The 72089-nt window shown below is 42.3% G+C and overlaps 1 protein-coding gene and 1 long non-coding RNA gene across 2 annotated transcripts; both read right to left on the bottom strand.

Annotated features, from left to right (window-relative positions):
• Positions 1-5313: 5313 nt before the first annotated feature.
• LOC116421996 lies at positions 5314-10235 on the bottom strand. Its single transcript, XR_004232604.1, has 4 exons — positions 9178-10235; positions 8722-8865; positions 6240-6365; positions 5314-6135 (listed from the first exon to the last, which is right to left on the bottom strand). It is a non-coding gene; the product is annotated as an uncharacterized LOC116421996 (long non-coding RNA).
• Positions 10236-17355: 7120 nt separating this feature from the next.
• On the bottom strand, positions 17356-57336 carry SLC16A9 (solute carrier family 16 member 9). Its single transcript, XM_031956947.1, has 6 exons — positions 57044-57336; positions 36694-36926; positions 31928-32071; positions 25273-25368; positions 19831-20730; positions 17356-19293 (listed from the first exon to the last, which is right to left on the bottom strand). Exons 2-6 carry the CDS (start codon positions 36887-36889, stop codon positions 19115-19117), a joined length of 1515 nt encoding a protein of 504 aa, XP_031812807.1. The 5' UTR covers positions 36890-36926; positions 57044-57336; the 3' UTR covers positions 17356-19114.
• Between the last annotated feature and the right edge of the window lie 14753 nt (positions 57337-72089).

Raw genomic sequence — 72089 nt, 5'->3', positions numbered from 1 at the left:
GGCAAAGAATTGGAAATCTTGGAAATTCCTCTTCAATTGGAGAATGACTGAATAAGTTGTGGTATATGAAAGTAATGGAATATTATTGTTCTATAAGGAATGAGGAGGAGGCTGATTTCAGAAAAATCTGGAAAGATTTACACGTACTGATGCTGAATAAAGCATGCAGGACCAAGCAAATGTTGCATACAACAACAGCAAGATTATGTGATGATCTACTAAAATAAAATTAACTCTTCTCAGCAATTCAGTAATCCAAGGTACTCCCACAAACTTCAGATGGAAAATGCCATCCTCATCCATAGCCAGAGAGAGGACTATGGAGACTGAATATGGATCAGTATTTTTACCTTTTTTCCCCTTCCCTTATTTCTTTCTTTCTAGTAGTTTTCCCTTTTGTTCTGATTTATTTTCTTCCAATATGACTTCTATGAAATATGTAGAAAATGAATGTATTATGTTTCACCTAAAAAATAAAACTAAAAACCTACATTTTACACTTTTTGTATATATATGACAATTTGTAGGGGAGAGAGAGCTAACCCTAGATCCAGAGGGTCTTTAACTTAGAGAAATTATAGTATTTGATTGTGACAGTGGGAGGATAGAGAGAAACATTCTTATTAGAAGCAGCAAGGACAACCTGGTCAATATATTATACTACAAGACCCCCCCAAATATGCAGGATGTTCCCCAAATTTTAATATAGTCCTAAGCTGCACTAAATTCTAAAGATGAGTAACTGCTCTAAGATGTTGGGTAGAGTTCCATAAACTGCAAGTATCATGTAACAATTTAATGGTCTCTGAGTTCCCAATTATTTTTGAGGACATTATCATGCCTTCACAACTTCGGTGTCACTCCCACTGAGTCCACAAATTCAAACTGTTGACAAGTTTTCTGGTTTTTGCTTTCATGATATTTCTTGTATATGTCTTCTTTTTTCCATTCAAATGGCTGCAATCCTGGCTCAGACTCTTTTTACCTTATGTCTGGACTATTGCAATAATTTTCTAAATAGTCCTGCTCTTAGTATATATGGAGAGACTATATCCATATATATGTGTGTGTGTTTATATATTAATGTGTGTGTATATACATATATACACACATTATATATACATATACACATATGGCACTCTTGCTTTTTCTTATGTTCCTATTGCTATGACTATCTTGTTATACATATGTAGATATAAGAATATATTTGTATATTTAAATATGCATACATATAGATTTTCTATATCACACGTATAAATGATAAAATATTCATAGCAGTCTTTTTTACTATAGCAAAAAACAGGAAACAAAATGGCGGTCCATTGGTTGGGAAATAGCCGAACAAACTGTAATAAATGAATGTAATTTAATATTATTAAGCCAGAAGAAATCCAACAAATGTAAGGGATTCAGAGAAACTTGGGAAGACTTTTATGAACTAATGGAGAGTGAATTAAGAACTACTTCTGATTCCACTGCATATTACCTATAGAAAAATGAGCAAGTCAATTAATTAAGCTCTGAGCTTCAGTTTCTATCGGATATAGACTAGATGGTCTCTGAGGACCTTTTCAGCTCTAAATTTGTCAGCCTAAAATATAAAACAGATAAAACGCTAAAAGTCTTTTAGTGTTAATTATTCAACATATGAGGGCATTGGTCAATGAGCCCAGTTCTTGTCAGCCTACATGTGGCCCTTGGCTATTGCAATGTCCATGGGAATTTGGGAGCATGTGCAGACATTCATAAATGTTTCCAGCCTGATGTTTATGTGAACAGGCTGCATAGCTGCCCCTGCGGGGCTGGCATTCAAAAGGCAGTAGTTTACCAGAACTTCTCCTTTCTCTTGGTGAGACGTCTTCCTGTCTGGAGATGTTCTGGTGAGAGAAGAGAGATAATGCTGTAAAGGGAGAGGACTGAGGTCCTCCCTATCAGAGGCCAGCATGTGACCCATAAATACAAACTCTGGTTATTTGCCTTGACATTTGTTCTTTGGTTCTGGGATGAAGAAAACTGGAGCCTACAACTTTATGCATTTCAGAAACTCAGGAGAGTGAGCCATCAGGAAGTCTAAGAATGGAGTCAGAGCCACTGTTTGGGTGTTATAGTGTTGAGACCCAGAGGAATTAGGGACCCAGCCTAACAGTGGCTCAGTCTCAATGTGTCATTTGGACATTACCTTAGTGGAACCAATGCTATATAAAAACTGTGTTAAATCTGAACCCACTTTTTTTTCTGAGGCAATTGGGGTTAAGTGAATTGCTCAAGGTCACACAGCTGGGGAGTGTCTGAGAGCAGAGTTGAAGTCAAGTCCTCCTGTCTTCAGGACTGGTGCTCTATCCACTGCACCACCTAGCTGCCCTCTGAACCCCCTTTCCTTAGACAGTGTATGGGGTAGTCAAAGAAGACCAGCACCTCTGGTATGAGGACTTGCTGAACCCTTTTCAGGGCTGCTCATCCAACTTTGGTGTCTGTCTGGCTCTCAACTCTCATTTGTGACTCCAAGAAGCTTTACCATGGAGAGTGGTCACGTCCTGATAAACTGTCTTAGCAGATGGAGCAAATCAGGTTGAGGGTAACCAATAGGCTACAAATGTGTCAGTGAGTTAGAGGGAGATTCAGTCCAAGCTTGGGAAGACATCCCCTGGCAGGATTGGTGGAATGCAATTTGTTCCAAAGGCCATCCAGGCTCTGTGCAGTGCTTAGTGTGGGGCAGACATTAAAGATACCAAGGTCATCCCCTGCATCCTGGACCGTTGCCAGTCATCTGGACTTTTATCTTGTCATTGGACTTTCATCACCCTGGAAGAGAGAGGGAGCCTGGTAATTTCATGCAGCTCTGCCTCATTTGAATCCAATTCATGCATGAGTTAAGACATCACCTCATTATGTCATTAGTCCTGGAAAATGAAGGACAAACAAAATACTGCGGGGACAGTGTGGCCCTAAGGGGTTGGAAGAAATGCTTGAACTTTAGTTCTTCCTATATCTTTTAAGTAACTATCCCCTTGAATTTGCTAATTCAGGTTAATTGGTTAAATGGAAGTGGAATATTAGTCAATAATAGTAAGAGGAACATGCTTGAAATGGGGATTCGAGCTGATGGCATTAGAGAAGAGACCTTCCCAACTTCCCAGACACACTCCTACGGCCTTAAAGAAGAAATATAACCAGACTTACTCTCTCCATTGTACTTATCTCCTAACGGAATACAAAGTCTGCAAATTGACTCTCAATTTAAGCAACGTGAAGCAAAGTTCTATTTGCCCCACCTTGGTTATATCATGGCCCTTTTCTCATCTGGATGATTTCTTGTGAGCTTTGAAGAAAGCAATGGACATATTCTTCTGTATCAAAAGCCTGAGACAGAAAAAGAAAAAAAGAAGAAAAATGGAGATAGGAGGAAATGAGATGTCTTTAGGGAATATGGAAAAGGGTAAGACCAAAGTTATCAAGAACCTCAAACTGTTCTAACATATGCACACACACAAACACACACACACACACACACACACACACCCCAATGATTGTACAAAGCAGGTATTGAAAGCTGCAATATATGAAAAACATTTCAGATTTTACCACTTTTCCCCAAATCGTGGCTAAAGAGAGAAGCTGAGATTTGATAAATCATTATCCTGAAAAGAAAATTACATAATTCATCTACCCTTGCTGATTGTAATTATTGTTACTGGGAACATTTTCCAAAAACTTTGCTCCTGTTAAATTAAATAATTAAAATCTAAGAGGCAGATCTGGTTTTTTTTAAGGCAGTTAGGGTCTCTGGACTTCCCTTGGGAGATTTGGAACATCATGCTGAATTTTTATTTCCTCAGGCTTTTGTTGAAAAGGCCATAGAAGACTGATATCACTTGGCTACACTCCAGAGCCCCAGTCCCTTTTCCAGACTTGTTTCTCTTGAAAACAATGATAGGGCTAGCTCTTATGACTATTGAGACTATTTATGAATTCTTTATCATGCTCAGACATCATTCTTCATTATTTCTTAGTCAGTCTTCCCAAATCCCCTCTGGTGAAGGTCACGATCCAGATCTGTGACAGTTTGTCAGCTCCTGCCCCATGCAATCCATCTATTACTTAGAGCCTCAGAGGGTTATTTATTCATAACAACTCATTTCATCATTATTCAAATTAGAATTTGAGCTCCTTACCCCAAATAGGGTCACCAAGACTCAGACATGACTGAAATGACTAAACTTCTTGGTTTTAAAGCCACCATGCTCCTCAATCCACCTGCTTACAATGCTACCTCCCATCTAGCTCTAGGTAGGAAAATAAATTCTACGTTACTCAGGGATCCTCAAACTATAGCCTGTGGGCCAGATGCAGCAGCTGGGGACGTTTATCCCCCTCACCCAGAGCTATGAAGTTTCTTTATTTAAAGGCCCATAAAACAAAGTTTTTGTTTTTACTATAGTCCGGCCCTCCAACAGTCTGAGGGACAGTGAACTGGCCCCCTATTTAAAAAGTTTGAGGACCCCTGCCTTAGATACTGAGTCTCTCTAGGAAGCAGAAAGAATCAAAGCTCCTTCCTTTCATATTAAACCATCAGAATTGCAGGGATGGATATAGACAATATTCCTTTAGGGTTAACATCTTTGAGAGAAGCTGACTTCATATATTCCCCTACCCTTCAGAATCTGTGCTTAAGTAGAGGATAACCCAGGATCAATTCTCTCCTCTATGAAATGAAGGGATTTCAAGTGGATCAGGATTTCCCAGCTATCAGGACCCCAGAAAACGTTTCATTTACTTGAAAAATAGAGCTGCAGTTTGGAACTATGCCCAAAAGGCTATAAAACTGAACATACCCTTTGATCCAGCAATACCACTGTTTGGTCTCTATCCCAAAGATATTCAAAAAAGGAAAAGGAACTTATCTGCACAAACCTATTTATAATAGCTCTTCTTGTGGTGGCTAAGAATTGAACAAGCAAAGAATGCCCATCAATTGGGAAATGGTTACACAAGCCATGGCAAATGATTTTAAAGAAATATTATTATTCTATAAGAAGAACCTGGAAAGATTTACATGAACTGATTCAAGGTGAAATGAGCAGAACTGAGAGAATATTGTACACAATATTATATAATGAAGAATGGTGGATAATTTAGTCTCAGCAAGCAATACAATGATCCAAGACAATCTCCAAAGACTAATGATGAAGCATACTCTCTGTCTCCAGAGAAAGAACTGATATTGTCTGAACACAGACTGAAACATGCTATTTTTCACTTTCTTTCTTTCATTTTTTTCTTTGTCTTCTTGTACAAAATTACTAATATGGAAATGTTTTACCTAACTGCAAAAAAAAAAAAAGTAATTGGGAAGGGGAGAATAGAGAAAGACCAAACTACCAAAAGTCTTTGCTCTTCAAGAGTGATCAGACACTAAGCCCTATAGTAAATGACACAAAATCCAGATTCACCATTAGGGCCAAATTGTCTGTAGAAATCTGGACTTAACTGAATATAAGCAAGGAATGGCCACATTTCCACTGTTAGCACAGCTGTCTGGTTATCAGAAACTGATTGGCTAAATGGCCTGATTCCATAGCATGCCATTTAGGAGGAAGCTCAGGGATAATTTGATTATTAGGAAAATCAAATCTGATTTTCCTTTAGGCTGGAGAAGATTGACAAACCCAGAGGACCCTTTTGACTCGCATTAATCATAAGCAGGGGTAGATGAGGTGTTCGGGTTTGAGGGCTTGTTTCTCATCCACCTTTGGTGTCCACCTGATTCACCCAACTCTCATCTGTGGCTCCAAGAAGCCGTAGCCTACTCAGTGGCTACACCCTAATAAAACTTCTTGGCAGATGAGCTAAACCAACTAACAGGCCTGAAATCCAGCGGTGAGTTAGGGGGATCATGGGAAGCCTTCCCTCAGTGGAATGGGTGCATGAAAACAATCTATTCCGACAGCTACGAAGGAGGCAGAGGCAAGTGCTACAGAGAGCCTGGTCAGACATGCAAAGGTCACCCACTGCATCCCAGACCATTGCCAGCCATCCCGACTTGAGAGAGGGTGAAGCTGATGACTTTGTGCAGCTCTGTCTCACTTAAATCCAAATCACATGCGAGTCGAGACCTCGCCCATGATGTCACTGATCCTGTTTGAAAATAAAACATTAAAAAAGAAAGAAAATGAAAGGTGAACCCCATCAATTGCATACAATGAGAACAAAGTGGATGGATGTAATTTCTGAACTCCTACCTTTGGCCACCAGGTGGTGATGCAGCTCTAGAAATGCTTCTTCAGCCCCACAGAGCCACAGCCACCTTGTGTTGGCCAACTCCCTTGATTGAAAGGTAACAAGAAAGCTCAGCTTCCTCAGTGTTGCTGAATAAACAAATTAAAAGCAAATAACCAAAGCTGTTCACCTCTGAGGCTCCCACACATGACCAATTCTTCACTTCCTCCTGTTGAAGAGGGAAAAATTATTCTCCCAAACCTCTTGACAGACACAGGAGCTACAGATGCAAAAAGCTAAGCAGTCCATCATAGAGCGTTTTCATTAGTCAGTAAACATTTATTGAGCACCCATTACTGTGCCAAGCATTACATAGGGGACCAAAAAAACAAAGTCAGGGATAATTTAAGCCTGAAAATGCAGCAGACCCAATAAGACTTCTTTGCAATTGCAAACAATACATAAGATAATGAACAATTACGTTAGGGGTTGAATAAGTTGCAATCTATAGTCTTGGGACTCTGTAATTACTTAGGTGATTTCTATGTACAGGAAGCCCGAGTCACAAAAATACTAGTCTCTGACATGGCCTGCATGACTTTGTTTAAGTCACATCCTATTTGGGCCAAATTTCCTCATATGAAAAGTAAGGAGTTTGGACCTATGTGCCCTCTGAAGTGCCTTATAATCCTGACCTATTCCCTCGGCACAAGGAACACATCCCACCACATTTTTTATTAAAGCTTTGTATATACAAAACATACTGATGGGTAATTTTTCACCATTGACCCTTGCAAACACTTCCCTTTCAACTTTCCTCCTCCTTTCCCTCCTGCCCTCCCCCAGGTGTCAGGTAGTCCCATACATGTTAAATATGTTAAAGTAGATGTTAAATACGATATATGTATACTTATTTATACAGTTATTTTGCTGCATAAGAAAGGTCAAATTTAGAAAGAAGGTAAAAATAACCTGAGAAGGAAAATAAAAATGCAAGCAAACAATAACAGAAAGAGTGGAAATGCTAGTTGTGGTCCACACTCATTTCCCAAGGTTCTTTCGCTGGGTGTAGCTGGTTCTGTTCATTACTGATCAATAGATCCCATCACATTTAATGGAAGGGTGAATGGTCATGTAGCCTACAGAAGTTCAGGGCATCTTGAGAAAGGCTAGATCTTCCTTTTAGAGTCTAGGGGTCCCAATAAGCAGTTGAAGGGCACTTCACTGATGTTTGGTTTGAGCCCCCACCAGTGTATTTCTCAACCCAATATTATGAATTAAGAATTAATTTAGTCAGTCAGCCTTAAACAGCTTTTAAAAAGGCATATTTATTAAGATGATAGAGCACATGCAAGTGGTATAAAACATTCTCGAAGTCTATAACACACTCACCCACAGTCATATAGAGAATCCAGGAGAAAACAGCCATCACATCAACCTTCTTATTTTATAAACGAGGAGACATGTGCCCCAAAGTCAGATAAATGCCTAAAACAAGTTTTGAACCCAATTCTTCCTGAGTCTAGGATTCTAACGGCTGGATCTGAAGTCGGAGAATCTGGATCCAAATTTTCGCTCTGTCCTTCTCAACCAATAGCTATGACTAGTCTGTCCTGGACTCCCAGTGTAGATACTGTTGTCAACTCACCTGCCTTTGCATGTAGGTCACTGAGGGGAAGCTCAGAAGCGTCTCAATGAAAGCTCTTTCAGCTCTGGGTCATGATTCACAGCGATCAATTTAATTCAATCAGCATTTATTATGCACCAAAGCATTGTGCTGAGTGCTAGGGTTAGGAAGACAAGGCTGAAATCAGCTCTGCCCTCAGCAGTTTATAGTCTATGGTGAGTGTAGGAGGGGGTTTGACACAACTTGTTTTTGAAGTGTTTTGTGGGACAGGCTTGTCCTCTGTGTCCTCAAAATGTGTCCAATGAAAGCACATAGCCAAGGGGTCTTCAAAGGTCCTCTAGCTCTAGGAGTCTTTATCTCCTCCATGCAGAGAATATAAAACCCACTCCTGATCCAACAAGTCCTATGGCCGTACTCTCTTACAATTCCCCTGGCTGTTTCCAATCTTTCAATCTTCCCATGGCTCCCTCCAGGAATATACTGCTCTGATACCTAATCATGGCCCCTGGGTTCTTGAAAGCAAGGCCCAGGGAGCGCAAGTGACTGGTCCACTCAGAATCACAGAAGCTTGGAGTTGAAAGGGACTCAGTTGATTCTCGAACCCAAGCTGTATATAAGTAAGCATCCCTCTGCAAAATCAAAGACCTCTAGTGATGGGGAAGTGGCCACCCCTGGAGTAGCCCATTCTGGTTTTAGTTGTCAGGAAGAAATTCCTTACATATGTCTTTTTCCCATGGCCCACCTCTGCAAAAAACAAAAACAAACAAGAACCCAGAAAGGCTCGGAGTTTAGGCTGAAGTTGCAGATTTCATTTTTGGCCATTGGCTCATATCCTTTTTCATTCCATCTTTCTGAGTGTGCTCCCAATCTATACTTACCTTCTCTGCATTTGAATCCCAGCTTCCCTGCATGTCTGACAAAGAACCCAATGATCCATGCTTGACACCAGAGCCCTCGCTGAGGCCATAGCAGAATGGTAGCACTGTCATGGCCCCACGGGCAAGCTCATTACCTCAGTTTTCCTGAGATGGAAGAAGAGAGAGGGAGGGTGGGTGACTTAAGATGAAGTATGGGTTATGCAGAACAAAATGGTACACTCCCAAACAAGAAGAATCTTTCTGCGCTTTTCCATCCCCCAGAACCATGAAGGTCTCACAAATGACAAAGAAGTCAAGACATATTATGTGAGCATGAGCTTGGCCCAGAGACCATAACAGTTCAAGGGGGTTGAGAGCACAATGACCAAGCTTGTGAACTCCCAGAGGAGGAAGGTTTATCCTTTGATGCAGATCAGAACCTTTTCTGAAGCTTACAATCTTAGGAGAGTTGCCTACCTGGAGGACGGGTCACAGTATGTGACAGAGGCAAGGCTTGAACCCGGACTTCCCAATTCCAAGGCCAGCTCTCTCCATTACACCATGGCTACTGCGGTTTGAGGGGGAAAGAGAAAGAGTTGATCTGAATTGTAATTTCATTTCATAATAAAGCTGGGGATAGGAAACCTAAGCCTTAGTTTTTGGTGGTGAGGTAGAAAGGATTCCAGACTGCCACTGGCTCCCTGATTGATCTTAGTCAGCCCCTGGGACTGGATCTTCCTCTGTAAAAGGAGAGGGTTAGAGCAGAGAAGTTCTGGGATCCCTTTCAATGCCAGAGCTATGACTTGATGATGGCTAAGGTCTCTTTCACCTCCAAATCTATTCTCTGTTCGAACAGAGGCAGTGAAGCTAACAGGGCCAACTCAGAGGACCATAGACTGAGTTCTAGAAAGGAGCTTAGAGCTGATCCAATGCAGCCCTCCCGGAGATTATTGTGCCTGGGGTCTCTGCATTCAAAGAGCCAAAGGGGTGCATTTAGAAATGGAGCTGGTAGAGAGAAGCAGAGTTATCTAACCTCTACCCAGCTCCACCCATAGTCTAGAAAACATCCCTCCACTGAAAAGGCTGATAGAGAAGGTAGAGAGAAGGTGGCCCACACACCCACCAACCCTGGGCTCACCTGGATTACTGGGGTTTGATAATGTACTTTGTTGGCTTGAACCCCTGTCCTAGCTCAATCTTCCAAGGTCATCTAAACTCAGATTGCACCAGGATAAGAGACCACACAAGGAACATGCATTGAAAAATTAGAATGTTCAACTAGGACTAAAAAAAAACAATTAATAAAGCATAAGATACACCTTCAGACAGACCGATGTCATGGAAGAGATTGCCTCCTCTGGGATGGGAACGCTTAGTGTCTGTTCTGTGACTGAAGCAAGAGTAGAGAAGCTTCCCTCATTTTATGTGTGCTCAGAATGGAGTCTCTCCCTACAACAAGTCCTTCTCTGTCCCTCCTTATTTCCCTCCCTCCTTCTCCCTTCCTTCCTTCTTTCTTCTCTCTCTCTCTGTCTCTTTTTCTGTCTCTATCTCTTCCCTCCCTCCCTCCCTCCTTCTCTCACTCACTCTCTCTCTCTTTCTCTTTCTCTCTTTCTCTCTGTCTCTGTCTTTCTGTCTCTCTGTCTCTCTCTCTTCTCTCTGTCTCTCTCTGTCTCTCTGTCCCTCATACTTTAAGCACAGAGTCTCACAAGAATCGAAGTCCTCATTATTTAAATCAATATTATCCTTGAGGACCAGAGCTTCAAAAAATGTAGTCCCTTCCTCCAAAGGGAATATATATCCCTATCACTCAAATGTTTAATTTTAAAAAAAAGTCAAAGAACACACTAAAATCTGTAAAAAAAAAAAAAAAAAAAAATTACTATAAAACAACCCACAATCCTAAAGATCCCACAATATTTCTTCAGCGTCACTCACAGACCCAACATGGGAGGTAGTGAGTTCCCTGGAACTGGAAGATTCTTAAAAATGTGTTATTGGCAGTTTGGGGGTTTGTCTTACATTGCAATCATTTCCCAGTACTATCCCAAGAACTTCCCTTTCAACAACAAAAAAAGCTGAATTAAGCAAAATAAACCCCTGAGCATATGAAAAACATTTTCTCCAATCTGCATTTTTACTCCAACTTTCTTTACAAAAAGAGAGATGACAGTTGGAGACAGAGACATAAAGAGAGAGACAGAGAAATAGAGACAGAGAGAGACAGAGCAACAGAGAGAGACAAACAGACAGAGAGACAGAGACAGAGATAGAAACATACCATATGAGGGGATATTTTATTTTCACTCAGTGAGCTAAAGGTAGCTCATTACATGTGATCTCGTCCAAGGTTGAATTCCCTTTATGTTGTAACTCAAATTGTGTCTATTGCTCCCTGAGATACGCTTATCTCCTTCTGTGTTGGTTCATATGAAATCTCCCAAGTGACTCCATATCCATATTCAACGTTTCTTTGCCGAAAGAATACTCCATCACCTTTAAGTGCCACAAGCAGCTTGGCCAGCTCTGAATCAATGGAACGCCAGCCATTTTTCTTGGGAATCTTTACTCCCACCAGAGGGGCGTCTGTGGCCATTTTCCTTTTGCGTTTAATTTGCTTGGGATAAATGCTAAACAATGACTAACTGTTCATGCTCTTTACCCTGACAGTCCCCCTGCTAGATCCCAAGGAGGTCAACAAACAAAGGGTTTTCCATGGACAAAAAACAATTTCCAATAGCACTTTAGAATATTGTTCGAAAACTGGTAATGCTCACACTACTTATTTCCTGCTTTTCTCATTATTTCTCCATTGGGGAACATTGAAGCAAATGCGGGATCACCTCTTGTTGGAAAGGGAATAGACACTCCCATCAAGCGTGGATTATGCTAGGAAGCTTTGAGGATTCTTTCCAACTCTGAAATTCTGAAAGGAGTCTCCTTCCTATGGTCTCTTTAATGAATTATTTCATAAGGCCTCTGCCTCTGACTTCTGGATTGACCTAGAATTACTGGACTTAGAACTAAGAGGGGTTTGAAAGATAATCTAGCCCAATCTGATCCCCTAAAAGATGAGGAAATGGCTGCTCAGAGAGGTTACAGTAAGGGGCTTAGCCAAAGTCACATAGTAAGATGTAACAGAGGTGGATTCAAACCCACAATCCCTGACACAGCCCAATGTTCTTTCTGCTACATTTTTCTGCATCTCCTCCATATCCTCCAACAGATAGCAGATTAGTCAGTTCTGCATAACATCACAATCATGATTCAGATCAGATATCTCCTCCCATTGGACTACGACCTTTTCTACTGACCTCTGGAGCTGTATAGTTCAATCAGACAGCCTACAGTGAATTTCCTTTTTTCTTGACCGGGAGGCTTTTCAAATTCCCCTTCCCACATCTCATCTCCTACTTCCTGGCAAGTGAAAAACTTATTTTCTTCCCACTATTGACTAGATGAGAGAGAAAGAGGCAAGAACTCTTAACTTTATATTCAAAGGGACTGACTTCTGCCTCAGCCCAGACTGGCTGTCCTCCCAAACTCATTAAGAAGGTGAGGTGTCCTTATCCAAGACACCTTGGGTCTCCACAGGGACATCAGATGACCTCAGCTAATTGCAGCGTGTTCATTCCCATGAGGCACTAGGAAACTCAAATAAGGTTCAGGTGAGCCTAGGAGGAGGGATTTAGCCAAGAAGTCAAAGGATCTGAATTCTTATGCAGATCTGCTGCTGACCGCTTAGGGAAACAGAAATAATTCACTGCCTTCTTCTAGACTTCTGAAAAAAGTGGAGGGGGCATTAGATTGATGACCCTCTGCGGCCCCCTTTAGTCTCAACATACTCTTATGAATAGTAATAATGATGGTTAATACTTATTTATAGTATTTTAAGGTATACAAAATGCCTTACAGATTTTCTCTCATTAAATCCTCCCAACAACTTTGCACAGCAAGTGATGTTATCATCCTCATTTTAAAGAAGAGACAAGTAAGGCAGACAGAGATTAAATTACTTCCTCAGGGTCACACAGTGAGTAAGTATCTGAGGTGGTTTCGAATTCATTTCTTCTCAACTCCATTATTTTATTATTTTGTACAGATGGAGAAACTGAGGCTCAAAGGCTAAGCCTAAGAAGGGCTCATGTATGTCTTTGGCTTAACAGACAGAGCTGGCTTAGATATTTTTGGGTTTATAAAGTCCATGATGGGGCATGTCCACAGCAACTCACTATTGTTCTAATTATCTCAAATTTATGATTTTCTTCATATGGGAATTCCCTCACCGATGATATGATTATAGGATTATAGATTTGGAGCTGGAAGGGACTTCAGAGATTTTAAAAATCTAATCCTTTCATTTGACAGATGGCAAAACTGAGGCTCCAAGGAATGGAGTGACTTGCTCAAGGTCATATCACCAGTTAATATTGCAGATGGGATGTGAGCCTCCCAGATCCAGCACTCTCTTCACCATATCTCACCGTACTATTAATTACCTTTCATAAAACAACTGCTTAATTCTGAGCAAAGATGAAAATGACCTGGGTTCTGCCCTTGGGAAGCTGGCGGCCTCCCAGGGAATGGAGAGCACAAGTGGAGAGAGAAGCAGACAGAAAAGTGAGAGCGAGATGGAGGTAAAGGGGAGGTCTAAATTCTCTAGGCAATGTTGATGAGGGAGAGACCACGAGCCACCGTGTAGGGGACAACAGAAACAGTTCTAAATTCAGTGTTTGAACTTGAGTCCCAGATTAGACTGTCACTTACTACCTGGATCAACTGGGGACAAGTCACTGCATCTGTCAGTCCTTAGTTTCCTCATCTGTTAAATGAAGGACTGGACTGTTTGGCTTCTGAATTCACTTCTAGCTTATGATCTCATCCCCGCCCTTCTTGGTAGTCTGGGACTGCAGGGACAGACCAAAAGACTGTGAGAGTGGGGATGCTAGCAACGGCACCCTTCCTGTTCATCTAGGTGACTGAAAAGCCCCAACTTCACACCGCCAAGTTTCTGAGCAGTTTCTAAAGCAACCCCAAGAACCACAAGGAAACGCCTTTTTCACTGGAAGCCGGGACACATAATCCACTCCCTAGCATCCCATGACCCAGATCTTGGGCTCAGAGGAGGCAGCAGAGCAAGGGGCCTTGGCAAAGGGCTTTTCAATGACTGGACTAATTTGAGAAAAAATGTGCTGAGGTGCTAATCTCTGAGGATTTAAAGCTCCATAAAGGAACCCCTTTGGGGGAGGCAGCTGTGTAAGCTGTCTTAGTCACAATGAAAGCCCCAGTTAACTTCCCCCAAAATGCTTCACGTCAATTCAGAGATTTACTGAGTCCGTGGACATGTGCGGACAAACACATACACATACAGGCATCGCTAACGCCTCCCCCTTTCAGACCCTCATCCATCTACAGAACTAGTTATTGGAACACAGTCTCCTTCAAAAGAGAAGGAGAACAGGTGATATTTTTGCCTTTTTTGTATCCTCAGAATATAGCAAAAAGTCTGGCACAGAGTAAATTTTTGATAAATTCTCGCCTTGACTTCCTCATACTATATCCTCATACATATATTCCTCATACAAATATCCTGCAATGATTCATGGGAAAAATATTTTAAAATCACAGTCTTGTATCACTTCACATCCACAGATCTGAGGTCTTTGCAGGATTCTGGCTGAAGATGTTTTGAAATCAGTCATTGGAAATTTCTATTTGTATTCAAAGGACGCCAGTTAGAATTCCATTCCTTGTCATGTTCTACTTGTGTAACCTTGTACACCGGTCTCTATGCCTCCATTCCCACCTTGGAAAATAAGAAGCAAGACTAGATAATACCCTTCAAACTCCAAAATTATGATCCTAAGGGTTCCAGGAACTTCCAGCTAAAAAGGCAGAAGATGCCTGGTAGATGAAAATAGGTGTATTAAAAGATGGATAGTTTAAAAATTATTAATGTAAAAAGGGGGAAAGGAGAAGGGAAGAACCATTTATTAAGCAGCTAGTTTCTGTCAGGCACTGTGCTAAGCATTTTACAAATGCCATCACCTTTTTCCTCACAACAACTCTGGTACTATTTTATCCTAAATTTTTTAGAGTTGAAAAAAATGGAGGCAAACAGGGCTTAAGTGACCTACTCAAGATCACAAAACGAGTAAGTATGTGAGGCCAGATTTGAATTCAAATCTTGAAGTCCAGTGTTCTGTCCACTGCCACATGTAAGAGAAATAGTAATTACTATTATTGTCTGAGAGGCAGCATGAGTGTCCTTTTCTCTAAAATGAAATGGCTGGCCTAGGTAGCCTCGGATGTAATGGATGGGTAGAGCATGGGCTTGGAGTCAAAAACCCCTGGGCCTCAGAATCTCCTTAGAGCTCATCAGCTGTGTGACTCTAGGTAAGTCATTTGATGTTTTGAATATCAGGTTCTTCAACTAGAAAACTAAGATCACAATGGTCACAACATGGACCTCCTGGGATGGTTGCAAAAACAAACAAAGTAATGATATGTGGTCTTTTCTCAAACAGCAAATCATGCTAAATGGCATCCATTTTTATTATCCAAGGAAAAGATTGCCTCCAACTTACCTCCTTCAGCTCTTCCATGCTCAGAGTATTCAGCATTAAAACAAAACAAAGAAAAGCACAATTTTATGAACTGTGTTAAAAAATTCTCCCAGAAATACAATTTTCTTTCTTTTTTTTTAGGAAATGCCCTGAATGCTATGGGGAACCTATTTGAAGCTGTACAGATGTGGCCACTTGGGATTGGATGTATCTCTAAGAAACTAGGCAACACAAAACTTAATTTCCTAAGGGAGAAGAGCATCCAGGGCTTGGAAGTTATCTTTTGTTTTAGAAGCTAGGAATAAAAGATGGACATACTTGATTACCTAGAACCCTGCTCATGCCATGTAAATCAATAAATGAATGGATAGATAGATGGATGGATGGATGGATGGATGGATGGATGGATTTGGGTGGGTGGATGGGGAGGACATGGAGGAATAAGTCAGTCTACTCCCAGGAACAGTGGTAGGTAGAGTTTTGCATGCTTTCATAACGGTGGGAGGGAGAAGTTTGGGAAGGGGAGGGGATGAGGGATCTGATGTGGGCAGGGACCATGGAGAGGATGGCTAGAAGGGAAGCCAGAAGTGAAGCATGACTGGGCTTTTTTTCAAATTCCAATCAGGTGAGCAGGGATCTAGGATAGAAATTCCTCTAGGGTGTGGTTGCTGGTATGGGTGGGAAGGAAAAAACATAGAAGGGAGTCCCTAAAGAAAGGACAGCTCTAAATGTTTGTCAACTTATTTTTGTGATTGTTGGTATAACGTTGTAATAAAATTATGCAAATTGTTCCCTTAGGAAAGATGAAACAGAAGAAAAAAAGCCTTTCCCCACCCTATGTAGCTTGAGAAAGTTCTGTACAAGTGAGAGCTTTGCCAAGCTATTGGCCTAAAAACAAATATGCAAACTGAGAAGCAAATTGCCTTTCTGGGGGCCTGCTGCCTAATCAGAATTCTGGCCCTGGGGACCATCTAGTGGCCGTCCAGTCCATCAATCCCCTCCCTAACACACTCAACAAGTGGTCGTCCAGCCTTTGCTTGGACAGCTCTCCAGGGAGGAAAGACTCAACACCTCTCAGGTCGTCTCATTCACTTCCATGGACATTTACTTCCACAGCATCCCTTGCATCACTTCCTTTGTCTCTTTTCTTAGATCCTTCCCATTCAGACACTCATCCCCCTCTCCCTCTATTTCAAAAGCCTTCTTCTGTGTGTCCCCATTTCTGTTCCTGTCCCCTTCCTCTCCTCTCCATTTTCCACATCCACACATTCATGCTCACACATGAGTTTAACTCCTCACTCCTCTGCTCAGAGGCCTTCAGGGCCCTAGTGTCCCCTAAGAAAACCTGCAGACTCCTCTGTCTGGTCTTAAAGGTCTTGAACAGTCTGGCTCCTGTCTGTTGGGCCAGATTTGTTGGATATTGACTGACTTCATGCTTTTTGCATCCCATACAGACTGGAAATCCTCTCTGCTACCTCCGTGTATTCCAGGCTGCATGGACATCTCCCTTCATCATCCTCCAGAAAATTTAACTTCCTTCAAGGCCCATTTCTGGTAGTCTCCCCAGTCACCCATGTTCTCTCCATCCCTGATTTTCCTCGTTCTAAACTGGACATGGTTTGCTCCTTCAGAAGTCTGTAAGCTCTTGAACACAAGAGCCATTTCCTTTCTGTCGGGGTAAATGCCCTTTTGTACTGAATTGCAAAATACCATGTAAGTGATATACTGAGCTGAGAGGGAGAAAGGAAGTAAGGAAACAAGCATTTATAAGTGCCTACTGTGTATCAGGCACTACGCTAAGTACTTCAAAATAATCATCATGATTGATCATCATGAATTTGGGAGGTAGAGCCTATTATTATCCCCATTTTATAGTTGAGGAAACTGAGGCAAATAGAGGTATTGACTTGCCCAAGATCACATAGCTAATAAGCGCCTGAAGCAGGAACTTGGGTCTTCCTGGCTCCAAGCCCAGCGCTCTAGCTGCTGTTCCAGATAGAGTGGAGATGGATTTGCAACTCCATATTTTGACCCCTCTGGTTTGCATGCTGGAAAAATGGGATAATAAAAGGGACCACTCAGAAAAAGCCGCCTAAATTGAAATAAAAGATGTTTTATTGTAACTGAAAATGCATTTCTGAGACTGTGAAAAACAAGAACAGAGCAAAATGAACAGACACGTATGACAAAAAGATACCCTCACGGTCAATACGCCCATATCACATGAGATTAAAAAGCTTGTCATTTACGTCCATTATGGAGATGTGCATCCTGAACGTACGCTGGAAAAAAAAAATGCTTCAACACAAAAGCCAGAGTTTTTGTTTCTCTCTTAATAACTGTCCTTAGCAGCAAATACCTCAGAGTGACTGGGGAGCAAGAACAGAGGTTCCCAGAAATGCTGTGAGGGGAGGCCGGGAGTTCGATCCAGAGCCATCACTGCCTTGTAGGGTGACCTCAAGCAAGTGCCTAGATCTCTCCCTCTCTAAGTTTTCCCATCTACCAAAGGCTTGACTCCTTCTTTCCCTAGGACATCGTGAGGCAATTCGTGATTGTAAAGTGCTTTAGACGCCTCAGAAGAACGACAACAGAGAAAATTCACATCGAATACTTCCAACACAATTAGGAGAGAATTTTGGCACTAGGGAAAGGGAGTTCCTGTTTAAAAAGCCTCCTCAAGATCTTAAGTGTTTTTTCCCCTCTTTTTTGAGCATCAAGAGAATTATTCTTTCCCCACGGGAAGGCCCTTGGAGCAATGTGGACTTGTTAAATGGCTCTTTTTCTTTTCTCTCTAACATGGGTTTCCTAGGACAAGCTAGGCGAAAGCACCAGTTTTCCACTCCTCCTCCTCCCCAACTAACCAACGCCCTCACCCCCAATAGCCCCGGCTCCCCCCAGATCTGAAGAAAAACATTGTAAACAGTTATCATGGAAGAATGGCCACATCTGTAGTAGCAACACTTCAGCTGGCAGATGTGCCATCGTGCGCCCGGGCTGTGTTCCAGCCTAAGGGAAGGTTCCCGTTTGCACTCATGGAATGGTCGAAACCCCGATTTCCAATTTGGAAACCCGGAGCTAGAAATGCCGCCCTCTCACCCGGCCTCTTCCTTGGCAGAGCATCTATTAAGTAGCTACCACCTAATGAGAGCGACTTCTGTTTTATTTAGCAAAGGTCTTGGGGACAGCAACGTGGCGGGAGCTCACCTGCTCCTTTGCAAACTCCTGGAGGCCAGGGAACTGGGCTGAGGGTGGGTTCAGTAGGACACTGAAAGAACAAGATGCTTAGGACACAAAAAAGAAGGCGAATATCATGGTATCCCAACAGGGACTGTCATCCGGCCCAGCTGCCATTTTAAATGCCCCTTTCCAGGAAATAATTCCATTCCCTGGTGAATCTGGGTTTCTTCTCTCGATCAGTTTTTAAAACAAAACTTCAAGTGGTTAATCGACTAACGTCATCAAGAGAAGAGAGGATCCGGAAGACCCCAGTGGCTTTGCTGTGCGCATCTCATCACGCGGCTTCACAGTTTGAAATGCAGAAGACTTCTGGGAATCTCATCATGGGGCTGGCAAAGCGAGCCGGGAAATGTCACTCCTTGAAGCAGAGGGGCATCTCCTCGTGCCATCCAAACCTGCTACCGTTTCAAGGCCTTGGTGGTGACGGTGTAGCAAAAGAGACCCCACTTAGTGGGGCTGGGGAGGAGGGACAGTGATGGCCGCTGAGAACCAGCTACCGGGGAATTGGTCTAATAGAAAAAGAGTCTTGGCTGCTTGAGCCACTGGCAAAATCTCTTGAGGACTTTGCTAGAGAGTGAGCACAAAGTGACAATAAGGAGCATCCCGGTGTTCTCTTACACTTGAGATGCAGGTTGGTAAATGTAAGGCTTTGGGGCCGTTTTGGTGCTGTCTCTGTGACACATGTTTCCCCAAGGTAAGGCAGCAACCAGCAGAATCAACCCGCCGAGCAGGACGCAAAATGCGCTAAAGAAGAACGCGAGGTCGTAGCTCTGGGTCATGTCGTAAAACCAACCTGCCAAAAAGAATGGATGGATCATTTTCCCCAGATTCCCCAAAGTGAATCCTATCTGTGCCCCCAACAGCACCCGCTCCCAGCAGAAATGATTTTGCCTAAGCTTTGGAGGTGGTGTTCTGGTCAGAGAGCCCACTGACTTGTCAGACAAGACCTGAGTTCAAATCCCACCCCCGACATTTATTATCTGTGTGACTCTGGATAACTCATTTTTCTCAAGCAACGGCCCAGGGTTGATTTCCTCAGTCATGGGCTAGTCATGAACCGAGGTGGGTGAGTGAACACCCAGAGGGTTCTTCACACTAAAATCATAACTCTTCCACCTAAGTGCTTATCTGTCTGTGAATTATATTCCGCTTACTAGACAGAAACTCCTTTGACTCCCACATGGCAAAGTGGATAGAGCATCTGATCAACTGTACCTGATTCATAGTAGGGATTTAATAAATTATTGTTGGTTGGTTGGTTACTAAGCAACAAAAGAAAACATATTTTGCTGATTTTCATTATGGTCAACCCCCCATCCCCAAATCTTACCAACAATGGGTGGTCCCAGGCTGTTTCCAAGTCCTGCAAAAAACATCAAAATTCCAAAGGCGTGGGTCAATTTCTCAATTCCCACAATCTTGGTAGTCAGATAGGGGAAGATGGACCAGCTGCCGGTGAAAAACCCTATCAGCCCAGAGAGTATTGCCAAGGAAATATAGCTTTTGGCAAAGGGAATTGCACACAAGGTCATACTAGTCAATATCAAGGTGGCCACGTAGAGATACGTAGTATTGACAAACTTGATATCGGCCAGGACCCCTAAGAGAACCTTTCCGATAGCCGTCATGACACCGATGATGGAAATCAAGGGCACAACAAACTCTTCGTCCTTCACGTTGGCACTTCTGGCAACATCTTCCATTAGCAGCAAACTTGGAAAGCCCCCAATGTCATAAAGCAAGATGGAGATGAAAAGTGCAGAAAAGACTCTATTCTTGAATAAGCTGACTGTCTCTGCCCAATAGTTCTGGCACAGCTGCCATTTTCTCTTGGCCAGCTGCTTACAAAATTTCTTCTGTTCCACCACTTTCTTCTTGTAGACATCGGTTTCTTTTGATTGCACTGTGGCTGACTCCTTCTCGGGCAACAGGTTCTCCTGTTTGGAATCACTGATGGTCAAAGGTCTCACAAATTTTTCTTCACTGTAGCCTTTTTCAAGAATGCTAATGTTCTCCTCCAGGGACTTTTCCTTCTCGTTGTATATAGAATATTGGACGAGTTCTTTTTCTGGCAGAGAGGGTTTAGAGAAATCCAAGGGTCTCATCAAAGTGCCACAGGGTAATATATTAAGTGCCAAGGCTCCCACAATAAGCAGACATCCATCTAATCCATATAGTTCAAGCAGTTCGAGTTGAAGTGCAGCATATATAAAAAGCCCAACACTGGATCCTGGAAAGGAAAAAAGGACCACTCAGTCTTTATCATAATGATTCATGCTAAGAGAGAATCTCAAGGTTAAGTTTTGGTCTCTCGGGTCACGTTTTCCTAGCAAGCTTGGTACCATTTTATAGGAAATTCCAAATGCAGAGATTTTTTTTAAATAGGAAGAAGTGTACGTTCATGCATTCATTTAATAAGTATTCATCAAACATCTACTATATATTAGGCTGGAGATGAAAAAAAATCAAAAAAAGAAATAGTTCCCTCCCTCACGTAACATACATTCTATTAGGTAATGACTATTAGCATTAGCAAGTAGATAAGTAAGTAAAATTTAGATTGGTTTTTCTGCTTCCAATCTCTGGTTTTTCTGCTTCCAATCTCTCACCTCACCAGGATTCCTCAACATCCACTATAATAAAATTGTCTCTTGTTTCTGGTCCCTTTGACCACTCCCCTCCCCCATCTGGTTAGTTTAGGAAGTTTAGAAAGTATGTAATAAGGTAATAAAGAAGTGTGTAATAAGGTGAGTTTAGTAAGTATGTAATAAGGTAACAATAATAGGAAGCAAGAATATAAAAGGGAACACAGAAATCACTTGCAAATACGTCTCATAAATTAATTGAAGCCACATCCTGAGACTATGTGCTAAATCAGGGGATATTCACTGTGCCTCATTATAGGTGATTAATGGATTGTTCTCTGCTTGTTTCCAACATAGTCTTCTCTGGAGAGCATCCAAAGAGCCTGCGTGTTCACTTTGATCTAAAGGGACTGCTTGATACTCCCCTTCCTTTATCTCCCTGGTCTGAGATCTTAAAGTGAACAAGTTGGGTACTGTAAATCTACTGAGAGGAAAGAAAATATTGTGGGCAAGGGAACCTTGTGTCCTATCCCAGGTGGGACGCTCCTCATTGTTGGGTCAACATCAATCTACAGTACTCTAATGAGCAGGTGCTCTCAAACCATAAATACACAGTATGGTTTAGAATATCAGAGTTTAAAGGGAGTTTGGAGATTCCATGGGCTATCTTCTCATTTGGTAGAGGAGAAAATTGAGGCTCTGAGAAGGAAGTTATTTGCTCACAGTGAAAAAACCATTTGGCAACAGTCCTAGAACTCCAAACCAGAGCTTTTAATCCCCAAGTCCAATTAAGTCACACTAGCCTCAATCCTTTTAGGACTCACTTGAATAGGAAAATTAATGTTTTAAAGTTTTGAATTGCACTGAAAAATACCCTCATGAAACAAGAGGGAGGAAATAATCTACTCTTACAAAAGCATGTTTTTTGTTTTTACAAAAACGATCATCCATTAAAGTAGTTTACACCCAAAAGAAAGAGACACAGTGATAGAAGAGTCCATTGATATCTGGAGCACATTCTTCACCAAGAATTCTCCATCTGTCTGTCAGTCCCAGATGCCCAGGACCAGATCAAGTGGATGGTGAGCATGTGGTGTACTGCATAAACATATGCCCCTTTGGAATTCTAGAACGCCTTTTTTAAGTCGTGGTTACTTGAGTCATATACTAAAAGAATACAAAGAGCTAAAAAAAGAAATGGGAATCAGTAGGATGTTAGCTTTTTGAGGGTAGGAATTATTTGGTTTTTGTCTTTATTTTATAGCTGGCCTGGTACATAGTAGGTGCTCAAAGAATAAATGTTGAATGATTATGAGCTCCTTAAGGGTAAAGACATTCCTTTAACCACTTTTTGAATCCCCATCATTTAACACAGGACCTGGCATGTTGTAGGCACTCAATGAATTTTTATTGACTACTGATTGATTGACTGAATAAATGAACGAATAATCTATCCTGAGGCTGTCAGCACTGTTAACATTTAAAAAAAGATTTTAAATTATATGTTCAGAGAATCACAGAACTCAGTGGCCAACAAGTCTTAAGATTTATTTGTCCAAGAATCATAACTGACAAGGTGCTGTGGGGATGGAGGGCAGAATCTTAGTTGCAAGGCTGGGGAGATGAAAAAAGTTTAAAATATATTTACGAAGTACTTCTACTCTCTATTGATATCATCCAAAAAATATAGGGAAATGAGTCTGCCAGCTGGCATATAGGAGGCACTAGATTGGCAATCCATATGCTCTAAGAAAATCTCCATGATGTCCAGAGCTCTAGAGCAGGAGTTCTTATGCTGGGGCCCACGAACTTGTTTTTTAAAATACTATTTTGATATCTTTGTTTCAGTTTAATTAGTTGACTTTGTAATCCTATCAATTTTACCTTTTGCATTAAAATATTATTCTGTGGATAGAACACCAACCTTAAAATCAGAAGTATCTTAGTTCAAATCTGACCTGAGATACTTACTATGTGATCCTGGACAAGTCAACTTAAGCTCAATTGCCTCTCTAAATCCCTCCAAAACAAACAAACAAACAAAAAACAAAATAAAATAAAATGTTACTTTGAAAAGGAGTCCATAAGCATCACCAGATGACCAGTATGTGAAAAAAAAAATAGACAGAGCAACTCTCAATCTAGAGGAATCTCTATCTACCCTGAGAATACTAGGTGGATTCCCTGTGGAGACTTTATAAGAGGTCTTGGCCAGGAGCACCCTGGAGAAGAAGAAGTGTATGTCCTGGGGAAGGAGATTAATTCAGATCAGATTCATTCATTCACTCATTTGGCTCATCCCAAAAGTCCTAATTCTGAAAAGACAGGCCTTTTGCTAGATTCTGGGAATACAAAACCAAAAGTACATTCAGCTCTGCCTTCAAGAAACAATATTTTTCTGGAGATGACAGTTTCATTAAGAAGTGCAATCAATAACAATAACATTAGCATTTCATATGTATATAAAACTTGAAAAACAATGCATGATAAAGCATTTTACTGACTATCATGGGGGGAAAAAGTTGGTCTTTGGATTCTGGTGTCCTCAAAGCCTTACATCCTAAGAGAATAATAGCTAACAGATATATGACATATGATATGCATTATCGCATTTGAGATGGTGCAATTATTGTCCCCATTTTATAGATAAAGAGAAGGGGCTGTGCCCAGCTTTTATTGACTCTAAGGCCATCTTTCCATCCCTTCTCCATGCTGCCTCTTTTATGCATCAAGCCTCCATTAAATTTGCTACAAGACTTCCAAGACCTTCTAAACTGAAAGCCATGAGATGTGGTTCTATTGTTTTGTAGTAAAGTCGCTATGCCAAAGAGACAGAAAAAATATCAGCTTGAATCCCAGCTTGGCCACTAGTTTGTGAAAATGGGTAAATTACTTATCTTCCCTGATTCTGATGAATTTCTCCATTTGTGAAATGGAGATAATAAAATTTACCCCACTTCCCTCATGGGGTTGTGAATAAAGCATTTTACAAAGCTCAAAGTACTATATTCATGCCAGTTATTTTTTATTGATAATAACAGTTACAATAATAATTTGTTGATAATAATAATGATAGAGCACTGGCTTTAGAATCAGGTAAGTTCAAATCCATCCTCAGATATTTTCTAGCTGGGTTGCCCTAGGACATGCCATTTAACCCCTGTAAGCCTCAGTTTCCATAACTTCCAAGTGGGGATGACAATATTTATCCCCTTCATAGAGCTGTTGTGAAGAAAAGTGTTTTATAGACTAAATAACACCAAAGACACTCAAGTTATTAATTTTATTCTGTGGAAAATATTTGATACATTTTTTTCTAATTATGAGGCAAATGTGACCCATTAATGCCTAGTGTAGATTTAAGTGCAACTCTTCAAAATTGTGACATCAACTTCTTAAGAATAAAACAAATTTTATCTTCCTCAAAAGAAAGCTCTTACGATCTCAAATCAAGAAAAAAGAAATTTAAATAGACTTTTTTTTCTAAATTACTTACTTGAAATTGGGAAAAGGGAAAAGAATATATAAATGTAAAGTGACTCCATTGGTGAGCACATCTTTACACTAAATCACAGCCCAGAATCCAACAATCTCACCATGCTAAGATTACAGACTTCAGTGCCTCTACACTGACCAACTATCATTTCACAGATATGCACTGCCCAAGGACAGTGAAGAGATGCACTATGAATATATCAGCCTACAGGATGTTGAAAACAAGGGCATAAATGCAAGGAGAACATGAAAAGTTTCATCCAGGATACATATTTCCATGTGTTCTCATGGAGGGAAAATGAATAAATGAACAAACACTAATGAATGAATAAACAAACCCTTATTAAGACTTCTGAGGTGTCAAGTCCTGGAAGTAGAAACAAACAAATGAGACATTCTCTACTCTCCTAATTACTCTTCCTAATTACTTATCCTAATAACTCTTCCTAATTAGGGGAGACAAAATATATACCAATATTTAATAAGATGATGGTTTCATCTTAAGTGTTAGTTGACTAGACATGGCCCCTATATACTAAGGTGACTAAAAGTTCCTCTCAGGTAATTAATAGAGAATATTAACTATTTGTATTTCTATCACGGGGGAAAGATAACTCGAATAAATTTCGTTGTGTATCCTAATTTCTGGACATGTTTAAAGGCTGTGCATTTCCTACAGTTAGAAAACTTACCTGTCGAAACCAGGCCAAGTGCAAGACCTCGCCGCTTATCAAAATATTGGCATGTGATGGTCACTGCTGCATTGTATAATAAACCACAACCGAGGCCTAAAACAAAAAAGACATCATCTATGTAAGAAAGCACAAATTAATCCCATGGACCATGAGTGATTAGAAACTTGGCCAAACTTTTAACAAAGTTTTCTAGATCATAGATTACTTCACATCTGCCTTGAATCTCATTAGCAGAGGGTTTAATCTGTTTAAAAATATTTTCCCACAATTATATGTTTAAATAATTTTTAGCGTTTTATTTTAAATTTTGAGTCCCAAACTCCTTCTCTGTTTCTCCCTACTCCCTCCCTGAGATAGTAAGCATTCCAATGTTTTATGTGTTTAATTTCCATATTTTCCATATTAACTTCCATATTAATCTTTTGTATAAATAAGACTCAAATTAAAAAAAAAAGAATGGACAGAAAGACAGAGACAGAAAAATAGCATGCATCAGTCTGTATTCAAACAATATCAGTTCTTTCTCTGAAGGTGGATTGTATGCTTCAATATGAATCCTTTGAAATTGTCTTAGATTATTATATTGCTGAGAATAATGAAATTATTCACAATTTTTTATCCCACAATATTGCTTTTACTGTGTATTTCTCCTGGTTAGCAGAAGGTTTAATCTTAATGGTTACCTGGAAGTTTCCCCTTCACCAAGCCTTTCTGGCAATCTCTCTGTATCTTCCTATCATCTCCACTTCCCCTGATCTGGCCACACTGGGAGACTGGCTGGTTGTTCCTCACACATGATACTACATCTATAATCTTCTTGACTTTGTGCTGGCTGACTCCAATATCTAGAATGTCCTTTCTTTGCACCTCTACCTTTTATTATCCCGGCTTCCTTCAAGCTGAAACTTTTTCTACTCCTCCCACCAGTTGCTAATGCCATCTCTGCTGAAATTACCTTCCAATGACTGTACCTATCTCCTATATTTCATATTTTCATATTTGCCTCCACCATTAAAACATAAAATCCTTGAGGGTCTTTTCTGTTTTTCTCTACATACCACTGAGCACTATGACTAGCACAAAGTGATTACTTACTTCCATTGACTTATTGAGCAATACAACCTTGCTTTCTCTGATAAAAGAGGCAATACTAGTTGCTTCTTCCTTGGAAGATCAACAGACCCATTATCCTATTTTCTTGCCCTTCTCCAAGCTGTGAGAGCTGAATTTCTTCTTCCTGTGTTTACCTGTTTTCACACCAAGACCTTGTGTGTGGCTTAGATAGCTTTTTGTGGAAAAGACTTTGGTCACTTATGAAGTAATTCAAGGAGAATGATCAGATGAAAAGGCTTCAGGCTCATGCCACATGAGGATAAAGTGAAGCAATTAGGGACATCGAGGCTGGAGAAGAGCAGACTCGGGAGGTTATGGGATCACTCGACCGGTATCTGATAAATTCTCATTCAAGGGAAGAAAAACTAGTTCTGTTTCCCAGGGGATGGAACATGAGCAAAAAGGAGAGGAATTTCACATAAGGAAAAGCTTCCTAGCAATTAGAGCTAGCCAGAGTGGACCTTGGAAGGTCATTGGACATCTTTATGTAGGAGTAAGTGATAACTTTTCAGCTAGATTGTTTTAGGAGGTGAAAGGGAAGCCTTTTCAAATATGGGTTGGACCAAAAGGCCTCCCAGGACCCTTCCAAATTTGAAATTCTTTCATTCTATTCAATATCGAAAAATAGGGATGACTATAGTCAAATATAGCTTAGGAACTGGTCACTTCTCCCTCTTAACTGCTACTGGTTTATTTTCTTATTCTTTATTCTTCATCTCTGCCTAGTTTTATTGGAGGACAGTTAAGCATTCCAATAAAATCCAACTCTCAGAGCTCATCCTGGTGTGGGGGTGATTTAGATCAAAACCCACACTAGCCAGAGTGCAGACTCTGATCCTAATACTTCAAGGACAGGTCCAGAAACAGACTGTGTCTAACCCCCACGAATCAGCTGAGAGACACTCATGCCTTGGGGGAGCCACCAGGTGGTGATTATTTTGGGCCACAGCAGCTCATAAACTCCTCAGCAATAGTGTGGGGCCCCTAAGATCTGCGTCAGTCACCTCTCCAGTGAAATCACAGCCCTTTTGAAGTAAGCTTTATCCATCAACCTCAGCTGTCTGGCCTAAATCCAAATCTGTTCTGGTCAACACAATCTGAGCTTTCCTAGTTTCATTTTAGTCTGACAGGCTTTCAGACTTGATCCCTATTTTTGAAGCTAGTCTTCTATTTTCCTTGCTAAAACATGAACTAAAACAGGGAGAGAGAGAGAGGGGGAGGGAGAGAGAAAGAGAGAAAGAAAGAAAGAAAGAAAGAAAGAAAGAAAGAAAGAAAGAAAGAAAGAAAGAAAGAAAGAAAGAAAGAAAGAAAGAAAGAAAGAAAGAAAGAAAGAAAGAAAAAGAAGAAAGGAAGGAAGAAAAAAGAAAGAAAGAAAGGAAGAAAAAAAGAAAGAAAGAGAGAGAAAGAAAGAAAAGAGAAAGAGAGAAAGAAACAAAGAGACAAAGAAAAAGAGAGAAAGAAAGAAAGAAAGAAAGAGAGAAAGTCAGGAAGAAAAGAAGGAAGGAAGGAAGGAAGGTAGGAAGGAAGGGAAAGAAAGAAATTACTTCAGCAAATTATAACTTGGACAATCCTCAATCTTTCTTTGAATACATCTATTTATTTATTATCATGGTACCCCAACTGGTTTTCCTCTCCCCCATTGAATTCATCCTCCACAGAGGTGCCAAATCCATAGTCCTAAAGCATGGGTCTGAATGTGTTGTCCCCTGTCCCGACTCAAGGAATGGAAGATTCTCTATTGCCTTTGAGTCCTCAATATAGTCCTTAAAGCTTTTCTTATTCTGACTCCAGGTTTTCCAGTCTTTATTGCCAATTGCTCTATGGATCTTGAGAGTTAGAGGGGATCCAGTTCAACCCATAGGTGAGCCTTACTAAAATCCACTTAACCAGTGAGCATCCAGCCTCTGCCTAAAGACTTCCCATGAACTGTAAGCCAACAAGTCTGAGACAGTGCATTTCAGTTTGGGCTAACAGGTGTTAGGAAGTTTTGTCTTGACATCAAGACTTTGTTTCTGTGATCTGCCCTGCTGGTTCTGTTCTCTGGGACTAAATAGGTCCAATTTCTCTTCCAGAAAAGTATACTTTAATGCCTGAAGTCCACCAGTACACTCCTCTGGTCAGTTATTCTCCGGGTTACAAACACCCTAGTTCTTTAAATTGTTCCTCATGGATATGAACAAAAAACACAACATGTGAGTTGAGTGGTGCATCTATTAGCCACCATTTGCCAAGCAGCCTTCCAAAATTAGACTCTTCCAGCCAAACACCGAATTCCCCAAAATTGATATTCCATCTCCTGCCCCCATGCTTTGGCAGCCTCCTTCTACTTCTCTGTTCACCATGCTTTGGTCTACACTTCCTTCTCACCTCTTAGAATCCCTAGCTACTTTCCAGTCTCAACTCTCAGACCATCACCTTTGAGAAGTCTACCCCCTTTCTATCCATTCATTTTTTAAATCTTCTTCGGTGACTCTTTGAAAGTAAGACTCACTTTGGTTTTTGTCTTTGAATCCCAAGCACTCAAGCTAGCAAATAACACAAAGCAGATATTAAATAAGGGTTAATTAGATTGAACTGATTATGTATGTATGTATGTATAAATATGTATGTATACTTTATAATAATAGTTAGCATTTATATAGCATTTACTATTGTCAGGCACTGTGCTAAGTACTTTATAAATATTCTCTTATTTGATCCTCACAAGAACCCTGTATAACTGTCATTGTTATCCTCAATTTACAGATGAGGAAACTGAGGCAGGTAAAAGCTAAATGATGTACCCAGGATCTCTCAGATAGTAATATAAAGAATAGTTTTTTAAACAAGTCTTTCTGGTTCTAGACCTGACACTCTTTGCACTGTACCACCTGCCAGCCCCATCATTAACTATTTTAATGGTTTCCTCCACCACAACAAGAGAACTGAGGGTTCCCTTGGTACTAGGTACTTGGTACTAGGGAAGAGAAAAAGTAGTTGGCACTTAACACTTCCATTTCCACGTCATGTTTAGTCTCTTCCATATTTATTTTATTATTATTATTTTAGATATTTATTTAGGAGGGGAATCATAAAGGTATCCAAGGACAGGAAACTTTTAAAGAACAAAGAGTCATTCACATGTTCAGATTTATAATCACAAATATAGTGCTAAAAAGAACATTAAAGAACATCTATTCCATCCCTTCTCCCATTTTATGATGAGGAAACTAAGGTTTGGGAAGTAGATAATTTGCTAGCAGGTATGGTTCCAAATAGCCATGTTTTCCATGATAAACTAAGGTTCTTAACCTGAACTTTAACGGGGGAAGGATAGTATATTTACACATATGTACATACATACACACACACGTCGCCATTTGTGTATTTCTACATGTATGAAGATGTAAAATGACTATTTTTAATTGATACATGCCCTATCTGTGTGTGTATGTGTACGTGCACATGTTATACTGTCTCTCTTGTACACATATATGCACACACATGTACGTGTATGTGTTTTAAGGTCATGCTGGAGCCAGCCAATACAAACCCAGAAATCCTGATTAACAAATTGTTAGTGTGAATATTTACACCTCAGAAATCACCAAATGCTACAAATCAAGGTTTGATTTATTGTCCTATTAATGTCCAAGTTAAAGAAGAGATGACAAATAATGCAGATTAAACTTTGTCACATGTATAGCTATCTGCCAGAGCTGGTTGTTAAACATTTACCAGCAAGCTGCTGTCCATATTTCAGCATAAGTCTGTCATCCTATGGACTTTATTTTACGCATTTAAGAACCTGATTCTGAGAAAGGGCCCACAGGCTCCCCAAAGCTGCCCAAGGGGTCCGTGATACAAAGAACAGCCAGTGTCCAGCAAAGCCCTAGAGGGCTGCTCTCATTCTCATTTTAGGAGAAGATCCCCACAAATGCTGACTTAGCAGAAGTCTCAGAGAAGTGCTCTGAGGTAACTGCAGGTCAAGAGCAAGCAGAGGACCATCGTTTATGACAGTCCTAGGAAAAGACCAATAAAACTTTCCCTTCCGCAAGAGGAAGAAAAAGGAGGCCGGTTTTGTCTGGTAGTATAATTAAAGGGGGAGGGCTGGGCTAGAAAACTGTTTCTCCTCAAGGATACTGCGGAAAGATCACAGCAGGGAGAGCGGAAGCTGGCTTCAGAGCAAGGAAGGGACATGAAGAAATTGGTTTTGAGCCCAGGTTTGCCCATCGTCAGAAATTACACTTTGCCGACTCCCTCGCCCCTCCTCCAATGAACAGTGGCCCTCTTGCCCTTTCCTGTCTCATGGCAAACATCACCTCCTGCCTCCGTGCCCTTGCCAAGGCTGAACACCCATGACTGAAACACAATCCCTCTGCCCTGTGACCCCTCGGAGCCTCTCATAGGTCAGGGTGTCAGGAGGCTTGGGTACCCTTCACTCCATGTCTATTCAAGGTGGGCAGGGGAGCGAACCTCTCAGTCTCTAGGCCAGGGGGCTACCAAGCTAGTAATAACAAATAACTGCCCCCACTACAACAATAGCAATCCTATTACTTGCCATCTAGAGGAGGAAAAAAATTAGAACACTAGATTTTGTAAGGGTGAATGTTGAAAATTATCCATGTATATATTTTGAAAATAAAAAGCTTTGGGGCAGCTGGGTGGTGCAGTGGGTAGAGCACCCACTCTGAAGTCAGGAGGACCTGAGTTCTAATCCTCCCTCAGACACTTAATACTTTCTAGTTGTGCAACCCTGGGCAAGTCATTAACCCCAATTACCTCAGGGGGAAAAATAAATAAATAAAATAAAAAGTTTCCATTTAAAAAGAAACAATAACAATCCTAAAAATGGCAGCTACATCCAGGTACTTCTTTAATGTGTTCAAAACACTTAGTTCACACTGGAACTGACTGATGTTCACAACAGCTTTAGATATAAATAGAGGATGAGGATGAGGATGGGGAGGATGATGGCTAAGATTTCTATAGCACATGCTATGTGCCAGTCACTGAGTGAAGTGCCTCACAAATATTATTTCACTTGATGATCACGACTCTAGATTAGGATGAATTGGTTGTAAATAGGTTTTAATATTAATAAGAGCTAACATTTCTATATCACCTACTATGTTCCAGGCAGTGCTTTACAAATATTATTTAATTCAATCCTCACCCTAACCCTGTGGATATAGGTGCTATGAATAGTCTCATTTTACAGATGAGAAAACTGAAGCAGACAGAAGTTAAATGACTTGCCCAGGATCACATAGTTAGAATGTCTGAGGTGGATTTGAACTCGGACCTTTCTCACTTCAAGTCCGAATGTTTCTCCATTTAGTTACCTAGCAGCCTAGATATTAGCTACTATTGATTATTATTTTATTGTGACTCATTCTTTTTTTTATAATGGATGGTTCTCTATAAATGGAGAGAAGATGAATATATTTAGAAATGAAGATGTAAAATGACTATATCTATTTTTAATTGATACACATACACACAAATATCAATTGATTTGTACACAGTTAAAACCCCTGGATAATTACAAGGTTCTTACCAACAACAGTTCCATAGGAAAAAAACAGAAAGTAAATGTTTGGGGCGTAGGCGCTGATCATGAGGCCCCCTGCCACCAGGAAGCCGCTGAAAATCGTGACGGGTCTTGCACCGAAGTATGAAACACAGAGGCTACATATGGGACCTAAAAGTAAAACAAAAACAAACAGTAAGTTCAGCAGAGCTGCGATTTCCCCCTCCCCAGCCTGAAGAAACATTTAAGAGGAAATAAAAAGTTCCAGATTCCTAGGGACTCTTAGGTCATCAATGACAGTCACCATTTGGTGCACCTCCCAATTTCCCCCAGAGCAACTTTTGCTTCCTGAAGGATGTATACAGCAGGTGGTCACTAAACACTTCGGCTCTGTACTCTAGGCTCTCAGGTCTGATTGATTAGCTTTGCTAATATATATATATATTATATATATATATATATATATATATATGGATAGTTCTAGTGATTTGATGGCAATGAAGATTTCATCCTTCAGCAGAGAAGTTGGACTCACACTTCTACAGGCTGGTTCTCCATGAACAAACACAGTGGTCCCTTGCCTGGCCCAAATATAAAACCTTTCTATCCCAGCAAAACCCATCAGAGTTTGAGCATAGCATTCAAGGGTTCGGGTCTCCTTCCCACCAAAATGAGTCATCAGAAGAGGACTGTATTTCACCTATTTCTGTGACCCACACAAAGGAAAACCGATTGCTGATTGAAGAGCAGACTGTTACAGTTCTGTCAGCACAAACAGGGACAAACCTCCAGCAAAGATGTTCACTTTTTATTGTACTTCTGATTTCATGGAGTCCTAATTTATCTGTAGACCTTCCCGCTTCTGCCATCGTTTCAGGTCAGTGTTTATAAATCCAATGGGTATAAGCAACATTTGTTCTTCATAATTAACTAGGAACCTTTATGACTTGGAAATACCTTACTCAAATGATGGGAAATCTTGGAATTCTCAGACTGTTAAAGGAGACATATACATCTGGCCTCTAAGAAATGTAAAAGCCGTAAGATAATAAACCTCTAAATCAGGGGTCCTCAAACTATGGCCCACGGGCGAGATGCAGCAGCTGAGGACGATTATCCCCCTCACCCAGAGCTATGAAGTTTTTGTTTTACTATAGTCCGACCCTCCAACAGTCTGAGGGACAGTGAACTGGCTCCCTATTTAAAATAAAGTTTGAGGACCCCTGCTCTAATACTGAACAGGAAAGCGCACTCCTAAAGATAGCTGACCAATACTTCATTGGGTTTAGGATGTTATTTCCCTATTACTGGACCATAAACTCCTTGAGGACAAGATTGACTTTGCTTCTGTTTTGCAGCTCCAGCTCTTGGCACAAAATAAGGCCTTAATAAGTGCTGTTTTTGTTTATCCATTTCTTTCATTCACTCAGAGCTGGAAAGGGCCTTAGAGATCACAACAGCTCAAAGTTTCAAGATTGGAAGGACCTCAGGGGCAATCTATCTAATAAGCATCAACTCTTTAAGATGACTTTCCAGACTGCTCGAAGACTTCAAATGAGAGGGACCTTATTATGCCCTAAAACAACATTTTAAATAGCTCAAATTATCAGCCTAAATCTGAGCATCCAAAGCTTCCAGCACATGATTTTTATTCTCCCCTCAGGGACCAAATTAAGCAATTTTAGGCTCTCTTCCACATAATTGAAGCTGGTTATGAGGTCTCCCTGTCCTTCCCAAGTCTTTTCTTCTCTAATTTAAATGTTTCAGTTCCTTAAACAGATCCTCCCCTGGTTTATCCCTGAGGTCCTTCACCATCACAGCCGCTGTCTTCTTGACATTGTCCAGCTCATCAAAAGTTTCTCTAAAATGGGTCAGGCACCCAGTTTGGAACATATTACTTTAGGGGTGATCTGATCTGGGTACAGGACAGTGGGATTGGTGCCTCCCAGAAGGGACCATAGAGATCACCTAATCTGACAATTTTCAGCTGTATTATAAGGAAATTACTATTTGATTATGTCATTTAATTGTTTGCCCATACATATGACTCAATGCTGCAGGCAACTCTAAAACTATCTGTTAAAAAGGAGTTGCCAATCTGTAGGGCAGAGAGGTTTCCACACTAGAAGTTCCCTAGATCCCACCTCAGGTCACCTCCAGTTGGATCTTTCCAAGGAGCCCTCACACATGCCCTCTTGTGGCAGTGGGTCTCCCTCTCTCAGAGTCTCTCCCCACTGGAATCCATTGACTGCCAAATTGATGTTCCTAATGAGTAGTTCTGACCACAAAAAAAAGGCTCCCTCTTGTCTCCAGGATCAGATGGAATCTTTGCTCCAGACATTTACCCCTCATTCCTGGAAAGCTCCCCCTTCTTACTTTTTTCCCCTGACTCCCTTTTCAAAAATCAGATCAACTCTCACTATCTACAGGAAGTTTGTCCCACTTCCGTATTAGTTTCTTCCCTCCAAGATTATCTTCCTTTTGACCTGTGAATATATCTTGTGTGTACCTAGCTATTGACATGTTGTCTTCCCATCAGAATGGGAGTTGTCTGAAAACAGGGACGTTATTTTTGCCTTTCTATACTTCACCAGCACTTAGAATTTTGCTTAGCATGTAGTAAGTGCTTAATAAATGTTTGCTGATTAAGTGATTAATCAAAGATCTAGTCCAAAAAGATTAAAAAGGGAGAAGAGCAAAGGAAAAATTTTTGAAAATGATGAAAATGTTGTAAAGAAGTAAAAACGATCATCTCAAGAGAAGTACCTAGCCAAACGCCAGCAGATTTTTAACTCGCTACCCATGTTCACACTACAATCTGCCACACTCCTTGTGAGGGTGGAAGGAAGCCCCAAAAGTGTAAATTGTCTCTAACGAAGTCTTTCCCAAAGGACTGTGGATCGGCCTTTTTGTGATTGATTGGCAGACCTCAGCACATAGATGCCTTTTGGGGACTGCTGTGATGGAAGACCTGCTTATGATCATTCGGTTATATTTCTGCTTCTGAAGTCCATTTACGCTCAGACTATATCACACAACAGTGAAAAAATAATAATAAAGCTTGACAGCCATAAGCCCTGCAATACAACCTATAAAACCTAACAAACGATTTTTATACCTAAAGATGAGAATCTCCCTCTTTCTCCTGGAGGAAAGTTGGAGTGGGTCAAGTGGGTTTGAAAGGATGGAAGAAGATGGTTCTGCTGGGACTTTTGCCCTGCGACAATGGGCTGCAGATTCAAAGTGTCCTCTCACACAATCCCTTATTTTATAGATGAGGATGAGGAGGTACCCGGGAAATAAAAGGTTTTTCCAAAGCCACATATCTAATGAGAGCCTTAGAGTCTCTTCCAGCTTTTCCTACAAGACTGCAATGAGTCCTTAGGAGAGCAATCTGATGGATAGGCCATGACTGATGAGAACATTAGGCCACTGGACAAACTACTCTAAAAGGGTTCTGTTAATGATTGACATAGACAAGTGTCAGGGCTAGATGGAGGCTTACAGGAGGTAGGACTCTGAGGGATGTTCTAACAGCTCAGGCTTCATGCCCAGGAGAAGTTCAACAACTTGTAAAACAGTAGACTTGTGGGGGTCGTTTTTCAGACAAAAATTGACTTCTTCCTGTACAGTGTCTTAGTAGAGTAGCTAGAGTGTTAGATCCAGAGTCAGAATGGTCTCTAGATTCTTCCTAGCTATGTAACTAAAGACAAGTTCCATCACTCCTCTAACCCGCAGTTTTCTCTGTAAAATGTGGACAGTGATGTATGAATTTCCTGTTTCCTGGAGTTGTGGTAATACTAAAATGAGTCCATGTGTTTAGCAAATGTAAAGGCACTATAAAACTGTTAGTTCTTATCATCAAGATAAGTGAGAAACTTGGAAGAGTCTTGTTTCTTAGGAGGAAGCATGAAGGATCAGTATATATCTGTAGCATTTGAGGATAATCTTGGAAGACAAAATTCAATAAAAGGTTCATTGTGGATTGTTAGAATTATCGTATAAAAGTGATCATTAAAAAATTAAGATTTGGCAACATTATTAGACCTATTAATCAAAAATTCAAGGAGTATATTAGATAATTGTGGAAACGTATTTGGAGAAGGAGAAGGGGTGGGAAACAAGCTCTCATGCAACCCCTTAATTTCAGAGCCCCACAGAGGTGAGGTCATATGACTTGTTTACATGGATAGTAGAATTAAGCAGAATTAAGAATTTGACCCATGTCCTCTAGCCTTAAATTTAGCATCCTGTTGCCTTTACCAAGTTGTTGTTTTATTCCAGTTAATGTGATTTGACTTGTATTGATATGATTGAATCCACGTCAAATGTCATCCAGTGGAATGGACACTCCTTGAGGGCAAGAACCATTTTATTCTTGCCTCCGTATCCCCAATGCACCCAACTAATTAAGAGTACTAAATGTCTTGTGTCCAAACCACTGATTATGAGCAAGTAACCAGCACATCCTATGGATGCAGAAAGACCCCTACTCTGCAGTGCTCACACTGGATGGCAGCATAGCCTTCAGCTTCCAAACCTTACCCTGTCCCCCACACTCCATGACTTGAGCAAGGATGACTCTTTGAGATGGTCCTAAATCCCAAAGTAACAAATGTCAAGTGTCAACAGACTTTGGAGATTATCGTGTCTTTTTTCTACAGAGAAGAGAATGGAAGCCCCACAAGGGGAAGATCAGCTCCTCAAACTCCAACTCAGAGATCCCCAAAGCAACTTAATACCAGATTCTTCCCTTCCCTTCACAAAACAGTCATTTATGTAGAGTTACTTACTTAAAATCAAGCCAACTCCATTGGCGAGGGATCCAACCCAGGCAGTCATTCCTTTCCCTTCCTGGAAGAGATCCAGCCATTGGATGTATAAGACTCCGACAGCCAGTGGGGACCCATAGCACAGAAACTGAGTGAAGAAGGAGACCACGACAATCACCCAGCCCCATCCACCATCCGGAGGCTTTTTTAATCCCATGGTGAAGTAAAGTCAGGAGGTAGTTCAACAGCCGGTTCTAAGCAAAAATGAAACAACAAAAGAAAAGGACATTTAGAACTCACTGTAGGTCATGTATATATTAAGCCACTGTTTCAGTCAATCAATCATTCATTCATTCAACAAAGACAAAATGAAAAAGAATAGGGAAGTTAAAAAAAATTCTCCTGGCGATAAAAAAAAGGAACAAATATAATTTAGGCAGGAAAGGTATTTGTCAGTGCAAATTAAGCACATTATTTCATTTATACTCAATCATTCAAAAACCAGAAGGCATGAATGACAATATGGGCATACATCTTTGGGCCCTCAAATCCAGGCCATGATATTTACCAAGAGCCATGAGTTCTTCCTCTTCATGATTCACTCTACCAGGCTACTTACTATCCTTCATACTAAAAAATATTAAGATTTAGGATCATAGATTCAGGACTGGAAGAAATCTTTGAGGTTCAAAGGCAGTAAGCCAGTCAGTAAGCAATTACTAAGCACTTTAGGGTGGGTGCTTAGACAAAAACCAAACAATCCCTGACCTCAAATAGCTTCCATTCTAATGGGGGGGGGGGAGAGACAACACGGACATAACATATCCAAGTAATATATAAAACACAGAGAAATTAGAGAATTTTGGATAGAAAGGTACTAGAAGCTGGCAGGGAGGAGTGTGCAGGAAAGGCTTCATGAAGAGAAATTTATAGGATCATAAATCAGTGCTAAGAGATTAGCAGAGGAAGAAATTTCCCTAAAGTCATAATAACTCAAACAGCTGAATCGGGACCAGAAAGACCTCTTTGTCCCTGGAGATTTAATCAGTCACACCCTGATAGAACAAACTGTCATTCTTTAGCTGAGGGGCAATATCCCTTAGGTTTACACGGCCCCTTTCCTTGATGTTTCCTGAAGTTTACAGTAAATGAAAAGCCAGAAGTGCCATCTTAATAGCTCTGAGTCCTAAATTAGGAAATTCCTCACATTTACAGAGAATCGACTCTCTTCCTCGATTTCAATTTCTATTCATCTCTTGCTAATCCTTGTCTTGTTTGTAGTGGAGAGAAAAATTAGAATTACCAGAAATTTACAGCTAGAGAATTGAGCAAAGTTACAGTTTCCTACAGGGGCAGATAGGTAGAACAGTAGAGAGATCTACAGTCAGGAAAACCAGGGTTCAAATCTGGCCCCAGACATAAACTAGCTGGGCAAGTCACTGAGCAAATTAGTTTCCCCAAGTGCAAAATGGAGATAATAACAGCATCTGCCTCCCAAAGTCGTTAGGAGAATCAAATGAGATAATAATTGTAAAGTGCTCAGCACTTACTGGGTGCTATATGAGTATTAGTTATTATATTACTGGAAACTGAAAAGAGCAGATCATTTTTTGGACCTTCCAGCCATCTTAGAAGAAATGGAAACAACCAGTAGTTTTTTTAAATTATTATTATAGTTTTTGATTTACAAGGTATATGCATGGGTAATTTTCCAGCACTGACCCTTGCAAAATCTTCTGTTCCAACTTTTCCCCTCCTTCCCTCCACCCCCTCCCCTAGATGGCAGGCAGTCCCATACATGTTAAAGACGTTAAAGTATATACAACCAGTAATTTCAAGCTCTGAGATGTCTGTAGGGCCCATGGCAGCCCAACCTTAGTTTTATTTTTTTGTCTGTTGCCTCTGCATTGTTACTTCTTTTCAGTCCAATTCTTGAAGTGCCTGGTCTTTTTTCAGCCTATCTCTCACTCTCCACTTCTCCAAATCTCTCTTCGGCTCTCTTTTCTGTGGCCCTTCTCCAAAGAAACTTAAAACGCTTGTGGTAATGGAAAAACTCCCTCTGGGTCTGATCCCATGATAGCTTCTTTTCTGAAATTGGGAAGAAATTTAACTCCTAGGGTCTTGAGTAACGTGGGGCCCCCCTAGCCTGGCAGAGGTCCAGGTCTTACCCAGATGACTATATAGCACAAACATAGCCCAGTTAATAATTAATTGTGCCGACGGTATTTCCACAGAGCTTTGATTTCCCTGGCATGGATTATCTCAGCAGTGGGGCACCCTGTCACCCATCCTCACCTTCTCATTGACCTCTCCATCAGTCTTCTGCAGAAGACCAGCCATTCAGGGTCCCTCTTTTAGGTACAGACCCTCTCTAGCTTTCTATCTTTTCTCCTCCCATCACTCCGTACATGATTGGCCACTTCCTTTGCCAATCACTTATCTCCTTGTTGCTCCTTATTCCATTCTTGATCACTGATATGACTGATATGTTACAACCTTTTCATGGCCACCATGTATGTCTCCATTGCCCTGTGGGACAACTATATCTATGATCTCTCAGGGACTGGAGCATTCCAGATTCACAGCCATCCAGCACTGACAGAAGAACTTTGAGATTTAAATGATAGGGCTTCAGACTCAGAAAAAGTTTATCACTGTTAGAATTCTTGTCTGACTTCTCTTTTTTTTCCTAAAGCTTTTTATTTTCAAAACACAGGCATGGATAACTTGACAACATTGACCCTTGCATAGCCTTGTGTTCCAGATTTTCTCCTCCTTCCCTCCACTCCCTCCCCTAGATGGCAAGCAATTCAATATATGTTAAATATGTTAAATCCAATACGTATAAACATATTTATACAATTCTCTTACTGCACAAGAGAAATAAGATTAAAAAAAGAAAGTAAATGAGTAAGAAAACAAAATGCAAGTGAACAACAACAAAAAGAGTGAGAATATTATGTTATGATCCATACACAGTTCCCACAGTCCTCTCTCTGGGTGCAGATGGCTCTCTTCATCGCAAGATCATTGGAACTTTGCCTGACTTCTCAAAAGCAACAGAGCTGACTTTCTTCCCCCTATCTAATCTGGGGCCCGATCCCCACCCATCTGCAGTGCCAGTCCCAATTTGCTGATGAGGGTGCCCTGTGAGCCATTCATCAGACCACATGCCATAGTCTGTACAGTGTTTCTCGCCCATTTAACCCAAACCCAGTTCCTTTCTCCATGTCACCATATGGTTTCCACCATGAGGCAACCCAAGTATACACGTTGGGAATCACTGGTGTGGGATTCAGCCTCTCAGAACTATCATTCGTATTGTGAACGAGGAGAGAAGAGAGACAAAAGGGAGCAGGTTTAGGGTTGGGTGGAGAGCAAAGGGGCCTAATGAATGACCAAACAGACTCCCCAAGTGGAAGGATTCCAGTGCCATGCCCTGGCTGAGTGTCAGTTCTGATTGGAATCATGCCAGTCGTCTCTTTATTTTTTCAACCCTTCACCCCAGTTGAGTAAACCTCTGCTGGTGTAGGATGTCAGAATCCCGCATTAGACAAGTGTTAATATACTCCTTTTTTAAGTTTATGTTCTGGTCTCTTGCCAACATAAATAACAGGGTGCCTCCTCCTAGCTTTAGATCTGAGGTACTATGTTTCCTTTCCAATTTATCCTCCAAGCAGATTATAAAACACAAATCTCACCACAACACTCTCTTGGTCAAGAGTCTTCACACGTGTGCTGTTGATTCTGGGATAAAATACACAATCCTCAGCCTGCTGTTTAAAAATCCTGACTTATTCCCCTTACACACTCTGCCTTCTAGCAAAGAGACCTTTCATTATGCTTTGTCCTTTCATTCCATGTCTCACCTCCAAGTCTTTGCAAAGACTGACCTCCACATCCTCCCTCCTGGCCTCCACTTCTGGACCTTCCTCCAAAGCCCAGGGAGTTACTTGCCACCTCCTGTCACCATCCCCTCTATCTGTTTATAATATACAAGGTCATCTATATGGTAGGTCCACTAAAGGCTAATTGGATTGAAGAGCCCCTTTGCCCTTTGAAGGGCTTTTTTCCCCACCATCCTGCAGGGCAGAGCTGTTTGACCGTCCCCATGAGTCTCAGCGATGTTGGGTCACAGAGCTAGTGATGGAGTCTGAACAAGTCTCCTGTCTCCAAAACAAGTGCTCTCTTTACTCCTCTCCTCCACCAGGCAAGATGAGAGCCCCGTCTGAGCAGGAATGGGGAGCTGGGGGACAGGAGGGGGGGCTTCCAGGAATACTGGGCTGGCACACCCAGCGTTCCCTTTCTTTCTTCCCCAGTCCCAGGACTGACTCATCCACTTCCCTTTCCACTGCCAGGAATTTAGAAGTTTCTAAAAAACCAACCTCCCTTTCTTTTTTTCCACCTGGATCCAGTCAGGAAACTTTCCAGCCATGGTTATACCAAATATTGGAAATAAGGTCCATCTGCCTTTCAAAGGAATGAAACTTCCCCCCCCCCCCCTGCCCCAACCACTTTATCACTAGGTTAGGGCTGAGGTGTCTGGGGGCAATAAAACAGACCTAGACTCTGCCTAAAGGTAGAGCAGAATGAAGAAATGAGTCAGCCCTGGAGCAGAGGGGCTGGGTCAGGAGAAGAGCAGACCAGCCTTGGGGGTCAAGGTAGGGGGGTCTGACAAACCCCTTCTTTTTTCCCCATCAGGCTGGCTCCCTTGGATCCCACCTGAGATTGGCCTGGTTCATTTGAAACATAGAGGCAGGGTTAGGGTGGAGGAAGGCAAGATGGATAGCTCCAGGCAGGAGAGGGAGGGAGGAAGGACATTTTATAACACTTTCAAAAAGTCAAGAAGCCCCGAGTTCAAATCTTGCCTCTGACCCATATTGACTCTATGACACTAGCCTAGCTGCAGAGAGGTAGGTACATTTAGACTTGATGTGAATAAAGCTAAACAATCAGATTCAGCCTCTTGAAAGCCTTAGCTGAGGGCAGGACCGCTCCCAGTTTGGCTTTGACTCCAGTCTGTGGTATGCACTAGATACTTAATAAATGTTGACTTGTAAAGAGAATGACCGAGAATAATATCATTCACTACTGGTTTTTCTTCAGGTAGAAATGCTTAAGCCTTTGCCCTTCTTCTTCATCTTGGTCTCTTGAAAATCCTTAACTTACTCCAAGCTTCAGGTTCAACCTTCTATACTCAGGCTGCCTGATCCTACCTCAGTTATTAGTGCTCTCTTCTGACTGCTCATCATTTACTTCTCTGTGTATCCCTTCAAGTGAAGTGCAAGCTTGCTGAAGGCAGGAACTCTTCCTCATTTGAACTTTGTAAGCACAATGTTCTGTACACAGTAGGGATCAGATAAAGGCCTGTTGACTTCTGAAATAAGTACATTGATTATACAACAGAAGTGCTTAATTAAAGCTTGCTAAACTAAATTAAACTAAAATTAATTTATTATATATTCTATAAATATCAATTAATTAAATATTAAGTATTATGTAATTAAATTAATTAAATTAAAAGCAGAGTGAGCTATGACACAATTTAAAGCAAAAATCATGGGTCACTTGTTTAATTGAGAAATACTGACCCATTAACTGGCTAGAAATGGGAAATTGTCCCCATAGCCTCACTTTGGCTGTTATTTATGGCAATTTGGGATTGTGAGACACAAAACATGGGAAGTGTCACCAATCTCAGGGGTAGAAGGGGTCACAGAAGCCATCCAATCAATCTGAACCTGAATAAGAAGTCCAGGATTACCCATTCAGCTCACGGTCCTTTAGTCTGTTTGAAAACCCCCAAGTAGGGGGAGCTCACCCCTGCCTTCGCCAGCTGGGAGGCTCTGGTATTAAGTAGGAAAGGTTTCTTTCAGAAGGAAGGTGGGATCTGAGGTTTGAAAGAAGCCAGGGAAGTCAGGAGTGAAGAGAACTCAAGGATGGGGAACTGCCAAAGGTCAGGAGATAAGAGTTCTATAGATAAAGTTCTAAAATAAAGCAGGGAAGTCAGTGCACTACAGCATAGAGTACATATAGAGGAGTAAAGAAGATGGGAAGGATAGAAAAAGTCCAGGATGTTAGACTTTAAGAGCCAAAGAGGATTTTGTATTTGGCCCTGAGTGGAAGAGAAGGCCATTAAAATTTATCAAGAGTAAGCTGGTGTTTGGGTAGGGACTGATATGATCAGACCTGCCCTTTAAGAAGATTAATTGGCTTCTGAGCAGAAGACGAAATAAGGAGAGACCTGAAGCAGGGAAGGAGGGAAAAAAATATTGCCAATTAGAAGGTTAATACGATAATCCAGGCATGAGGTAATGAGGGTATGGACCAAAGAAATGGCTTTTCAGATGGGGAAGAACAAAAGAGATGTTAGAAAAACCAAAATTATAGGACTTGACAATGAATTAGATATATGGGGTGAGTGAGACTGAGGAGTCAAGGAAATTACAAAGGTTGTGAACCTTCGTGACTGGGAAGATGGTGGAACCCTCAACTGTAAAAGAGAAATTAGAAAGAAAGATGAGTTTTGAGGGAAGAATGAGTTCAATCTTGGAGATGTCTAGTAGGAAGGTGCAGAGGCAAGATTGAAGGTCAAGAAAGAGCTTGGGGCTAGATAATTCGATTTGGGAACCATCTATATGGAAAAAATAATTGAGTCCATGAGATCCCCAACCAACATAATATAGGGAAAAGAGAAGAGGACCCAGGATAGAGCCTTGGATGACCCTTGTGGTTGACTGAGATAAAGCATAAGAAATTAAAAGCAGTGGTCATACAGGTGAGAAGAAAACTGGGAGAGAGCGGTGTCACCAAAAACTATAGAGGGGATAACAAATAAGAGGGTAATTGACAGTTTTAAAGGTTGAAGACAGATGGAGAAGGATGAAGATTAAAAAGAAAAGCTCATTAGATTTAATAATTAAGGTGATTGGTAACTTTGGAGAGAGCAGTTTCAGTTGAATGATGAAGTTGGAAGGCAGAGAATTTAAAAGAAAAAGAAGGGAGATGGAGGTACCATGTAATATTCTTCTCTAAATTCTCTGGGAGCAGGTTTCTTGGGGGGCTTCTGGGAGCAGCCTTCCTTTCAGTTCAATAATTACCCTAAATGCAGCCAGCTATTAAAGTTCAAATCCTTTGTCTCCTTCAAAGTCTTGTCTCTTTTCCTGGGGCCCAGTTAGCTTTGGGTGAGGCTGCTTCTGTCCATCATTGATCAACTGAAAGTGAGTTAGATCTTCTCTTTGTCAAAGAAATTCACTTCCTTTAGAATACATTCTCATACAGTATCATTGTTGAAGTATATAATGGTCTCCTGGTTCTGCTCATTTCACTTAGCATCAGTTCCTGTAAGTCTCTCCAGGCCTTTCTGAAATCATCCTGTTGGTTATTTCTTACAGAACAATAATATTCCATAACATTCATATATCAGCCCTGGTTAGCTTTAATAAAGGCCTACAGGTCTACAGGACCTTGGGTACCTCTGTCTTGAAATTGTACCAAGATTTTACAAGGCCCCAGGAAAAAAAAAAATCAAGGACTGCTTCTCTAGCTTCTGTTTGAAGGGCACCTCCTCTCAGAAGCTATGCTTCTCAAAGTTTCCCAAGATCATTTGATGATGTACTCAAAAGGTTGAATAATACCCACAGAAAGTGAGGCTTCCTACAGAATTCTTAATTCTACTTATCATCCCATAAGTTTTTTCATTTTTGTTTTCATTCCATATACATCTATGCTGTGTCCAACACGCAACAGTGGGTTAATTCAAGCACAAGTTGCCAAGTCTACAGGACCTTGGGTACATCTGTCTTGAAATTGTACCAAGATTTTACAAGGATCCAGGGCCAGAAAGAGCAGCAGAAACCTATTCCCCAAACCGCAATTGGACAGAGAAGGAATTTCCCCAAAGCTAATTAAAAAGGAGCAGGGTACTAGGTAGACCCCAGGGAGAAAGGGCTTTTGTCCTACTGAGAGTCATGTTAACACAATACTGCCTCGATATGTCAGAGGGGACCATTATCATCTCAAATTGAGCAGATTGGTCTTGGAGAGTTGTTTAAAGTCTTGAAATTAACACAATTTGTCTATGGTCAGACAAATGGTGTGCATGTGTGGACTCTGAATCCATCCTATCACCATGTTCTTTTGACTCTCTACAACAATGTTAGCTGTTTGAAAACAGTTCTTTTGAGATTCCAGTGCACCCTAATCCTAAAAAATGGCATAGCATAGACATTAAGATCAAATTCTGGCCTCTGACTAGGGCTGGAGACACTGGGAGGACAAGAGGCTGAAGCTGGCAGAGGCAAAAGACTAGTGGCAAGAGCTCTTGGAACCAAGGAGAGAGATAGGCCTCTAAGAAAGCTAACTGAGCCCAAGGAAGGAAACAAGATTTAAAAGGAAAAAATAAAGGATGTGGATTTTAACTCCTGGCTGAATTTGAGGTGATTATTACTTTGAACTGAAACTAAGGCTGCTCCCAGAAGCTCCCCAAGAAATCTGCTCCCAGAGAACATTATATTTGAGAGAAGAACATTACAATTATGAATAAATATAAAGGAAAAAGTCTATGTAAGCATCAACTATTATTATAATCATTAATAATAATAATTTTAGATAGTTAATATGAAACTTATTATCCCCAGGTAGTTATCTTTAATGCATCTGTTTATTTATAATTGTTTTTTTTTTCATAATTTTTGTTCCTGGCCTGTGCACCTTAGATACTTTTAGTTAAAATTAGTTTAATATTTAACATTATATTTTTAGTTAAAATTATATAGGGCCTCCACTGGAAACTACCCCTCCCCCAATTAACACTCACAATGGAGTAGTAAAAACATGTGGCTGCCCCTCTGTTTAAGGTACTCTGTAGATCTGCATGTCTTAAATCTATAGTTTATAAGCCCCTACCTGTAAGACTGCCCAAGAAGTACATATAACTAATTCAAAGAGGAGACATTTATTGAAAAGAAATTATCAGAGCAATAGTAACTTTTCATATACCTCGGTCAGAAAAGGATACCCACATTTGGGTAAAACATGTAACCGAGGCCATTCATACCTAGAGTCCTGATAAGTTTTTTCATCTCTTGGTACCTCTATGCTGTTCTCCACTGGCTAGGTGCTCAATTCCCAATGGCCAGAGTGACTTTCTTCTAAATTCAGAGGTTTCACTCTTTAAATCTGACTACTGTCTGTCAGCTTTAAATTGGCTTCCTAGAGAGCGTTTCCCACTTTCTAAAAGGCCGTGAAGGATCTGGCCAACCTTTGGCCAGTCAATGGCCCAAACGTCCTATAATTCCACTAGTTATCATGGAAGAGCTTCTGCAGAAGTCAGAGCTAAAAGGGTAAAAGCCTATATTTGTTGTTTAAAACCCCCAACGTTCTTTCCAATTCTTAGATTTTGTAATGTTTACTGTCAAGGCTATTTTTCCTTCATATTTCAGTTTGGGGACTTCCCGCCTTTTGGTTCAAAAGATGATTCATTGCTTTAGTAAAACCAAACTCCCTTTATGATTAAAGGTGCAATGGGAAATCATCAGGGTCATTTCCTCAGTGTATGGCAGGTGGGAAGAATGAAAAAGATAATAGTGAAAATGGGGGAGAGACTGCATGGTGGAGTGACCCATGGGCTAGATCTGAGGTCAGAGAAATTGAGTTCACATCTCAGCTCTGCCCGATTTGCTATGTATCCCAGGTAATCTCTCTTGGACACAATTCCTCTCCAGTTATAAATCTACAGGGTGGCTCCAAAACAATAAATATTTTTTAATTCCATGTGCTTTTATGGTTTTAGCTTTGAAATGTACAATAATAGGATGGAGAAAAACTGTTGGTTGGACCCAAATTGACATACCTGCTTTTGGCTCTTTTGAAAAACTGAAATGTGAAGGTATGTTGGAGAAGGGACTTGGGGAAAGCAGTGACACTAAAAGGCACCTAGAAAAGAAGCCAATAAAACATCCCTAGTTATGCCCCATGCCTGAACTCCCAAGATCCTACTTTTCTCCAGAGGAAAGCAACATCAGAAATGCTCAAAAGATAAAAACAAAATAGTTGAAATCTCTTTGCTGAAGGATTTTTTAAGCCAACTGTAGTCTAGAGGGAAAGGGCCAAGAGCTGGGATGGTAACCAGAGGCTTGTTGTCGCTATGTCCCCTTCTCCCATGGGGCATTTCCCCTGTGCTCCTGCAGAAGGGGTCACATGAATGCCACCATTAGATGTGGCAGATCCCCAAAAAGCCGCCCCATCATTCCCTAGCTAGAAAATAACAAACTTATTTCTTCCCTCAGGGCTCCAGAGGGTGAAAACTTGAGTCCCAAGACAGAGTGCAGAGAAGCGTCTCTGTGTCTCTCTCTCCGGGATTTCAATGGGAACAGTCCCAAGGAGCCAGAATCCTCAGGGCTGTGAGTTGCCCTGGTCAAAGGCAGCCAGCTGGCTCACCGCGCCCTTGCTTAGCCCAAGCTCTCACCCCAATGAGAGGCACTTTGGGAGGAAGGATCAATCACCCCTGTGTGATGCTAATGATAAAACCCCTAGCTCATTCATTCGATTCACCAAAACATGGACATACTTGCCAATTTTGTAGGGATTTAAAATTAATTAGGTTATTTGAGGAGCCACAATGCTTTTATTTTTTTTCATTTTTGATATTGTAAACCCAGAGCCTGGCAATCACCCAATCAACAAGTATTTATCAGGGTTTTCTATGTGTCAAGCTTTGGGTAATGAGCTAGGGAAAAAAAGCAAAAGTAAAAATAGTCCCTGCCTTCAAGAAGTTCCCATTCTAATGGTGAGACAATCTAGCCATTCATAGGTACTCCTATACAAAGATGATACAAAGTAACCTTAGAGGAAAAGGCAGTAGTATCTGAAGAGAACAGAGGCAGCCTCTTACAGACAGAAATGCTTGAGCTGATTCTTGAAGGAAAGCAGGAGGGAGGGGATTATAGATGTAAAGAAAGGCTCAGAGGTGGGAGATGGAACATTATGTGTGATGAGCAGAAAGAAGGCCAGTAATGGAATATATAATCACTATGAAGGAAAGAAGAGGGCTGGCTGTAAAGGACTTCAAAGGTCAAAGGACCAGCACTCAGCACAGGACCAGGCACATGATAGGGACTCACTTGGTAAATGTTTAGTGACTGACTAACTTTATATGTGCCTTTGCCAAGAAAATTCCAAATGGGGCCATGAAGAGGTGAATAAAAAGAACAAAACTTTATGTGATCCTAGAGGGAACAGAGAGTCAGTAATAGGTATTCATTGCTTAAAAGGATGATGTGGTCAGACCTGTACTTTAGGAAAATGACATGGGCATCTGTGGAGAATGGATTGAGTTGGGAGATACCAAGAAGTGTTACGGGCCAGAACTCTGAATTTGAAACAAGGATTCTTGCAAGGTGCTAACTCAGTGGAATTGATAGAGACAATGGTTATTTAGCATGGTGCTTAATAGTTCTCTAGTTCAGTACATGCCCTTAGTACTTAATACAGTTCCACAACATTCACATCTATCAGAATTACAGAAGGCAGAGAAGTGGTGGCAGGTTCTCCTCCTTCGCTTCTCCACTGAAACTAAGATCTGGAAGGCCTCCAGAAAAACTAGCCGAGCTCCAAGTGAAGGACTTTGAAGGAGACAAAGGATTTGGACTTTAACCCCTGGTTACTCGTGTGGTGATTACTGAACTGAAACGAAGGCTGCCTCCAGAGATCCCAAGAAAAGCTCAACAGAGGACATCACATTTTAAAGAGAATACTACAAAGAAGGCTATTACAATAATTCAGGGGATGAGTGATGAGGACCTGGCTAAGATGGTGGTTTTGTGAATGGAGAAAAGGAGCCGTAATGTGAGCCATGTTGTGGAAATGGAAACAAGACGTGGCAACTGACTGGATATGGGGGTGGGTGACATGGATGATTGAGGAAGAGCTTAATGTTAAGAATCCAAAATGATGCTGGCACTTTGGCAATAAGAGGGAAGTCTGGAAGCAAATGGGGTTTGAAGGGAAAGGTAAATTTTGGTTTTGTACATTTTGAGTTTAAGATGACAATGGGACATTTATTTCAGACCATTGGTAATGAGAGAGCAGAGCTCAGGGGAGAGATGAGGATTCTATATGCTGATCTGAGACTGATCCTCATGGAGATGATAATTAAACCCATGAGTACTGAGGAGATGATGAAGTGAAAGAGTACAAAGCAGAGAGCTCAGGTCTGATACTTCATGCACAGCTACAGTCAGGGGTGTGCCATGGAGAGTAAAGAAGCAAATGAGACTGAGAAAGATCTGACATACATGTAGGAGAACTACGAAAGAACACTATCCTCCCAACCCAGAATTGCTAGTGACAATAGTACATGAGAAGACTTAGAGGGGGACAGGATGACCTTCTTCAAATGACTTAACAGCTGTCTTACACAAATGAGATTGGGCTTGCTCTGCTTGGTCCCAAAGGGCAGACCCAAGGGCAACAAATGGAAGTTGAAAGGTGAAGATTTGGCCATGATATATGGAAAATTTTCCAGGAATGGGAGCATTTCCTCAAAGGGGAAAGGGCTGTCAGGGTTAACAGTGAAGTCTCCCTCCCTGTAGGTGTTCAGGAGAAAGCCAGCCAGCCACTTGTAAGAAAGATCACAGAGTACAGTCTTTTTCAGACACTTTTTGATGAGCTGTCCTTAGAAGCCTTAGTGTCACTGAAGCCAGGAGCACTAACTAGTTATCTTACATCAACTTACCATTTGTCCCTGTGGTACTTGTTCTGTCATCCTTAGGGAAGATGTTCGCTTTTTTTTCTTTTTTTTTTCCCCATAAAGACAGAGCCGAACCTATGATTTCACTTGTATTGTATTGGCAACTCTCAGATGAGGAAATGCCTTTCTACCAATGCAAGCTACCACTAGAGTGGCAGGCAGTCTTAGAAAGTAGCTTAGGGGCCAGAATCTTGTGACTTAGTCTGATTCATAGAATCAGAGGTGGAGTTTTAACATAGGACTTTCTAGCTATTTATTGATTCATTGACTATACTATTACTCTTTTTAAAAAAATCATATTTTAATGAATTCTTCTGAAAATGAGGGTACTTCCTGATATTGTTGACTTGTAGTCCTAGAAAAGCAAAAACCAGGCCAAAAAAAATTTAGAAAAAATTTTGAATACTGCAAGAATCTTAGGAAGTGGTTACTAGTTTCCCAGTATTCCGCATCCTATTTTGGATCTTTCTTTGCCTTAAATCATCCCCCTGATTTAGCTGCTAAACAGACTCCCATAATTATTCAAGAAAACTGAAGTATCTGAAGTAGACTGTTGTTTTGATAAAAAGTTATAGTAAAAATTTGCACTGAAAATTAAACTTTATTCCTAGACAATATGGGCACTTAAATCACTTTATATTAAAATAAGAGTCAAATGATTAAAAATTTTTTATGCTTCCTGTTTCTTTAGGAATTGAAGGTTGATTATGTCTTAGCAGAAATTGAACAGTGCAAATTATTACTAGCCATGTTTTGTTCATGGAGAAAACCTAAGTCAGAAACATTTAAAACCTTTCTCACAGTCATGTAGCTCCTATCAGAACAAATATTTAAGCTTTCTGCCGGCTCCAAATTTGTGACATTTCCCATCATACCACATTAATGCTCTCATATCATGATCATTAGATCATAGGAACATAAGGTCATAGATGAGAGGTTTAGAGAGGTCTTCAGTGGGAATCCAACCTCCTTGTTTCACACATGAAGAAACTGCCCCCCAGGGGCTAAGTGATTTTTCTTAAGATTACACAGATGTTAATCATCAGGGCAGGATTGGAATTCAAGGTCCCTGACTAGAGTCAGTATGCTTTCCATGGCTCTCTGTATTGTCACCAAGACCACGAGATTCAGAACAGGAAGGGACTGTACTAAAAGACATCAATTTTCAATCTTGTTGGGTAACAGAATCATGGGATTAGAGATCTAGCACTAGATCCTTTCATTTCACAGATGAAGAAACTGAAGAAGATTCAGATCTGTAAATCATTCTCTTGCCCTTCTGTGAAAGGGAAGACATTTGAAATGAAAGTGATAAGCAGAAACATCCCTTTGACTTCCTTGAGATCATTTGAAACAATCCGTTTCTAGAGACATGTCCAAGATCACACAGTTAGAATGCATGTAAAACAGATCTTCCTGAATCTAGGTCCAGAGTTCCATTCACAAGTCAGGACTGCCCAATTCATGACACAAACCAGAGATCTCCCTGGCATTCTGTACTCAACGTCGCCTTTAGGTTCTTCTGCTGACCTCTCCTTTCCAGTTTTCTTTGCTGTTAGTCACACTAAGATTTATGTTCTTTTTTCTTCCCCCTCTGAAAATCTATTTAGTCAGGCACTTGCTTCCTTCCTCCCAACTACTTCCATTCTTGGTGTTTGAGCCAAAACCGATCAGGCTAACTTGGTCGCAAGATACTACACTGATGTAAGGCTAAGGGCAGATTCTAGGGCATCTGATCCAACCAACAAAAACAACGATCTTATTTTTTAAGGAAATGGATACTACGAGAGATTCATAGCTTCGCCCATAGCCATGTAACTGGTGATACGGAAGGGAACAAGGGAAGAATCCAGACTTATTTTTCCTGCTCCAAGTTCAACAATCTATCCATGAGTACGTCACAGTCTTGCCAGGGCTTCTCTAGCTATAAACTAAAACTGACATGTTGAAAGCATGGCCCTAAATAAGGTGGGACTTAGCCTGGTGTAATTATGAGAGTGTATGAATGTTTTATTTGTATCTGGTTAGGTTTATCTCCACTTTTCTATCACTTAGAGGTCTATAAGCCAAAAATCCTTCAACTCATTAATTTAACTGAATTAGAGGATCTTTCAAGGTTCTTAATTCTATGTTGAAGAAAATGAACAGAATCCAAGGGTCAACTGGTTAAGACCACAGACCCGTTGAGGCTATAGTCCAAAGCTCTCTGGACAATAACTCCAGGCACTCGGCCATCCAATCTTAGCTTGAAACCCACAGTGAGGAAGCAACTACTATTTCTCAAGGCAGCCCACTCCTTCCCCCTCAAAAAGATTCATTGTATATTTTGTTTCTAGAGCACAGTGATTTCTAGATATCATTCCCCAATCATAACCAAATGAATCCTTTCTTCAGTCAAATAGGTATTTATTAGGTAATAGTTATCTACCAATATGTGAGGTGCTGGGATACAGAATCAAAAAGGAGACACCCTGAGCTCAGGGTGATTATGTCTTAGTAGAATTCTTCTAAAACGGGATCCGTGGATAGATTTCAGGGGATTTATGAATGGAAAAAAAAATACTTCTCCAATTTCAGTGACTTCTAACTGAAATGTAGTCCCTTCCTTCCATTATGGATAGATGCACTAAAAATATTCTGAGAAGGCCTCCGAGGGTTCTCCAAACCGCTAAGAGGGTCCAGGACAAAAAAAGGTTAAGAATTCTCAAACTAATAAAACAAGAGAAAAGTTGCCAAGCCAACCACCAGCACATAGGATGACAGGAGATAGGTTTTGGAGTCAGAAAATCTACTAGCTGCGTGACCTGAGACAAATGACTTGACCTTCCCAAATTCATCTGTAAAATGAAAGGGACAACTTGACCCCTATATTCTCCTTCTCCCTCTTCTTAATCTGTAAGTCTCTGATGGCGTCTGGGCAGCAACCCTTAGTACAAAGCTCTTCTGGACATCGAGCCTACCTCCCCCTCTTTACACCTGAAATTCACTGGTTTTGGCTCTGCCTTCTCAGGGCTAAGTTAAATGAGCAAAGCCTGAAAATTTGGAAATGGGCACTTAGGTGGAAAACAAAGCCCTGCCCCCTTGCCTGTAGGACCTTCAAAAGTCACTTAACATCTCAGTCTCCTCATCTGTAAAAAAAAAAAAAAAATTCAGAGTTGAGTCTAACCACCGAGGTCCCTGTGATTCATTCTCACACATCACAGCCCTTCAAATATGAGGGAAAGGAATTAATACTCAGCAAGTCCCTACTATGTGCTAAACATTCTGCCAAGAATTTTCCTGTTCTTCATCTGATCATCACATGGCATGAGTTCACCATCCAAATTACCCTGGGCCTTCCTAAAACATCCCAGACTGGAACCCAATACTCCAATGGGCCTGATGAGGGCCCTCTTCTAAATGTGCTGCCATGCTAACAGCCAAAGTCATCAGAGGGAAAACAATTCTAAGTGTAGCTGGGCAGCCAATTAATACTGCTAAAGCTTTAGGTGATCTTAACAGTGACCACCTGTCCCCAACTGGTTCCAAGAGTGTTGCTTTCTTTCCTTGGAACACAAATACTCTTGCCCCTGTGTCCATCAAGAGCTTGTTTTTCCAGTTTTTTTGTTAAGAGACAGACAGATGGCAGATGGCAGTGAGGAAGTCACATAGGCTTGTTGATCCTTGCTTAAATCCCAGTCACTCCAATTTTTTCCCACAAATATATATTCCCATGTCAATTTGAACCTTTTCCCTAATCCACATTGACAAAACAAGGCCTGCCCCTTGACCTCAGAGATCTCTCTGGACCTATCCTAGAGCATCATTTATTTATCAAAAAGTTTTCCCTGGGGAGAGTGCTACAATCTTTGAATATGTTGAAGGGGAAAAATTAGATTGGAGGAAGTAGGGTTTAAAATAGTTTCTGAGTGAGGTGATCATAAAATCCAACTGGTCATTTTACAGATGAGGAAATGGAGGCCCAAAGATGTTAAGTGACTTGATAAAGATTCAATAGTGATTTATTAACAGAATCAGAACCAGAATCCAGGTCAGTTGCTTGTCCAGTGTTCCCACTGCCTTTCTTATTAAGCTCTGGAAAATGAAGTTTTCTCCTATCAGATCCTTTCCTGAACATAAAATTCCACTCCTACCCTATGCCTTTGCACAGACTACAATGCCCCCCAATACTCCTCTTGTCTACTGTATATCTCTTATTTCTATCTTTGGGGATCCCTAAGTCCTTCCAAGACTTCCAAGGCTTAGCTCAAATGCTTCCTCCTATAAGAGACCTTTCCTGTCACTGTCCCCACCAAGTTACTTCTCTCCCAAGGCTCCTGAAAACTGCATATTCTTTATTTTGTTGATTAATATCGCCTATAATATTAATATTATTAATTAACATATTATATTCATAAATTAATATAATAATAACATTAATAGTAATGTTAATTAATTATCTGTGTCCATGTTGCATCCTGCCCATGGAATGCAAATTCCTTAAGGGCAGGGACTTTCATTTTTTTATCCTCAATACCTCATTGAGTTCTTGTCACATACAGCAAGTGCTTAATAAGTGTATATATTGACTTTAACTGGATCTATAGAGAATAATGGGGAAAGTGAGCCACTAGAGAGAACACCAGATTTAAATACTGTCTACAGGACAGAAAATGGCCAAGTCAGAAAGCTCTGGCCACTGTTTCCTAGGGAACGACTTTCACCACTTTCCAGGCTTTCATTCACACTTACCTATATCCCATCAACCCTCTATCTCCTTCACAAATAAGTTCCACCATTGCCAGTTTCCTAGGACCTCTCTAACTCCGTTTACATTTCCTCAGCATTATCTAAAATGGGATGATCAGGGCTTTGCCTCAGGGCAAAAATATTTAGAGGATGCAGATAATCCCGGAAGAGCTGTTCTGTAGAAACAACTGAAAGTATCGCCTAATTAGCAAAAATAATTAAAATAGGAAGCTCCAGTGGCTTCCTCCCCTAAACAGGCACACCCCAGGAGCTCCTCCCCGGCTGGCTACATACACTCTGCTGTCTGCGGTGGACAACCCAGCAATGGCCTCATGGGATCTGGGCCACTCTTTCTCCTCCTTCCTCTGCTCATGTTTGGGCCATTGGCAGTGAGTGTAAAAATCACTAGTCATTGATTGCGGACCTACTCCCAGCGTAGAACTTTATTCTATGAGAGCGTGCAGGTCCAAGTCAAGAACCAGCAACGGTATGTGTGTGTCTGCCATCCCCTGACCAGCCTGGCTAAGTCTGGAGATGGATTAATCAAGGGGTGAGGAGCTTTCAGCTTTAGAGACTCCCAAGGATCTCTAACAAGGGATAGTTGAGTGTTTAACTCCCCAAAGCAAGAGCCAGAAATAGATCGTGGACCCACGATGACATTGGGAGAGGGAACTCCCAGATGAGCAAATTACTGCTACCATTGAAGGTCAGCAACTTCTCTGAGATCTAAGCAGAGAGGTGAAGGGGCTCGGGGGATGCTGAGGTGGATAGGACTCCCAGACAGCTTCCCTTTAAAATTTACTACTCCTCTCTGCTTGCTGTCACCTTGCTGCTGATCAGCCGACCCCAAGGTTAGTGTCATTCCTAATTTTGACATCTTTGAGGAGAGAGGGAGTCGCTGACATCCAGGCAACTGCAACGATCAAAAGACAATTTTCAGGGAGACTGAAAGAAGAAGGGCTGGAGAAGGGCTGGTTTGTTTTTTGTTTTAAAAATCTTGAATTTAAGTTACATATTACACTCACACTCCCAAGTGACTACTGGCCATTGGGAACTAGATGTTCCACAGAGGTTTAAAATCCCGGTCCCTCAAACTGAACCCATTAACACTGAGGGCGCGATGGAGCTCCTGGTGACCAGCTGAGATCTGGGGTATTCCTGAAGGGTAGGGGTGGGGGACAGTGCAAATGCACAGGGTGACAGGTGGAATGTCATGTTCAGGAAATGCACAGCAGGTCAGACTTATTTAATCAGAGAAAGTCCCTTTTGTTCAGACTCAATAAAGAAGACATACCAGGCTCCTCACTCACCTTCATCACAGGGATGCAATCTGGGGCCGGGCCTTGTTTAGAGCTTCCCAGTCCCTAATCTCACACTTGTTGGTGCAGGTTCTAAGCACCTCACACTACTGCACTCAGCTACCAAGTGATCTCTTCAAAGGACAGACCTGACTTGTCAGCTCCCCTACTCCACAAACTCCTGTGGCTCCCTATGACCAACCAGTATCAAATAGAAAATCCTCTATCATTCACCATCTGTCCCCCACACCACACACATCCCTTTCCAGGCTTCTTGCAGCTTTCCCATCCTCTGTCCTCTGAGATATAGAGCCACTGGCTTCCCTGCTCCACTCCATCTTCCAGATCAGGGAGCTCTGCAGCACCGGTCCCCTTTGGCCGGAGTGCCTCTTCACCTCCTGGTCCTGGCTTGCCCGATTCCCGTTCAGACAGCTGAACTTTTTCAGGCGGCCCTGCCCTTCAGCCCTCCAGCACCTTCTCTCCGATATAGCTCCCCTTTACCCCGAGGAGATCACACACAGACATAGCTGTCCTCGGTGCTTAGCTCAATGCCGGGCCCACGGTAGGTGCTTAATAAATGCCTGTGGGGCCCGCTTTCTTTGCCCCCGTCTCCCACCTTCCCCCGGCGGCTTTTCTTTAAATCTTATTGTACGTGGTGGGGACAGGGGCTGCCTCAGTTTCACCAGCAGTCAGTCTTCAGAGCATCGCTTTGCACTGGGCAGTGGCGTTACCCGGGAGCTTTTTTTTTTTTTTAACTTTCAGGTCCAAGAAGTGTCTCATACCCACTTTCTCTGGGGACCTCCGGGCCCGAAGCCAGGGCTCCCCACGGCGAGCCCCAAACCGAAGGAATCAAAGCCCCCTTCCCCGGACCCGCGGCTCGCCCCCGCCGCCTGCCCGAGTTTCCATAGCGAACGCCAAACTCTCCCGCGAGCTCCCCGGCAGCCGAGGGCGCAGGTTGGGCCAGGTGGAGCCGAACCCGGCCGGGGCCGCTGAAGCCCGGCCCGCCTCGGCCTGCAGCCCCCTCCCCAGCGCTGCCCCGCGGCCGCCGCCTCCTGCCCAGCCTCCGGCCGGGAGGGAGCCGCCGTCCCGGACCCCGCTGCCCGAGGGCCCGAGCCGGCTCCCGCGGCTCCTCCTCGGCCCTGCCCCGCAGCCCGGGGGGCGCAGGGAGGCCTCGCTCCCCACCTCGGTCCTGCGTGGGACACAACTTTCCCAACGAGACCACCTGGAAGTGCCCGAAGCGCCCCCGAGCTCTGCGAGCTACCCGCCGAGTGCCAGGCCCGGGGCCCCTCTCTTACTGTGGGCAAGGGTTGAGAGCACCCCCCAAAATTAGGCGCGCGCGCCAGCCCCCCCACGAACATCTGCACACTCGCTCTCCCACGCCCCCCTCCCCCAGACACCCCCATCCCCATCCCCAGCGACAGAGCTGGGAGCCAGTTCCAAGCTGCTCGGAGGCCGGTGACAGCCTCCCCCCAACCCCCCACTCCGCTCCGGCTCGGAGCCCCCGCGCGTCCGAGTCAGTGCGGGCAGGAAGTCCGGCGGGAGAGTGGCCGTGAGCCCGTGCCCCCCCGCCGCTCTCCGGCTCCAGCCCCTTTACCTGGCGGGGCTGCGGCGCCGGGGTCCTGCTCCGGGAGCAGGGGGCGCAGCGAGCCCGGGCGGCGCGGGGACGGCGGCGGCCGCCCGTCGGTCAGTCCGCAGGCTCGTTGGTCTCTCGCACTGGTGGCCCCGGGGCCCAGGGTGCAGCTATTTATCTCTGCGGCCGCCGCCGCCGCCGCCGCCGCCGCGGGGGGATTGGGCAATGACCCGGCTCAAGCCGCGCAGCACCGGCCCGCAGGGGAGCCGCCGCCCTCCGGCCGGGCGGAGCGCTCAGCCCCCGGCGGCTGCCACATGGGACAGCAGGCCCCGCCCGCCCCCGTCGCCCCGGGGCGCCTCCCCCCTCCTCCTCTCCCTCCTCTTCCTCTCCCTCCTCCTCGCCTTCCTCCCCTCCTCCTCCTTCCCTTCCTCTCCTCCTCCTCCTCCTTCGCTCCCCCCACCCTCCTCTCCCCGCTCCTGCCGCCGGGGACGCTGCCGCTGCTCTCGGCCAAGTTCTTCCCCCCCGGCTCTCCCTCTCTCCTTTGCGGGGCACCGAGGCCGGTCTGAACTGGTTGTGGCAGAGCGGGCGGCGGGGGAAGAAGGCAGAGGAGAAGAAGGAGGCCGCGGAGGCGGCGAGGGCTGGCAGCGGGGGCCCCTCGCTCGCTGGTCTCCCCGCCGGGCGCCTAGGGCCGGGGCCAGACGGAGGGAGGCCGGCCGTGGAGTCTGGGGCTCCAGGCCCCACCGGGGAGGGAGCCAGCTCTCCCGGGTAACCCGGTCGGCTGCGAGGGGAGCAGAGCTCCTGGGGAGTTAGGTTCCCGTGCCGCCGCTGACACTCCCTGGCACCCTTGGGATCCCAACTTTTGTGAGCCTCAGTTTCCTCATCTATAAAATAGGAGACACGTCGGCTGTAGTACGTAGCCAGAGCTGTCCTGAGAGTTGAAGGATGTAAGGAGACGGTGCACATTTTCATTTGATTTATCTTAAGTTACTTTAGAAAAAGGAAAAGGAGAGACTTAAATGTCAAGAGAGGACTGATGATATCGAGCCCCCCCCCCCATCCCCCAGCCCAGGGTGCGTTTCCAAACACAAGCTGTGTGACCCCGGGGGAAATGACAACTTCTCTGGGTCCAGGCAACTCTTTGAACCTAAAAACCGATGTGGAAGCGCTGATATGCGCTGCCAGGCTCCTGTCTGCAAGGCAGGTCCCCTCAGGGAAGTGCCTCTGGTTATGGGCCAGAGCTCTAAGGATTCTTACAAGTCCCAAGTCAGTGGAACTGAGGAGACCATGGTTATCTGCTTTTGCCTGGTGCAGTAGGATTGACTTTATGGGCCACAACTTGAAACAACGGAGGAGACAATGGTTAAATCTAGTTGAGCATCGATTTCATCCTCCAACAAATAATGGTTTCCTAGGGATATAATGACGGGTCTGTACTCAGTGTGGGGCATATAAGCTAGGAGCCTCAGCCAGGATTCAGCTGGGGAGAGTCAGAAGCCAGAGAAGGCAGGTGGGAGCTCAAGCTCTCGGAACCAAGGAGAGAGACGGCAGGCCTCCAGAAAACTAGCCGAGCCCCAAGTGAAGGAGACAGGACTTTCAAGGAGACAATAAAGGATTTGGACTTTAACCCCTGGCTGCTCGTGTGGTGATTACTCTGACTGAAAAGAAGGCTGCCTCCAGAGACCCCAAGAAAACCCAAAGGAGAACATTATATTTTAGAGAGAATACTACACCTAGGTGCCAGGCCATTCGAAGCACCGAGGGTACCAAAAAGGGCAAATGCATTCCCTGCTCTGTGTGTGTCTCTATCTCTGGCTCTTCCTGTGTGTCTGTCTTTGTGCCTCTGTCTGTCTCTGCCTGTGTCCTCTGCACCTCTCCCTCCCTGCCTCCTTCTCTCTCCCTCTCCCTTTCCCTCCCCCTCTTCCTCTTCTTCTCCCTTTTCCCCCTCTCCCTCTGCCTTGCCCTTTTTCCCTCTCCCTCTCCTTTTCCTTCTTCTTCTCCCTCTCCCTCTCCCCACCTCTCTCTCCTCTCTTTCTCCCTCCCCAATCCGATGGAGATTGCAAGTTCCCTATTCCAAAGAAATCCGAAATCCAGCTGTCATCCCTACCCTCACCCCCCAGCAGACAGTAATGTCATCCATTACAAAGTAGCCCAACTTTGTCAGCTTATTATTCTTTAAAAAGATGAGCTCACATCCACATCCTGCAAGGAGGTCTCAGAGTTTGGAGAATCATCATCTGCCACCGTGCCCTCATTTCACAGAAGGAGGAGACTAAGTCATACAGCTAAGAAGTGCAGAAGTTGGGGTTTAGAGCCCAGGCTTTCACATTGGGTAGAATGGGGTGAGTATTGGTTCAGAATGATGATTTACTGGAGTTGAGGAAGTCCTTCCCAGAGACAGAAATCGGGATTCTGTCTCTAAGAGATTCCAGCCAGAAATGGTAGCGTCCCAAAGTGCTTCCCTGCAAACAGTGCAGAGAAGTGGGTGATGAAAATGTTGGGTTCGTTTTATCAAGGACAAAAGGGAAGTGGAAGCCTTTGACTCCAGGTATGGCCCCTATTCAGGGGGCTGCCTGGATGCCAAGGTGGTCTGAATCACAGACTTTAGAATGGAGGGGCCAAGGGCCGGTGGTGGTCTTTGGGTTGGGATAGAATAAAACTAGGGAGCCAAGGTGGGACTCGGAGGCATAGTGGGAGTGCAGAAGAGGAAGCCAAGGTCACTTCATGTCTCTCCTGTTTATAAGTGTCCTCCCTATTGTCCTGACTCTGCCTGCCTGTCCAGTCCCTGTCCAAAATGTCACAACTCACAGAGCTGGTCTTTATGACCTGTCCCCTCCTTAAATCCTAAAGAAATGGATCTGGAAAGGGTCCCAGTAATCATCTGGCTCAACACTTTCCTATTTTACAGGTTGAACTGAGGTCCAAAAAAGAGAAGTGTTGGAACCCAGAGTGAAACTAGTTTCAGGAAGTCATGGGAGCCCCCGGAGAACAAGGAGCAGTCTCTGGTCAAATGGAAGTCAGTGCTTTAGTAAGGCACAGAAGGCAAGGCAGAAGAAGGTTTTCAATCTCATGTGGTCAGGGCAGTTGTAAAGGCTGTAAAAGTTGAAAGTAGCCAGGACTGGGGAAAAGGGGAGAGGCTCCTGTGTGAGGAAGTGAGAGTGATTACAGAAGCATGCTTATTTATTCAGGGATTCAAGGTTCAAGAGTCATCTTGCTCACCACCTGATTTTTTTTTTTACTTATAGTTTTTTATTTACAAGTTATATGCATGGGTAATTTTACAGCATTGACAATTGCCAAACTTTTTGTTCCAGTTTTTCCCCTCCTTCCCCCCATGCCCTCCCCCCGATGGCAGGTTGAACAATGCATGTTAAATATGTTAAAGTATAAATTAGATACAATATAAGTATACATGTCCAACCATTATTTTGCTGTACAGAAAGAATCGGACTCTGAAATAGTGTACAATTAGCCTGTGAAGGAAATCCAAAATGCAGGCGGACAAAAATAGAGGGAATTCTATGGAGTGGTTCATAGTCATCTCCCAGAGTTCTTTCGCTGGGTGTAGCTGGTTCAGTTCATTACTGCTCTATTGGAGCTGATTTGGTTCATGTCATTGCTGAGGATGGCCAGGTCCATCAGAATTGATCATCATATAGTATTGTTATTGAAGTATATAATGATCTCCTGGTCCTGCTCACTTCCCTCAGCATCAGTTCATGTAAGTCTCTCCAGGCCTTTCTGAAATCCTCCTGTTGGTCATTTCTTACAGAACAATAATATTCCATAATATTCATATACCACAATTTATTCAGCCATTCTCCAATCAATGGGCATCCACTCAGTTTCCAGTTTCTGGCCACTACAAACAGGGCTGCCACAAACATTAATGCACATACAGGTCCCTTTCCCTTCTTTAACATCTCTTTGGGATATAAGCCCAATAGAAACACTGCTCACCTTCTAATTTTTAAAGGGGAAAAAATGGAGCTCTAGAAAGGAGAACGGTCTTGTCCTGGTGAAACCCAAGATTTGAACTCGAGCCTCTCTCTGCCTCCAGAGGTCTTCCTCTAGAGCTACCATGCCCTTTCCCCTTCTCCCTCCCCCAAATTTTTTCAAGGGAAAAAAATTGCCAACTTGAGCATTTGTTAAGTAACCTTGTCAGTGACTTAAGGGGAGTTTTTGATTACTTACTACCCAGTAAAACAGCTCAGTGGACACTGTCTCTCCTTTGTCCTCAAAGAAGACGCTGACCTCAGGGAGGTGACACCATGACATGTGAGTGAATTTAGAGTGAAGTGAGGGAGGGCTGTGCAAGGTCACCTGCCTCACTTTCCCCTCCAGAGCCATCTGGGTTCAGGGACAAGATATAAATCAGGATGACTGAAGATGACTCTGGTTAGTGGGATTGGTGGATTGATGGTTTAGAGGAAAACCTGGGCTCAGATCTCATTCCCTGCACTTATTCTCCGTGCAAACATGGACAAGTCTTTCAAACGAGGGCCTTGTACCAAATGGTCTCTATCATGTCTACCTCTAGAACTAGCCTCTAGAAAGTTTCTTTTAAAGGGAGGCAATATTTAGACACAGAAGATACAATAGCATCAAGATACAGGAACCATTTATTGAGCACCTACTGCCTACCAAGCTCCACGCTGCTGACTAAAAGAGATAGAAAGTTAAGATAAAGCAAGCTCTCATAGCTAACAATTGAGTGCTAACTCAGATATTGGGGTTACACAGTATTCCGTGAAAAGAGGGGAACAGAAGATGTATTTAGGGTGAAAATATCACTAGCAATTAGGTCAATTAGGTACTAGAAAAACACAAGGCCTTGCAAAATCTAGATGCAAAGTCTAGATGAGATCAGGGCCCTGCCTTCAAGGAGTTTACAATCTAGTGTGATAATGGGCTGATTGAGACACCTCCAAGTATTTAATGGGGGGATTAAATACCACCCCAGCTAAGTTATACAACATTACATGTTAGTGCAGTAGAGGCACAAAGCTAAGTGCTGAGGTATGATGGAAGGAACACTGACTCCACAGAGAAGAGGATCTGGGCTTAAAACCTGCCCCTGATATTTACAACCTGTGTGATCTTGAGCAAATCCCAAAACTCCTTAGGTCTCATTTTCTTATCTGTAAAAAGAGGAGATAAGACCCCATAGCCTCTGGAGATTCTATTTCTATACCAGGTGGGGAGTGAGGGCAATGGCTATTTCTGGATGAGGACAGAGGAACCTGGGAGAGCTTCCCGGAGGTGGTATTTTAATTGACCTTTAATGGATGAGAAGAAATCTCAGAATCCCAGGATTGAAAAGATCTTAGGAGCTATCTAGCAAACACATACTTAGCTCAAGAATCCTTTTTACAACTGATACAACCAGGGAAGCTTTAGTTTTTTGCCCCAACTTGCTCAACTTTTCTTACAGCTCTTCAGGTTTCCCACAAGCTTGTGCTGAGCTGGCTCTCCCCACTTACTCTAGGACTCAGTTTTTCCATCTCTAAAAGGAACTAGACTAGATGATATTTATGGTTGCTTATAGTTTGAAATCTTATAAAGTATTGGGGGCAGGGAAGACGAATACAGTGAGACCAATAAAGACCAATGGGTGGAGAACCCATTCTGCTTTTGTGTGTATATATATATGTGTGTGTGTGTGTGTGTATTGTATATGTGTATATTGTATATATAGTATATATATAATGTATATGTAGATAAATGTATATATTGTATATATGTGTGTGTATATTGTATATATAATGTATATGTATATATATATAATATATATGTATATATAATGATTTACTCCATCTACAATTTTCATATTTTATTCTATTCCTTTCCTCTGTGGCCATACAGAATAAAACTCACTTCTCTACCATATGAATACTCAAAGATAAGCGATCCCGTTCCCCATAAACCTCATCCAAGGCTTTTTTCCATCTCTAGTCCCTCCCAGCAGATCTCATATAATAATAGATTTGCTATCCTGTGGGCACTTTCCAAGTAATCACTCTCTTTCATATATGAGGAAGCTAGGGAAGGAGAATTAGCCAGGCAAAGCTGACAGCCCCAGATTAGGGATTTACAGGGAAGGTAGCAGAAATACCATCAGTCTGGTAGGATCTTGAGCAAAAGTCACAACTTTCTGAGCCTCTATTTTCTCATCTGTAAAATGGAGACAGTCCTTCCCCTTACTACATCTAATGGTTGTTGTGATAGTCAAAAGAAATAATGATTATGTGAATGGGCTTGAAATTGCCAAGTTTTATCTGAATATGTTTTAGTTACATTATGGAATTAGGGAGGTAAGGATCACCCTTCATGTTTAAGCCATTTCCTTCTCCTTAATCCCATATCCATGTTCTTTCTTCCACCCTGGTCCATTTTGATGAAATATTGTTGGGTTTCCATCCCCTCCTAGAGAACAAGAGTCCCCTGTTTGTTTCATTCAAGAGAGGAAGGTAACTGAAGGAAGTGGAGCAAGTGGAGCAAGGCTGTCCTGACTTCCTTCCATGTGTCTATGGCTCTGCCTTTCACTTGATCTCCCACCTTTGAAGCTTCCGGCTTATTTTTGGCCACCATTGATCTTGCCCATCATGTCTCCAAGCTACGGAGTCTTATCAGTTCCGCCTCTGTGATACCTTTTGTCCCCTCTGCCCCCTGCCATCACCCTAGTCCCACTCTCAGTGTCACCCAATGCAGATTCTCCCAACAGCCTCCTAGCTTTCCTAAGCTCTCTGAGGAGCCAGATGGCGCTGTAGAAAAAGTCTAGGACTAGGTGTTTATAGACCTGAATTCAAATTCTACTTTAAATGCCTCTTAGTTGTATAATCCTATCCTCAGCCTGTAAAATAACAACATGATAATACAATGATAACCTCAATTGTAAAATAGAGATAATCATAGTATCTAGCTCATGGGTCATTATAAGAATCAAATGAGATCCTCTATGAAAGTGCTTTGTAAATCTTTAAATGATGTGTGTTCTTGTTTTTGTCATTTGTACCTTTAGCCAAGAGCCAGAACAATTTTCTTTCATTGAGGTCTAGTTCTGTTACTCCTGCTCACAAATCTTCCGTGTCTCCCTATTGCTTCCCCATGAATTTCAGCCTTCTTTGTCTGACATTCAGGGTTTTCCAGTCTGGCTTAGCCTACTTTTCCAGGTTTCTTTCATATTGCTCCCCTTTCTGCCCGGTACGGTGTTCACGGAGAATCACGGCCTTTCCTCTACCCCTGAAAATTCTCTGTGCTCTATGGGTCTTTGCTTAGACTAGTTTCTATAATTAGAAGGTCTTTTCTCTCCCTCTCTCCAGTGGCTGAATTCTTACCTCGCCTTTAAAGTCCTAGTCAAAGGCCATCTATTCCAAGAAGCCTTCCCTGATTCTCTGTTCTCTGTTTCTGCCCTACCTTACCCTTCACTAATTCACTCGTCATGTATTATTGTGTTCTATCAATAGCTGTATGAGTGGTTCCCTGCAAACAAGGAGATACGGGTTGAAATCCTGGCTTGGTCACTTTCTAGTTGTATGCTCTCATGCTCTCTGTGCCTCAGGCTTCTCATCTGTATAACAGGTAGATTCACACTAATAGTTTCCATCTCAAAGGGTCAAATGAAGTCATGTGGGGAAAGCAGATTTCCAGATGGGCTGCACATATTATCTCCCTGCTGGACAGTAAACCCTCGGATGGCAGGGACCCTGTTTTAACTGACCTTTGCATCTCCCCAGATAACAGCACAGTGCTGGGCATATGTAGACACTTACTAAGTGCTCAATGGATGGATGAAATGCGAAGGATTGCTGGGAAACAAATAGCCCTTATGATGCTGGGGGAAAATCTTTAGAAGCAATGTTGCCAATGGCAACAGTGAAGTCACTCCCTAGATTTACCTGCTCATATTTTCTGCACAGGTACCTTTCTGTACCCCAGGTATTCATGATTCCATGCTGAGAAACACCCAAAGAACTGGCCAGTCTCAGTCTCTTTGGTTCCCTTAATATTTAATTCAGTAACTTAGAGATCAGCGATAATGATTATGGAAAGAAAGCTTATTTCTTGGCTGAACACTTCTGAAATCACCTGCTGAGAAGCTGATTTTCAAGAGAGGCTCAGAGAATCCTGGGAGAGCAGTTGGAGGATGGGACTTCCACTTCTGGAGGTATTTCTTACCTATGCGGCAGGACAAGGAACTAGACCTCATTAAGTCTCAGTTTCCTCATTGGAAAAATAAGGCAACTGAACAAGATCAGCTCTAAAATCCCTCATGGCACTAGATTTGGGGATTTAGTCCCATCTCCATCCTGACCTCTGCACAGTCTGTCCCCAAGTCACTCCCTTCTCACTGCCACTTCTAGGAATCCATAAATTTCTGCAAGCCTTCTCTAACCCATTTCTCTCATTTATCAGATGAGGAAATGGTGGTAAATAGTTTGAGGGTAAATGGCAGAGCAAATTGGATCCAAATCCAGAGCTCATTCGATGTCATAATGTTTTCTTCCCTCAAAAAGCTGAATAAATAAGAACCTTTGGAAAAGGGGAGTTAATCTGGGAGGAGGACAGGGAAATGGGATGGGGGGACTGGAATCAGGAAGACATGAGTTCAAATCTGGCCTCGGATACTTATTAACTGTAGACCCTGGAAAAATCACTGTACCCTGTCTGCCTCAATTTTCTTGTCTGCAAAATGAGCTGGAGAAGCAAATCCTTGCCAAGAAAACGCCAAATGAGGTCAGGAATCTAAGGGACAACTCAGTTTTCCAGAACATCTGGTAGAATGAACGGGCTCCTTTTTGGTGTTTCATGAGTGTTCCCAGCTCTTTGAAAGCACAATATTTTCTTTAAGCATCTTGCGAGCCCCTTTAGCTCAGCTGCTTGCCTTTAGTTGAGGAAATTGAACTGCCCAAGTGCAGGCCACAAAAACGCGTCACCAAGAGGCAGACAGTCCACACTGCCAGTCTCCGAGGTTTGGGTCCATTGCTTCTCCTACTGACCCAGACTTTCATCCCCAGCTTATTATTCTCACCATGTGTTTCTTCTCTTTTGTACATGTCGTTCTTCCTTTGGTGATGAATGCCAGCAAAGCTATTCCCCTGTACTTTGAAGTTATACGAGACCACTGGACTAGTTATACTAGACCAGGGCTTTGAATCTTTCCAGTGGCTATTCTTAAAGATCTCCAACCATTCTTCGGGCCCTTATCTTAAAAAAAAAAATATGGAGAGTCTAGACTTGTAATTTTAATGACTTGGAAGGACTTGTAGTGTAGATATTCCCTCCAGGGACTTATGTAGGCAATTCCTGTTCAACATAATCTTCAGGAATATCCTGGGGCATTAAGAGATTGGGTTACCCAATCAGTGGGTATCAGATTTCTGAGTTTTTCCTGGCTCTAAGCTATCTTCATCTACAATACCATACTGTTGTATATACATCATTATCTCCATTTTTACAAATGAGGAAATTGAGGCTGAAGTTGCTTAAGTGATTCGTCCATGCTCATACAGCTAATGGTTCTGAAATTCAAATTCTATTGTCTGCCACTTACTATCTGTATGACCTGTGGTAATCTCTCTACAACTTACTTTCCTCTTTTGTGAAATGAAGGGGTTGGAACCCCCAAGTTTAGAAGTAGAATTTGAATCTAGGTCCCTTGTGGGGAGCCAGCACTAATCTACAGCCACATAAGGCCAACCTTGAATAGGTTGAATCTCCTAATCACCTCATACCAAAGATTTCCTGAATAGGAATCTCCTAATCACATCCTAACTTTGAATAGGCAGATATCTAGGCATCCTCTAATCATATCATAGAGCTTCCTGCCACCAGAAACATCTGAGCAGCTCATCCTTGGGCGGGATACCAACCCTTTGTCTAGGACCCCCACCCTGTACTGTGTTTGAACAACCCTGCCTTCTTTTCTACTGCTATATATATCTGTACTATTGCACTAAAATTAAATTTTAAATTTAATTTGAAATTAAATTAATTTCATTAAAATTAAATGAAGGCTTAAAATGAGGCCTGATCAAATGTATTTGTCTTGCCTCCATTTTGCGCATCCCCTCTCTCTTGCCCTTATCTCTTTTCTTCCAGGGTCCACACACTCTGCCCACACTGCACACACTGGGCCGAGGCAGTCCCTCTAATCAGAGGGTCAGCTGCCTCTACTACTATACCACATCGCTTCTTACTACTCTCAGACTCACAGATTTAAAGGCAGAAGGGACTCTGGAAGTCATGTAATCCTTCCCAGAGGAGAAGCAGTATGGTTTGTTAGCTCTGTAATCAGGAAAATCTGGATTCAAATCTTACCTCTGAACTCTAGCTAGCTATGTGATTCTGACCAAGTATTTTTAATGTCACTGTGCCTCAGGTCTCTTCTCTGCTTGGGACTTCTCAACGATGTCAATAATGGGCTGTAATCTGCAGCAGGAGAAATAAATCCCCCTCTGAAAGTTTCCCAAACTGTCTCCCCAGCTCTGATACCACTTCTGCTTTAACCAAAACCCACTCTTCGACATCCCATGGTACAATTCCATCAATGGACATTCAGGACTGCCCTGAATGTGGGATATCTCCTATAAAAAATGGCCCACCTTTATCTGACACTTTATCTGATCTTAATCTGACCCTTGCAAGTTATATTCCTTGTGGTAACCCCCTGCAGCCACAGTCCCTGGGCCTTTCTAATAACTCCTCTTCCCCTAGTAGCAATTTGCAGATAGTAGGCACTCAGGAGCAATTTCTAGATAAGTCGTCCAGGAGTCCAGAGGTGCAGATCTCTTCCTGTGTCTGCCACATAGCCTTGTGTCCTGAAGTCATTGCTCTATGCCCACCATGTCCATGACTCGAATATATTTTGTTTCTTGGCTCATCATCAGAGTTGCTAGTTTTGAGCCTGTAATATACAGTCTTTCTCTAAGACCCAGGTACCTCTCTCAATGTATTAAGGAAATCTTGTTGATTATGGGTCATTTTGAGATTCTTCTCCTCTGGACACTGAGTGGCTCTCCAGGTTTAAAGGCTTGTGAGAATGTTTGTGGCAGCCCTTTTTGTAGTGGCTAGAAACTGGAAACTGAATGGATGTCCATCAGTTGGAGAATGGCTGAATAAATTGTGGTATATGAAAATTATGGAATATTGCTGTTCTGTAAGAAATGACCAACGGGATGATTTCAGAGGGGCCTGGAGAGACTTACACGAACTGATGCGGAGTGAGATGAGCAGGACCAGGAGATCATTGTGTACTTCAACAACAATGCTAGATGATGACCAGTTCTGATGGACCAGGCCATCCTCAGCGGCGAGATCAACCAAATCATTTCTGATGGAGCAGTAATGAACTGAACTAGCTATGCCCAGAGGGAGAACTCTGGGAGATGACTAAAAACCATTACATTGAATTCCCAATCCCTATATTTATGCACACCTGCATTTTTGATTTCCTTCACAAGCTAATTGTGCAGTGATTCAGAGTCTGGTTCTTTTTGTGCAGCAGAATGATGTTTTGGTCATGTATACTTGTTGTGTATCTAAGTTATATTTTAATATATTTAACATCTACTGGTCATCCTGCCATTTGGGGGAGGGGGTGGGGGTGGGGTGGGAGGTGGGGGGTTGGAGCAAGAGGTTTGGCAATTGTTGATGCTGTGGGGTTGCCCATGTATGTATCCTGTAGATGGGGGGCTATTGAATAAAAATAAAAGAAAAAAAATAAAAATAAAATTGCCTTTTGCATGTACCTAAAAAAAAAAAAAAAAAAAAAAAGGCTTGTGAGAATCAGTTCAGGATTGAGAACAAGGGATCTCAAGAATACAGAGTTGGTGGGGGTGGGGGAGTGGAAGGGAAGGAGGCAAGAAGAGAGACAAAGTTTAAGGAAAAACCAGTTTAGTTAAGAATATTTGGACTACGCTTGCATTTTTGATTTCCCTCTCAGGTTATTTTTACCTTATTTTAAGTCTGATTTTTCTTGTGCAGCAAAATAATTATATGGATATATATATACATATTGTATTTAACATATACTTTTAACATATTTGACATGTATTGGACTACCTGCCATCTAGGGGAGGGGGTGGGGGGAAGGAGAGGAAAAATTGGGACAGAAGGATTTGCAATTGTCAATGCTGAAAAATTACCCATGCATATGTCTTGTAAATAAAAAGCTTTAATAAAAAAAATAAGTAAAAAAATAAAGTGAAAACTGAGGGGAAAAAAGAATATTTGGACTACAAATGGCTATTAAACTGTGCATACCCTTTGACCCAGCACCGTCTCTACTGGGTCTGTATCCCAAAGAGATCATAAAAAGGGGAAAAGACCCACATGTGCAAAAATGTTTGTGGCAGCCCTTTTTGTAGTGGCAAGACCCTGGAAACTGAGTGGATGCCCATCAGTTGGAGAATGGCTGAATAAATTGTGGTATATGAATGTTATGGAATATTATTAAATGATCAGCAGGAGGATTTCAGAGAAGCCTGGAGAGACATACAGGGACTGATGCTGAGAGAAATGAACAGAACCACAAGATTATGGTACTGGACAACAAGATTATGCAATGATCAACTGTGATGGATTTGGTTCTTTTCAACAATGAGATGATTCAGGCCAATTCCAATAGACTTGAGATGGAGAGAGCCATCTGCATCCAGATGAACTGAATGTGGGGTCACAACATAGTATTTTTACCTTTTTAATTGTTGTTTGTTTGCTTTTTATTATATTTTTTGATCTGATTTTTCATGTGCAGCATAATAAATGTAGAAATACGTTTAGAATAATTGCACTACTTAATTTATATTAGATTACTTACTGTCTAGGGGAGGGAGGAAAGGGGAAGTGAGAGAGAAAAATTTGGAAGCCAAGGTTTTGCGATATATTTTGAAAAATAAAAAATATTATTATAAAAATTAAAATATAATCTTCAAATGGGAAAAATAAGAAAAAAAGAATATTTGGGCTAGAAAGAAAAAAAATTTCCTGTTGATTGGAAGAAGTAAATCCAGAAAATTATAGACAGAGCAGAAAAGGGAACAATGATCAAGTCCATCCCTCTCATTTTATAAAGGAGAAAAGTGAGACCGTAGCCCACCTCTGCTTGTAGGTGAACGTTCACCAAGCTCTCATACTGGTAGTGATAGAACCAGATTCTTGGGTCTCAGAGCCAGGATTTTCCACCCGTAGTATGCAGAAGCTGATAGGGAAAGAAGACCAGCCCCATGTAACCCTGGACACAAAGCAAGGAAGTTATTTACAACCAAGGAGAAATCCAGAGAAAACTGCTTCCAAACCTGAGCTATGCAGTAATTCAATTCAATAAATACCTTTGTCTCCTACTGTGTTTCCAGACACTGAACTCTAGGCAGTCCCTATCTTTCATGGATCTTGTACTGGAAAGGGTGGAGGCACCAGGGCAAAATATTAATGATAACAATAGCTAGCGTATATACATAATGCTTTGATGTTTCCGTCTATGAATCTGTGGGAACCTCCTAACCAGTCTGGGGAGATAAAAAGACTAGTATGGCAAGTGTTGTTATTGTCCCCATTTCACAGATGAGGAAACTGAGGTACAAACAGATTCTATGATTCTGCCTACAAGTCTTTGAGGCAGAATTCAGACTCAAGTCTTCTTGTTTCCATCAGCTAAACCATCTAGCTAAAGAAATAAAGGGCAATTTGGAGAGGGAAAAACAGAAATGGAGGATGACGGTGGAGTAAGAGGAGGAAAGAGAATCAAGGAGGACCCAAAGGAGAAAACATTGTTTTTGTTGTTATCTGATTGTTTCAGTTATAACTGACGCTTCATGACCCCATTTGGGATTTTCTTGGCAAAGATACTAAAGTGGTTTGCACTCATTTTCTAAAGGAGTAAACTGAGGAAAACAGGGTTAGGTGACTTACTCAGGATCACACAACTAGTGTCAGAGGTCAGATATGATCTCAGGAAAAGTAAGACTTCCCGAGACCAGGTCCAGTGCTCAAACAGAACCAGGGGCCCTAAAGGAAAAGAAAAGTGTGACTAAGTGGAGATATGGAGAGACTGTGTTCTAGACATATGTAGACACAGAGGTTGGAGAGAACACGGGAAAAACTTCTCATTAGTGGGAAAATTGCCTCCAGAGAAGGTGGGCTGCTCTCCTTTGAAGCCTTTTGGCAGAAACTACAGAACCATTTGTTGGGAATCATTTAGAGGGGGTCCTTGAGGGCCGGACTGAGGCCCAAGGTCTTTTCCAAATTCCCAGATCTGTGATTCTGTGATTAGAGATTCTTTCTTTAAATTAACATATTCCTTTCTGAAAATTCAGACTCTCTCCTCTCTCCACTCCCGAGGGAAGAAGAGTGATCAGCCCAAGTATCAAGGGAGAGATCCCTGTGGCCCAAGGGTAAGCGTCTGGTTAGCACAGTGGTGAGGAGTGACACAGGATTGGGAGGCCCATCTTGAATGGCAGGAGATCCTAGAGAAACTAAGCCAATCCAGAAAGCATTTAGGGGGAGGACCAGACATTTTTAAAACATTTATATAGTATTTACTACATGCCAAGGACTTTGCAAACATCTCATTGAATCCTTCTCACAGTCCTGTGAGGGAGATGCTATTATTGTTCCCATTTCACCTATGAGAATATAGAGACAGCCCCATAGCTTGTAAGTTAAGTGTCAGAGGCTAGATTTGAACTCAATTCTTCATGACTCTAACCCCAGCTCTTATCTACAATGGCAACTGGAAAACTGGGCGAGTGAGGTAGTGGAAAAACTCCTTCCACCAATGCAGACTGGCGTCCGTTCTGTGACTTAGACTCTCAGAGAGCTGCCCGCTCTCGCTGACAGTTTATGTGACATGCCCAGGGACACATCCAATAAGTGTCAGAGTTGAGATTTAAGCCAAGTCTGGCTTCATCTACAAACCCACACCACGGATCAAGAAACTCTCTAGCTTCATTCCCTGGAGTTCCAGTAGAATATAAGCTCTCTGAGGACAGTTTTTCATGTTCTAGTTGTTTTTTCACCACACCAGCACTTTGCACATACTTTAAGACTGGTCACACAGAGATAAAGAAAAATA

Source organism: Sarcophilus harrisii, chromosome 2 (assembly GCF_902635505.1).
Source record: "Sarcophilus harrisii chromosome 2, mSarHar1.11, whole genome shotgun sequence".
Taxonomy (NCBI): domain Eukaryota; kingdom Metazoa; phylum Chordata; class Mammalia; order Dasyuromorphia; family Dasyuridae; genus Sarcophilus; species Sarcophilus harrisii.
This window is presented reverse-complemented; position numbering and strand designations above follow the sequence as displayed.

What these genes read in the sequence shown, in the direction of transcription:
- SLC16A9 (XM_031956947.1), bottom strand. Translation starts at nt 36,889, where the DNA reads ATGGGATTAAAAAAGCCTCCGGATGGTGGATGGGGCTGGGTGATTGTC. An exon ending in TTCCTATGGAACTGTTGTTG is followed by an intron (nt 25,369 to 31,927) that starts GTAAGAACCTTG and finishes TTTTTGTTTTAG; the next exon opens with GCCTCGGTTGTGGTTTATTA. An exon ending in CCTGGGACCACCCATTGTTG is followed by an intron (nt 19,294 to 19,830) that starts GTAAGATTTGGG and finishes TCTTTTTGGCAG; the next exon opens with GTTGGTTTTACGACATGACC.